This window comes from Manacus vitellinus, unplaced genomic scaffold, assembly GCF_001715985.3.
Source record: "Manacus vitellinus isolate BGI_N305 unplaced genomic scaffold, ASM171598v3 scaffold_27_pilon, whole genome shotgun sequence".
In the NCBI taxonomy this organism is placed as follows: domain Eukaryota; kingdom Metazoa; phylum Chordata; class Aves; order Passeriformes; family Pipridae; genus Manacus; species Manacus vitellinus.
Window position 1 is genome coordinate 3,761,011 of NW_021940039.1, and position 68,591 is coordinate 3,829,601.

General features: G+C 52.5%; 3 protein-coding genes across 3 annotated transcripts in view; 2 read left to right on the forward strand and 1 right to left on the reverse strand.

Annotated features, from left to right (window-relative positions):
• The window catches only part of VAV2 (vav guanine nucleotide exchange factor 2), a 134,649-nt gene extending 115,855 nt beyond the window's left edge, over window positions 1–18,794 (forward strand). The window contains exons 10-27 of the mRNA XM_008927234.2: window positions 336–431; window positions 1,094–1,162; window positions 3,853–3,939; window positions 5,096–5,181; window positions 5,442–5,574; window positions 6,697–6,806; window positions 7,593–7,694; window positions 7,813–7,901; window positions 8,656–8,672; window positions 9,017–9,038; window positions 9,973–10,100; window positions 10,288–10,362; window positions 10,955–11,007; window positions 11,680–11,796; window positions 11,913–12,000; window positions 12,085–12,208; window positions 15,162–15,316; window positions 16,078–18,794. Of these exons, the coding sequence (XP_008925482.1) occupies window positions 336–431; window positions 1,094–1,162; window positions 3,853–3,939; window positions 5,096–5,181; window positions 5,442–5,574; window positions 6,697–6,806; window positions 7,593–7,694; window positions 7,813–7,901; window positions 8,656–8,672; window positions 9,017–9,038; window positions 9,973–10,100; window positions 10,288–10,362; window positions 10,955–11,007; window positions 11,680–11,796; window positions 11,913–12,000; window positions 12,085–12,208; window positions 15,162–15,316; window positions 16,078–16,125 (1,599 nt within the window). The 3' untranslated portion in view covers window positions 16,126–18,794. The remainder of the gene's footprint in view (window positions 1–335; window positions 432–1,093; window positions 1,163–3,852; window positions 3,940–5,095; window positions 5,182–5,441; window positions 5,575–6,696; window positions 6,807–7,592; window positions 7,695–7,812; window positions 7,902–8,655; window positions 8,673–9,016; window positions 9,039–9,972; window positions 10,101–10,287; window positions 10,363–10,954; window positions 11,008–11,679; window positions 11,797–11,912; window positions 12,001–12,084; window positions 12,209–15,161; window positions 15,317–16,077) is intronic.
• Window positions 18,795–22,824: 4,030 nt separating this feature from the next.
• On the forward strand, window positions 22,825–44,426 carry SARDH (sarcosine dehydrogenase). The gene is made up of 20 exons (XM_018074171.2): window positions 22,825–23,138; window positions 23,694–23,872; window positions 24,323–24,502; window positions 24,888–25,011; window positions 25,201–25,301; window positions 26,489–26,593; window positions 26,956–27,085; window positions 29,071–29,157; window positions 29,271–29,361; window positions 31,193–31,334; window positions 32,943–33,026; window positions 33,499–33,612; window positions 34,124–34,262; window positions 34,788–34,901; window positions 36,287–36,434; window positions 36,752–36,845; window positions 41,601–41,763; window positions 42,046–42,214; window positions 42,761–42,896; window positions 43,835–44,426. The coding sequence occupies exons 1-20, from the start codon at window positions 22,826–22,828 to the stop codon at window positions 43,958–43,960; spliced, it is 2,739 nt and encodes a 912-aa protein (XP_017929660.2). The 5' UTR covers window position 22,825; the 3' UTR covers window positions 43,961–44,426.
• Window positions 44,427–46,383: 1,957 nt separating this feature from the next.
• Window positions 46,384–60,574, reverse strand: DBH (dopamine beta-hydroxylase). The gene is made up of 12 exons (XM_008927211.2): window positions 60,233–60,574; window positions 57,866–58,012; window positions 56,263–56,520; window positions 54,655–54,831; window positions 53,684–53,786; window positions 52,305–52,471; window positions 51,460–51,603; window positions 51,310–51,348; window positions 50,413–50,472; window positions 49,610–49,737; window positions 48,965–49,124; window positions 46,384–46,518 (listed from the first exon to the last, which is right to left on the reverse strand). Exons 1-12 carry the CDS (start codon window positions 60,572–60,574, stop codon window positions 46,384–46,386), a joined length of 1,860 nt encoding a protein of 619 aa, XP_008925459.2.
• Between the last annotated feature and the right edge of the window lie 8,017 nt (window positions 60,575–68,591).

A 68,591-nucleotide genomic window follows, 5' to 3' on the forward strand; every position in this document is an offset into this window, starting at 1 on the left:
TAGTTCAGCCCAGCCAGGAGGTGGCTGAAGTTAATGTGTTTCATTTGACATTTCCCCAGGTCCGGGAGCGTTCCCCTAATGAGCAGCATCTCATTAAGCTGGAGTAGCTCAGTTGCATGAGAATGCCTGTATTTTAGGGTCCAGCCTCTGGGTTTAATTCCTTGATAACCTCCATGGTGGGAGCCCCGGCCCTGGCTGGGTGCCTGCAGGGACCACGAGCCTGTGGGCATCAGGACTGAGTTTACAGAAACCAAACAAACAACCACAGGACAGGGGAGGCTTTGTCTGGGGGGAGCCATTGTTTTCCCCACCTGATTTATTGATCTCTTTACTAGGAATGCACACTAAAGGTCCAGGATGGGAAATTTAAATTGCAAGATCTGCTGGTGGTTCCAATGCAGAGAGTTTTGAAATATCATCTCCTGTTGAAGGTAAGTTTTTCAGCACTGGCATTTCTCTCCAGCTTCTGCCCTCTCTGTAACATCTTTCAGCTCTTTGAGTGGAGAGTGAATTGTTGCCAAATGCAGAGGGAGGTTTGGAGTTTTTTTCCCCTTCAAATGATGTAATTACTGAAGCTCCTTAACACGACATAATAATATTTGTGCCATCTCTTAAAGTACGGTGACCTAGGGTAATTCTGCACTTGTTAGCCACGAGAGGCAGTTAATGAATATAAAATAAGCTTGCATATAATCTGATTATGTGTGAAATTCCGCCCGTCAAATCTGTGTAACAGATCTCTCAAGCACCAGCCACTTGGCATGTTCCCTGTCCTACGGCCACAACCGCCTGCCCAGGCATCCCTGCCACCTCCCAGGCATTCCTGCCATCCCTACCATCACCTAGACATCCCTGCCATCCCTGCCATCACCCAGGCATCCCTGCCATCACCCAGGCATCCCTGCCATCCCTGCCATCACCCAGGCATCCCTGCCATCCCAACCATCACCTAGACATCCCTGCAGCCACCCCGGCGCCCCTGCCACTGCTCAGGCAGGTGCCTGTGGTCAGAGCCTGTCCGGTGCAGGCAGGGTCTGCACAGTTTTCCTAGCACCTCCAAACTCTTTATTTTTATTTATTTATGCTTTTTCAGGAGCTGCTCAGCCATTCCTCAGACCGACCAGAGAAGCAACAGCTGAAGGAGGCTCTGGAGGCGATGCAGGTACAGGAGGATGAGAGCGGCGGTGGGGCAGTGCTGGGCTTGGGGTGCAGCAGAGCCTTGGACCCCTCTACTCTGTAAAACAAAAACTAAGACAGCAAAAACCAAACCATCCTGCAGCCCGAGGGAAGGCAGTACCTCCTCCTTTTGGACACACACGTGTGTATTGATCGCCATTTGATGAGATGGCTTCGCAGCAGATCTGGAGTCCTCGCTGCCGTCTCCCTCCCGAGGCAGCTGAGGGAAGCTGGTGTTTGTTGACAAGTTACGACTTCTCACTGATTGCTATTGTGTGTAAAGAGGCCGTGCCAGATCCGGCTCTTGTTTTTGCTGGGAGGGATCTGGAGGAACTCCAGACGTATCAGCAAGCCGGGGAGTATTGCAGAAATGGGAGCCTGTGTGTGCAGAGCGTTCCCTGTGTGCTGTTATCCAGGTGCTGGGTGGGAATCCTTTTATCCAAGGAAATTTTTCTGTTAAGGGGAAAATGTTCTTTCAACAGTTGAAGGCTTCTGGTGTCAACATTTTGCTTTGTTTAAAGTTTTTTTTAGAGCTTTCAGCTGAAACCCCCAAAATCTCATGAAAACCATCAACGACAACAACAAAAAAAATCATAGGGTCACAGGATCATCCAAATGTTTTCTGACTGGGATATGTACCCACACACACACAGACTCACACCAAGGGACCATCAGCAGCAGAACCTGAATTGAAGATGCTCATTAACTCCAGATTTTCTCTCTGGAGAGCATCTCAGGATTCATCCCAGGGTTTGCTCCTGTGTTCATGGTCACTCTGTTTTCCATCTCTGAGCCGCAGCTTTTGTAACATCCCTGCATTTCCTGGCACTTACATAAGTTGGGTGACCTTTCCAGCCATTATCCCTCCAGGCCCGGGAGTCCAGAGCTGATATGTGGGTCACGTTAGAGTTAAGGTTGTTTGAAGGACGTTGTATTCACAGCCCTCTCCTGCTCTGTGGCCTCAAATGAACGCTAAACCCGGTGACAGCAGTTAAACCCTGCTTATGGCCTCATCATCCAGCACTGCCAGCACCACTGCTAATAAATAAATGTATATATGCTCTGGCTGTGCTGCAGACTCAGCATTCCTTGCAGGAAGCTGCCGATAGCCATCAGGGAGGTTTCTCTCTTCTTCTCCCCATCGCCAGGAGAGCGCGGGTGCAGTTCCGACCGCGCTGGGCTCGGCGGGGGCATCGGAAGCCATTCGGTTTGGTTTGAATTGATCTGCAAACCAAGGCTTAACCTCCAAGTGATGTTTTTCATCACAAGTCCAGCCTTACTGTCTGCTGTGCTGGCAGGCAGCAGACACTGCTGTTGTCTGGGGTGAGAGCTGTGCAGGGGGTGAATAGAGCAATGTTTCCCAAAGTGATTCACTTCCCTTTTATTTTGCATGAATAGTTGTTTGTGCAGGGCAGGGGCAGGATTTACACAAAAAAAAGTTGTTTGTGGTGGTGGTATTTGGTACAGTTACCAATCCTCTGTCTGAGAATGCAGAACCAAATCCCTAGGTGATGGTGGGACAACGCAATTCCCAGTGAAATCCTGCAGCCCACATTTGTGTATTGTTGTTTCAAGTCGTGGTTGATCCTGGGATTGTGTTTCCCCTGTTCAGCAGGAGGGAGCTGAGGTCAGTGCTCAAGCATGGTGGAGGATACTGCTTCATAAGGCTTTTGGTTGTGTCATTTCCCATCACCATCCCTGCTACTGCCCAGTGGGGTGTTCTGTGATGTTTATAAGTATTGTCACGTAGATATGTGATTATCGTCTGTGATTAACCCATCTTCTCTTGGGAAGCTGAGGAAGGTCTGACCCAGAGGGGATGTCTTAAAAAATTCCATGTTTGGATCTAATGCAAGTTGACAAGAGCTGTTGTTGAGGACAAGGAGGGAGCAGATAAGAAGCAAACAGGCTCTGAAACAGGTTCTTTTAGTAGAAAGATTGGGTTCCTTCTCTTTAGTGGATCAAAACTTGGATAAGTGAGGAATTTTTGAGGACAGAACAAGCTCCATCAACCATCTCCTTATTTTACAATACAGCCTTTGTGTGGTGGGAGATGTTGGAGCCCAGAAGTGCTGGAGGTGGGGATGCTCTTGTGGGATATCCCGGGACGGACTGAGCATGAAGATCCCAGTGCTCTCACCAACTTGGGTGCGATCTGGAGCACCCAGGGAAAAGAGCTGGAAGCAAGAGAGGCAGAGCCAAGTCAAATCTGTTCACAGCTAACATGCAGCCAGGTGTCCAGAGCAGTTACTTTACAGACATGGATGTTTTGACAGCAGAGACTGGCTCGCAGCTTTCGTATCCGGGGGGATGTAGGGAATGACGGTGATGAAAGGTGGGAAGGAAGGATGCTGCCAGGCAGAGGGGCAAGGCAGGGGGTGCCTGGCTCAGGCTCTTAGCAGGTAACAGCCACAGGCTGGGTTTGCTGTGCTGCACTGGGTTTATACATTGCTGTGGATTCATGCATTGCCATCTTCTGGGAAACGGAAAAAATTGCAGCACCCGCCTGGCTCAGCAGTGGGAGCACCAAGAGCCTGTACTCAGATGTCCCAGGCTGCTGTGGAGTCCTGCTCGGATTCCTCAGGGATTCAGGGAGCCATGCTCGTGTGGGTCCTGCTCAGGTAGGGTACTACTGTCATCTGAAAAATAAAAATATATCCTCACTTTTCTTTGAAGGACTTGGCCATGTACATCAATGAAGTAAAGAGGGACAAGGAGACTTTAAAGAAAATAAGTGAATTTCAGAGCTCTATAGAAAACCTGGTAAGCTGAAAAATCCTCTTGAACCCAAATTAATTTTATTAACATTTTTACTTTTTTTTTTGGTGCAATTATTACTTACTCTGGTGTACTACCCAATGTGTTTGGACACTCCCTTGTCACTGGCAGTGGTTTTGCTGATGGTCCATAAGTGGTTGCTACATCACAAAGGTGCTTTGTCTGTGATGGAGAGTGACTTCTTGTGGTGGTGTTGCACTGAAAATGCGTCTCTGACTTTTTCTCATGTTATTAGTGTAGGGGGAACCCAAGAATTCCTCAAATCTGTTATCTGCTACCTAAAGTGGGTTTTCTTTTGCTGTTAAGAGGGCAGAAGTTAACTGAAAGTGGAGGAGAAGAGCTGACATAATAACACACTTAATCCTCAAAATCCCAACCAGATATTTTAAGGAGAATCTCATCCTCCAAACTCCAGAGGTATCAAACAGTCCCATTACTGGGCATCAGCTGCCCCTGTGCAGCCCAGCACTCACTTTAGCCCTGAACAAACCCCGTAATTTGATATTCAGTGGCAGACCTTCAAGCTAATGAGCTTTTCTTCGATTTGAGGGGATGGAGGGGGGGCTGGTCAGCTGTGGGTGCAGCTGCTCCTCCGTCACACTTTACACTGGGTAATGCAATTTGGGGACTGACACCTGAGATACTTCAAAAGGGTGATGGAGGGAGGTGCTGGGGGCTGCCCACCCCAAGGGCTTCCTGGAGGGCTGCTAACTTTGGGGGCTTTAAGCCCTGACTTCATTTGGAAACAGTGAACTTGTAATTGGTGGTTATTTAACAGACAGGGACATCCTTAATTATTGTAGAAACCTCTGGAAAATAGCTTATTTTGGCGAGGGGTTTGCTTTCCAGATCCCAAACTTTGTAAAAATGCTTTATCTGCTGAACCTTGCCCTGGGATGCCAGTGCTGGAGGTCCAGGGGTCCCCAGTGGTCCTGCTCGTGCACAGGCTCCCTTTGGAGCATCCTTGAGCTCCCCTTGGGAGCATCTTCCCTCCCCTTGGTGAGGGCGATGCTGCTCCCAGGAGCTTCAGCAGCTCAAAGCAGGGCTGGGGGGTGCAATCCAGGCAGCTTTGGGTTTCCACCTCCCCAAAGCATCATTCCAGCCCTGGCTGTGGATCTCAGCCCTGCTTTGCTTTCTGCAGCAAGTGAAGCTGGAGGAGTTTGGGAGGCCGAAGATCGACGGGGAGCTGAAGGTGCGCTCCATAGTCAACCACACCAAGCAGGACAGGTGAGTGAGCAACAGCACTCAGAAATATTCCCAAACTAAATGTGCCTTTGTTTGGTGACTCCCCTTGAGATCATTTATTTTAATTATTGCCCGGACTTTCACTGACAGAACCCACCATCAATGTGAAAGTACAGCAGGGTCCAAACGTTGAGTGGTGCTGGCTGGAAAGCTCTGCAGAGCTTTCCAAATCCTTTCCCTTGGATGGGGACTTTGATGAGGTGTTTAACTGCGTTCCTTGTTTATTTGTTTGCTTTGGGCAGGTATTTATTTTTATTTGATAAAGTGGTGATCGTCTGCAAAAGGAAAGGCTACAATTATGAGCTGAAAGAAATTATTGAGCTGCTCTTCCACAAGATGACTGATGACCCCATGAATAACAAGGACATTAAGAAGGTAGGTGGACCAAGGATTGGCTCTGCTGGAGAGCATTTTGGAGCTGTTTCAGGGTATGTTCCCATTAGCCTTTTAAAGTAGAAACAGTGCCTGCAAAAAAAGCTGGAAAATAAATGCTCATCTTTCAAGGCAGCCTTACAGAGCTTTGGGAAATGTTTATTAATGTGGGGCTGGGCTGGATCCTTGACCTCTCTGTTCTTGCAAAACAGCCCTGAGGAGGCTGGGATGGTTGGAGTTAGGAGGGAGGAAGCTGCTCCCTGCTTTCTGGCCCACCATCAGGGAGCAAACGTCAGACAGGGAGGCAGAGGAGGGCAGGGAGGGAGGGAAGGTCCACTCGGATGCTCTCGCTCCCATGAGCTGTGGGGTGGAGGAGCCTGGAAAGGCAGCCTGAGCATTGCACACCAGCCTGCCAAAACTGGCACTCGAAGCACTGAAGGAACATCATTTTGCTGGTGGTTTGAGGCTCAGTCTGCAGGGCTAAGGAAAACCTCCCAGCTATCGCTTTAGCAGAGCCCCATTAGCTTAATCCACTTACATGCCATGGGAAGAGGTATTGTATAGATGGGATAAAGGGAAATTGGGGTAAGAATAGCCAGTTTTGCCACTTGGCTGCTGAAGAAATGCTGCTAGCTTTGTGTGTTAATGAAATGTGTTTCCACTTTGCTCTCCTATGCTTTCTAGTCTCATGGAAAAATGGTAAGCAAAGCACCTACTTCTCTCTCCTGTGTTTCTGTGCAGTGTTGTAATGAGACAGGCTGAGCATATGTGTGGTGGGCAGGTCAGATGTTCCTCCTGGGCTGTCAGTAGCTGTCAGAGAGAGATATAATGGCTGGGGAGGCTCCAGTGGAGCAGAAAAATCTGGGTTCTCTCATCTGCCACCATGAAATCCTATTTGGTCCAAGTGCGCAGCGCCGAGCCAGTTCAGGCATCATTAGCTGTGATGTGTTAGAGAAACAGGGAGCTGTTCTTCCTCCTTCCCTGCTGTTGCCTGTGCAAGGTTCAGCAGAAGGGGCAGGGGCAGGCACTCAGCAGTTACTGAGGTGCCTGCATGGAAATGTGATGCATTTTGCTGCTCAGGTGTTGGGAGCACAGCGAGATCAACGCTCTTGTTTTCTCTTGCAGTGGTCATACGGCTTCTACCTAATCCACCTTCAGGGGAAGCAGGGCTTCCAGTTCTTCTGCAAGACAGAAGAAATGAAGAGGAAGTGGATGGAGCAGTTTGAAATGGCAATGTGAGCATGAGTGGCTGCTCTAGCCCTGGGTGCAGTTCCCAAGTGTAGGAGAAAAGTGTCTTGGACCATCAGGTCACTGGAGACCAGCTCTGATAGCAAAACCTGTGATGGGGAAGCTCATATGGACTTGCTGGATCAGTCCCTGTGCAAAGGGAACCTGAAACCATCTACTCTGAGCATCCACACCAAAGCATGGGTGGTGCATCTCTGAAATTGGATTTTATCTCTGAAATTGATATTGGATATTAGCAAGAAATTATTCTCTGTGAGGTGGTGAGGCCCTGACACAGGTTACCCGGAGAAGCTGTGTCTGCCCCATCCCTGGAAGTGTCCAAGGCCAGGTTGGACGGGGCTTGGAGCAACCTGGGATAGTGGAAGGTGTCCCTGCCATGGCAGGGGAGTTGGAATGAGATGAGCTTTAAGGTCCCTTCCAACCCAAACCATTCTGTGATTCTCTGAAATGACACCCTGCCATGGTGCAGGGCTGTGGGGGAAGTACCAGGCTGGCACTGGAGGAGGGTGGTGCTGCAGGACCTGATCCTGAGCAGAGCAGGGATCGGCCCCACGCCGACAGATCTGGGCTGATGATTGACTCGGGCAAGGGCCAAATCCGTGACTGTTGTCCCAGGGGAAGGTTGATGGGCAAAATCCTCCCTCTCACAGTCGAGCCCTGAGTCTCCTTTCACATTTGATTTCGTATCTGTCCATGTGGTGTCCAGGCTTTGACTGAAATGCAAACAGCCACTCGTGGGGACAGATTGATAACCCCTCAATCCTTTCCCTCAGGTCCAACATAAAGCCAGAGAAAGCCAATGCAAATCACCATAACTTTCAGATGTACACATTTGAAAAGACGACCAACTGCAAAGCCTGCAGGATGTTCCTGAGGTGAGCAACAACCTTCCAGCTGTTCTGCATTGGCATTGAAACATGGAAGGAAAACCTCAGAGCTGAGGCTGGATTAGGATTTTCTGACTTGTTTTTTTATTTATTTTTTTTTACACAGAGGAACCTTCTACCAAGGCTATCTTTGCCCCAAATGTGGAGCAGGTGCTCATAAGGAGTGCTTGGAGATCATTCCTCCCTGCAAGATGGGTGAGTTATTTCACATCATGAGCATCTTATGCTGCACGTGAATTATCTGACAGATTTTCTCTATTAAGCACTAATGCTTGTTAATGCATAAAAAATATAAGTGCGCTCCCACCCACCTCCCAGGGCCGTAATTTACATTGGCTGGTGGTTTAAAAAACAAACAAACCAACCAGAACCACCCAAAGCAAAGAGCTGCATCCCATGGATGTCAAGAGGATCACAGCAGCATTGTGTGCTGGGTGGGCATTTAAGAGAGATGATGAGTTCTTCATCAGAAGATATTGGATAATGAAATAGGAGGGTCTGCAGCAGGGATAACATTTCTGATGAGGAGAAACCTTGTCTCTGGATCCCACATATCCCATAGTATGGCAAAAATTTGTGTCCTTGCTCTAAATTGGGCAAAGCTGTGACTCAGCTCTGCCTGGGTCAGAGCCTTGGTCCTGCTTGGGGCAAGGGGCTGTCACAGGGTGGCTCCAGGTAGGTTTTTGAGTGGGGAGTGGAGAGAGGAAGAAACAAAATCACAGAGTATTGTGCAGATGAGGGAATGTCCTTGTCCAGCTCCAATCCATCCCTGCATCTTGCCCGTCAAGAGCAGAGCAACAGCCTGAGTGACCCCAGCTCTGCTTTGGGCTTCCTCTGTCAGTTCACACAGAGATGGCTGGTTTACTGGAACTCTCAGTGTCAAGAGAAACAGAAAATGGGGTTTGTTGCCTGTTAAATTAACCACCTATTCCACCCTTTTCTCTTGCAGGTTCTTCAGCAGACCAGGTAGGTTGTTTGATGTCCCTTTTCCTCATCCCCCTCTGCCTTAGGCAGAGCCTGTGTCCTTACCCAGTCCAGCCATGGGCAGCTCGTGGGAAAAGCAATCAGAGGCCTCAGAGGGGTAGGACTGGGGACCAGTGGCCTCTTTTCCAGCCTAAAACTGGCCCAGTTTGTGCAGCACTGCAGCCCTTGGGAGATGCCAGCACCCAGCTGGGACAAGCACCATGGGCTGGGGGTTACCAGGGAGGTTTTGGGAGAGAGTTTCTCATCATGTTGTCTTCAGGTGGGTGCTCATAGAGAGAACTGAGACTGATGTGTCCTCACAGAGACTTTTTGCTCTTTCTTTGCAGGATTCACTGGGTGCTGGACCTGGTAAGTACAGTACTGTTTTACAGGAGGGCAGACAAAACATATCCTGGCAGGAAGACTTGTTGTTGAGGAGGAGCATCTTCTGTTGGCATGTCCAGTGTGCTCCAGGGATGTGCAGCTCCAGGCACTGCCCTCTCTGATGGGCCATCAGTCATGATGATTACTGCAATATTATTTATCTTCTTTGTTTAAAACTGGTCTGGACAGAGCTCCAGGCCTGCCCTGCCCATGCTCTGGCTCAAAGGAGAAGAACAATTTGTTTTTGTGCTTTCTCTGATGGAAGGAAAGCCAAGCCTGGCGAAAAGAAACCTGAATCAAATTGGTGATTAAAACAAAAAAGCAAGCAGAGAGTGCTCTCGCTGGGTGGGGAGAGGCAGAGGTGGGGAAGTGCTTTGAAAATAAACACTGTGGTTTGAGTGCAGTTGGGGGAGCTTATTTAATGTGCAGTTGTTGGCAAGACAACTGGACTTTGACTGGGAGCTTCAGGGGCATTTGAGTCCCAGGTTCAGCAGACACTCGGTGGAAGCTGAGTGTTCTCTGGGCCCTTTTGCAATCCTGAGTGTTGCACTCCTGGTCCCTTCTGCAATCCTGGTGTCACCACTGAGCCTGGTGGGTTTTGGTGCCAGCCAGGCTTTGCCTCAGTGAGGCTCAAATCCAGGTGCAGGGCTGGGAGCTGGAGCTTTGGCCGGGCTTGGTCCTTCATGGGTTTATTTTTGCTCAGGGAACTCAGTTATCTGTGTAACTGCAGGAGCCAAGAACATTCACTGTGGACACTGTTCTTTTCTGCTTTCATGCTTTCTGCCCCCCAGATCCTGCCTGCTGGTGCCTTTGGGTTTGTGGCTCATAGGATAAGGAACGAGGCTTCAGGAGGGGGAGTTTTGTTTTGGGTTTTTTTGAACAGGGACAAGGTGATGAAACTGTTTTCCTTTTCTCCCAGGTCCTAAAATGGTGGCAGTTCAGAATTACCATGGAAACCCAGCCCCTCCTGGGAAGCCGGTGCTGACCTTTCAAATTGGGGATGTGATCGAGCTGCTGAGGGGGGACCCAGACTCTCCATGGTGGGAGGTGAGAACGATTCCCCTCGGAAAACTCCTGGAAGGTTTTAAACCAGTGTCTTCTGCACTGTCCCTTTTATTTGTGGGCAGGGCAGTGCTGGGGGTTTGGAGGCAGTCTGGAGCCTGTCCCACTCCCTGCACAGTGACACCAGTGCTCCCCGTGCTCTCCCCAGTCTGATTCCAGCTTGTCTCTGCAGGGACGGCTGCTGCAGACGAAGAAGTCGGGTTATTTCCCCAGCTCATCAGTAAAGCCCTGCCCTGTGGATGCCAGGGTAAGTGCCAAAGAGGAGATGGAGCCCAGGGTGGGTGGGAGTGCTCCAGTGGTCCCTGTTGCTCTTCTCAGCATTCTACTTGAGATCTTGGTCCTCCCAGTGAGCCCCTGGACCTTCAATGAGGCCTCTACTGTGGCTGAATCAGCAAGGAGGTGGTTCCCTCACCCCATGGTTGCAGATGTCTGAATTGCATAAGTCTCAGCCCTGTTCCCAAGGTTGGGGTTGGTGTGACCAGGTCCAGACTCTGTTCCTCCTCTGCAGGGCTGACATGGGAGCAGAGGACTTGAAATCAGGCACAGTGCAGGAAAACTGTATTTGATTTATTTTAATTGTTTTTAGCTGTTTTCTGTAATGTTGTCAGCTGCTTCCCAATTAAAAACCACTCAGGTAAATGAACAAATGCAGCCTGCTCATCCCAGCTGGGAGGCTGAGAGGGAAATGCTCAGCTACAACACTGCCCTCCTCTGCCCAAGCCGATAATCCAGGAACAGCTTGGCAGAAGGAACCCTCCTGTGGAGAGGAGCATCTCCCACGTGATCCACAGCCTGATGAGCTGCTGGCTCTTCACTAATGAGCAATTCTGTCTTTGCAGCCTCCCAACAGCCGGCCGCCCTCGCGGGAGATCGACTACACGGCGTACCCGTGGTGAGTCGACCCTCCTCTGGCTATAACCATAAACCAGCGTTGCTTTTTGGTTGTTACTCTGTCAGGAATCCACTCCAGTAAGGAATTCTGAATGCAGGCTAGCAGTGACTTGCATCCTGCTTTCCCTGTGGCCACAGGGCAGCTGCCACCTTGGTGTTTGGGTGTTGAAAGCTGGTGCAGCCCTGGCAGTATCCATGAGGATTTCTTCATTGGTGGAGACAGTCAGAGGCTAAAAGAGATGGTGGTTTCTCTTCCCATTTTCTGTGCCCAGAGAACCATTTTGAGAAGAAGGAGGCAATTCCTGCCTTGGCGGGAGAGGCTGTGCTTGGCTTGCCTGCTGCTCCTTCCCTCCAGCTCCAGCCAGGTTTACAAATTCATGGATATAAATTATCCACTTGCTGAAGCCTCATTAACCTGGGGACTGTTTCTCAATTAGTGAAGAGGTCACACTTAGCAGTGCTCACCCACACTTCAGTGGCTCAACAGCTTCTTTTATATCTCAGGGCACTTTCCTTCCTCCTCGTGCCAACTTGGATGAGACCTGTTCCTCTACCTGCCTTCCCAACCTTCACGCCTTCAGAAGATGATGTATTTTTTTATCCAAAACATGCCTGTTTGAAGATATGCATTCATTTCAGTTAATTAAATTAACCAGTTAACCTCTGGGCTCAGGTTTGCAGGGAACATGGAGCGGCAGCAGACGGACAACCTGCTCAAGTCTCACGTCAGCGGCACCTACTTGATCCGGGAGCGGCCGGCCGAGGCCGAGCGCTTTGCCATCAGTATTAAGTGAGTGATAACTTCACTTAGTAACTGAATAATTTAGTATTTCTCGCTCCTGGAGGACAAGCTGGGGCTGGAACACGCAGGTGTGTTTTCTTGAGTGCCTTTGCTGCCGTTGGCAGGTTCAACGAGGAGGTGAAGCACATCAAGGTGGTGGAGAAGGACAACTGGATTCACATCACAGAAGCCAAGAAGTTCGAAAGCTTGCTGGTAGGTTTTTGTCTCCCCTTGTAGCATGTGCACTGTCCCTGCCAGTCACACAGAGACAACCAGGTGCCTCTCCATCCCTCCCAGGAGCTGGTCGAGTACTACCAGAGCCACTCGCTGAAGGAGAGCTTCAAGCAGCTGGACACGACACTGAAATACCCCTACAAATCTCGGGAGCGCTCTACCTCCAGGACCTTCACCCGCTCCCCAGGTAGAACCCAGCTTGGGGGCAGTTAAACTTGTCACGGAAAACCTCACCCTTCCAGCCAGGTGTAGGAGCACTGGATGAAGGGATTTATAGCTTTGCTGTAGCGCTTGAATTCCTCAGTTCGCAGATAAATCGTCTGCTTGGCTGGTGGCATTTTGAGGACGAGTCTCACAGCAGGTGGTGGATCAGGGGGATCTGAGGGAGAGTTTTTGCCAGGAGAGGCTGGTTCCCCTCCTGTGGTTTTGGACCCTGTGCTCAGGGGTGGTTTTCCCGTCCCTTGGTCCTGCCAGAGCATCCCATCCACCTGCAGGTCAGGAGCAGGGATGTGATGGTCACTTAGTGGGATTTACCGTGTCTTGCCCCACCTACATGAGTTTCTCGTGCATGTGTTTTAATGGATCCAGCTCCAGTGTGACTTGTGGTTTGAATCCCAGTGGGACTCCTTTAATGGAGATCATGGGTGAAATGGTAAGTCTGTGTCTAAAACAAAAAGAAAGGAAAAAAAATCAAAACAAATGGAAAGCAAAAATGCAGTAGGGCAAAAAGTGCTGTTTTGTCCAAAAGCCTGAGCTCAGAACTAACTACTTTGTGAGGGAAAAAATCAATTTAAAAAAATTTTCTCCGTGGTATGTTTAAAAAAGAATATCAAAGGAAGATAGGTTTTAAAAGTTGATTAAATATATCCTTTTGTATGAAATACAACCATAGGATGAATTTTGAGCCCCTACACTGGCTGTGGGGCTGTGGCCAGACCTTCTGTCAGCTGTCCCAGCTCCAAGCCCCTACACAAGACCCTCTGCATGCTTTACCCTGTATTTCTCCATCAGCTTTTAAAGCGCTGTGCATTATAATATTTTTTTAATTTCCTTTTTAATGCGTGTTCTGCCTCTTTCTGTTTCTCTCTAACCTCTTTGCAGCCTCCTGCGCTTCCTACAACTTTTCTTTTCTCAGTCCTCAGGGCCTCAACTTTTCTTCTCAGAGCTCCTCCAGTCCCTTCTGGTCAGGTACCAGTGCCTCTCCCTGCTGGAGAGACCTGCCACCATCCCCAGCTTGAAAGCCATCACCAGTGGGACCTGTGGGGTCCCTGCTGTCCCTCCATCCCCACAGGCAGATCAGGGGGTCCCCAGTGCTGCCCTGGGGCACAGCCTGGAAATAAGTTAATTAACCACGGCTTGGCTGGGAGCAGAACACACCCCACTCTCTCCCCAGAATCAAGGCAGGGAAAAGATGTTGCTATTTGAGAAAAGGGGCTAAAATTAATTAAAAAGTGAATCCAGCACTTTGGGATCTCGTGATGTACTTCAAGCTCGACCTGCTTATCCCCTGTGTTTCACCAAACGAGCATTGACATCACACTGTCCCCCAGTCTGTTCCTCCTTGTTCTCAAGGACAACATCTGAGTGTCCAGCAGGTTTTGAGCTCTGGTATCTGAGGCTGCTCAGGAGCCCCTTGCTGAGGAGGCAGGGGTGGAACCTGTGCTGTCAGAGTTGTTTTTTGGGGCTCAGTCTCCCTGCAGAGAGTGCAGTGGTGCCCTGGCCTTTGAACCCCATTGATTTAATGTGTTACAGGCTGGTGTCATCCTCCCTGTTGAGGGGGGGATCAGAGCAAAATCCTGCCAGTTTGCTTCTTGCCATTTAAGCAAAGCCACACGTGCCTTCCTTGGTGCCGTGTTTGGGAAGAATGCTTAACTTTTCAAGCATAAATCTGAGAATTTGAGGTCCTTTAACTGCATAGAAAGCATTGCAGAAGGTAATACGTGCAGCAGTGGGCTCTGAGCAAGGTCCTGATGAAAGAGCTCAAAGCTGCTGTGATTCTTGCTCTGTTCTCCAGCCTGGCTGCCTGGCCAGGGTGGATGAGTCTTCCAGTGATTGCACGCTGTGTGTCTGGACCATCTCCATCGCCATCCTCATCTCCTTCCATCCCGAGAGCTGAAAACCTGGGCAAAGCTTTTCCTCAGACTTAGTTCAACCTTGGTTTGCACGCTTTTATAATTGAAATTAATCCCTGGAAATCCTGGGACAAAGAAGGGAGCTTCACTGAAACACAACGTCCCTTCAGGGTGGGGGTTTTTTTTGCAAACTTCAGAGGAGGTACATTTTTTTTCCCCCTCTGCCCATCCCATCCCTCCCTCTGTTGCTCTCCAGCCTTCTTCCTCCTGCCCAGACCTTGGGGCAGGAACACTGAGCAGTACCCCTGCCTTCCCTACCTCACTGCTGCTCCTCCTCGTGCCTCCCTTGAGCATCCCCTGCCTGAAGTGATGGAGATCCGTGGTGCTGGGGCTGTGCCAGTGCTTCCAGGATGGCTCATGGGGGCATCCTCCTCATCACAAGCTGTTGGTCAGCATTAGGGTTTGCAGGGTGCTTTGGCACCGTTTGATCTGTGATGGGACCAAGTTTCCAAGGGCCCTGGGTGCTCCCTGGAACAGGCAGAAGCCAGGAGGATCCAGGTTAGCAGCCTCTTCCTCCTCGTGGCAAAGCATACAGGATTTGCTCAACACCTCTAGGAGAATTCATTCCCAATAACTCAGTTTTTGAAGTTGATTTATGAAGTTTTTTGATACGTGGCTCCATCAGGTGCTGCGAGCTGTGCAGCAGCCAGACCTGAGAGTGTGAGTGGAACAGGATTTTTCCATGATTTCGTTGTTAGTGATTGTGTATTCCTATGAAATCCTTTCTTTTACCTCCTCACAAAAATGCCCTTCACCCCAGAGATCCCCAGCAAGGCCCTCCTGGCAGAGAGGGGTTTCCCAAGCTCAACAGGAATCCCGTTTAACCCCAGCCACCCCAGTCCCTGCGGGCTGAGCAGTTTGGATGAGTTCAGTCCCTCCAGGCCACGGTGCTGCGATGGGAGCCGTGCTGGAAAACCCAGGTTGAACCTCACCAAGCTTTTCCCCAGGCTTCAGCCGGTCCCACGTGGTGGGGGCAGCTCCCGACCCCTGTGCTTTGTCCCCTGGCAGTGTTCACCCCACGGGTCATAGGGACGGCGGTGGCTCGGTACAACTTCGCGGCGCGGGACATGCGGGAGCTCTCGCTGCGGGAGGGCGACGTGGTGAAGATCTACAGCAGGATTGGCGGGGACCAGGGATGGTGGAAGGGGGAAACCAACGGAAGAGTGAGTGCATCCAGATAATGTCCTGTCCTGTTTCTGCAGCGCACAGTCCTCCCCGCTGTCAGGACAGCAAAAGACATTCCCTCTTGCTCTTTCCCATTCCCTCTTGCTCTTTCCCGGATCCTGGGTGGGCTGTCATCTCATGAGAGCCACTGCTCTGTTGCCAGTTGATGCTGTGTGACAGTGACAGCGAACCCTGGTGCACATAGGTAGATGGGAGCATGCAGTGGGTGGTGGGCAATGTCTGAGTCTGCTCTTCTTCAAACCTGCATGTGGGGGATGTATGCAGGAGTGGCTCTGCCAGGGGAAGGCTCAGCATCCCGGGAAAGGTAGCAAGCTGATGACTTGGCCTGGTGTCCCACAGTTTGTAGCTCTGGGTACAGATTCTTCATGCCCTGATCCCTTATATATTGTGGGCAACCTGTGTATAGGTGATAGCTCTGTCCCAAATTAGGGTGGTGGCTGACCACCAGCACCACTGTGGGCACATCCAGGACTTTGCAAATGGCTCACTGGGAAAGCACCCGGTGGTAGGGGAATAGTCCCAGTGACAGGACAGGAGGTCCCTTCTAAAATCACAGAACATGCTGAGTTGGAAGAGACCCACAAGGATCATCGAAGTTCAACTCCTGGCCCTAAAAACGACAGCAGTCCCACCATGCACCTGAGAGCATTGTCCGAACATTCCTTGATCTCTGTCAGCCTTGGGGCAGTGATCTTGGAGCCCCCCCAGCCTCCAGCTCACCTCTGTGCATCCCCCACAGGTCGGCTGGTTTCCCTCGACGTACGTGGAAGAGGAGGGGGTGCAGTGACTGCGGGGATGTTTGGTGGAAGTCGTCGAGCGCCCAGAGCCGCTGCAGCCCGAGCACGCCTGTCCCGACGCCCGCAGCTCCCCGTGAGACGCGGCCGGGCACCTCCCAGGAGCCTCCCAGGACTGCTCTCGCAGCCTCCTCAGCAATCCTTCCTCTGTACAGTGTGTGTGCACATGTCGGGGCCGCCCCGGCCCCGCTCCTGTTCCATGTATAGAAGATTGATGGTCCGTCGGATAACGTTGGTGTAGCAGCTGCGGAAGAGTCCCGGGAGAGCTGCGCTCCCCCTGCATGGACAGAGCTGAGAGACTCTGGGGGGTCTGCACCTCTCTTTTAAAGGTGTTTTAAAAGCCACCGTGGTGATGGTGGTGGGAGGGTGAGGCTGAAGGTTTGTGCCTGGGTGTGCCGGGGTGAGAATCTGGGGGTTTCTAAGGGGAGGGAGTGATCCAGCCCCAAGGAGACAATGCAGACCCCCTGCCCACACCACTCGGGTGGGCTCCCCAGGTCAGGATTTTGGCAGTGTCCCTGGCAGGGGACAGGGTGAGGAGCAGAGCAGAGACACACAGAGGAGAGGGCTGTTGCTTGGCTCTGAAGGGATGTCAGCTGTGAAACCATTTTGACCATCAGACATGGGCTGGAAGTGGATCTTCAAATCAGACAGGAGGGGAAGGAGCAGCTTTGGCATCCCCAAGCCTGTTTTCTTTACAACCACCTCAGTCCCAGCAGCCTTGCTGCAGGTGGAGGGGGCTGCCCAGGGAGCAGACTGGTCCCACTGGTGAGAGCAGGAGGTCTCAGTGTGTTGCAGGACTGGAGATGTGCTTTGCCACACAAGGGCTTTGGAGGCCACCAAGACACCAGATACATGCAGAGGAGCATGTGTCCCTGGGTCTGTCCTCCTCTCCCTCTCAGCAGGACCCCCCCAAGCCAGGCTGATTTTTCTTGCAGCCATGACCATGTCCCACCTCGCTGAGCTCAGGGCCAACCCACCTGAGTAAGGGCTACGGTGTCAACTCCTGATTCCTCTCCCTGAGTTGTGAAAGCATCTCTTCTTCCCAGCTGTGTGCACTTTTGGGGGCTGTGAGCATTGCCTCCTCCCTTCCTCCCACAGGCTGTTACTGCTGCTGCTGTCAAGTAAAGGTCCGCCTGTTTTGACATTCCCGCTGTGTCCTGAGCACCATCTGTCTGAGCCTGTTCTTCCCAAAGTCTGGAGTTGCCGGCTGGAAATCCCAGCCCTTGTCTTCTGCTGGGGACTGGCTTCACTCTTTGGCTCCAGAATTCCCTTCCAAAGGACAACTACGTGTGTGGGAGTGTGACAGGGAACAACTTTCCTGTATCTGAGCCCCAGGAGCTGCCCTTCAGCTTCCCCCAATACGTAGCATTTTCAGCTGGTGCTTCCATGCCCTGACTTTGTTCCCCTGGGACTCGTGGTGGTCCTGCTGTGTTCCCAGTGTGGGGTCTTGGCATTGTGCTGGTGCATGTCTGGGAGATGCCAGCATTGGGTGGGTGAGCAGTGCTGATGCCCTTGGTCCCTGGCACAGGGGTACCCTGTGCAGCATCCAGATGTAGCAGCAGTGCCATGCTCAGGATAAGAAATAGAAGTTTGGGACTCTTAAGGACAAGGGAATGATGTTAACTTGGGAATTACAAGCTTTTGCTCAGTGACAAGCCCAGAGCCACCCTATTTTGCTTCCCATTCCTCCAGGAGCTCTGTGAGTGCCCCCGTTCAGGGTGCCACAGGGGGAGTGGGGTGGGTTCAGCAGAGTGTGGCTGGGGCAGATGCCCACCATGGGTCTTGCTTGGTGAGGTGATGGGAACATGAGGGGGCTCAAGGCTTTCCCAAGGTACTGTTTGGTGCTAACCCCTCCCAGCCCCTTGATTCTCAGCTTAGAAGAGAGCTGGCAATGCCCTGCTCCTGTGCAGAGCAGAGGGCCCTGTTCCCATTCCGGGAGCTGTGTTGGAGCTGAGGGTGCATTTGGGTGGATGGGACACACACACACACGTGACAAACGATGGCTCATACTATGCCTCAGATCCTAAAGCCTTACAGACCCTCCCTTTAACGTGGCCAATTTTGTAAGGTGGCGAGGTCATCCCCTCTGGGAGAGCACGTCCCTGTCACAGGGACCAGGACACCCCTGTTCCTCATGCCCCAAAGGGATCCCCAACCTCTGCCTGTGCTGCCCTCCCAGCCCTGCCAAACCCCCTCCCCTCCAGGGAACCCTCCCTCTTGTGTTTACTGGTGTAAGAAACTTGTTAAAAAAGATTGTTTTGTTTGTAAGTAATTATTCAGCCATTTGCCACAAATATATCTGTGAATAAGAAAGGGAAATGTTTTTTTATGATGGCGAGAAAATTGTATATATATTTTAGTTCATCGCAGACCATTCGAAATTGCAATGGGATACGTTGGAAAATAATATGTAAATTCCTTGGGTTTTTCCTTTGCACTGCACTAACTGGGGTAGGGTGGAGGGGGTTTAAAGATAAAACTGTTTATGAAATAGTTTATAGCTGGGAATTTGGAAATCATTTGGAATAGCTTGTAATGCTGGAATAGAAACTTTAGCTGCTACTTAGAAATCCTTTTGCATGTGGTTTTTCCAGACCTTTTTAAGTTACAATACATCAAAGTAAATTCCACAGCGAAAAAAAATAAAGTGTAATTTTGCTGATAGGTTGTTTTTTTTTTTTCCAACCATGGTTTTTGCTGTGCCAGAGGGCTGGGATCGTGTCGGGGTCCTTGTCACTCAAGCCCCCTTGGCTGTGCTGGGGCTGGAGGGTGGCTTTGGCCCATCCAGGAAAGGCAGGTGCTTATGGGGATGGATCCTTCCTGATTCCTGATGTGAACAGTAAGGGTTCATACCCATCCAAAACTCTGAGTAGATCCCTCCTGCATTGCCTGTCAGGTTCTTTCACCTCATTCCTGGAGTAGCTGCCACTCAGACAGTTGTCCTGTGCTCCACCTTTCCTGGGGCTTCTCTCCTTGCCTGAGCTAAACCCCTGCAGGATGAGAGAAGGAGGACGATTTTCCGTGACTTTAAATCACTCCTGAATGTTGTATTCCAGAATCCCACTTGGCCCTGCAGGCAGCAGCATATTCCAGAGCAGTAAAAGAGGTTACACAGTTGCTTATAAAATATATGAGGCATTGCTGGAGGTTTCACCGAGAGCTGTCTGTGAGCTCAGTCCCTGTGAGCTGCCGGGTCCTTTAATTAAGAACATTAATTTTTTCCTGCTCTTGGAGTCCCCAGTGCTTCACTTTTCCCAGGGTCAGCTGGAAGGGCAAAGAGTGGATGTGTTTTACATGGAGAAGCAGGACGTGAGCTGGGCACTAATTTTTGGATGCTGTTTTGGGAAGATGCTGCTCAGCCAGGTATTTAACCTCGGTCCAGGTGATGACCCTGCCTGGGATCACCTCCTTCCCTGCTGTTGCTGTTCAGTCTAAGGGAAGCTCTCCAACACACACCGTGTGTGAAATACCAGGTTTTGGTACCTGGGTGCTCTTCTGACGGTGATGAACATCAGCCTGGCCCTGAGTGGGTCTGGCATCGCCATCAGGTGGCCACAGCACACCAGAGCCTGGAACCAAGAGCTGGTAAATGCAAAAATCTGCTTCCATTTGACGTCCTGCCTCTGGGAACATCCCTGCCAGCCCAGGGGCTGGGGGTATTTAACCCTTGAGTGGTTGGAGCTGGCAGGTGGGTGTCTTGACAGTGGCTTCCCTCGGCTTCATGCCAAACCTTCCCCTGGGGTCTGCACCCGTGCAAGGTCTGATGCCTCAGGAATAAATGGGGCATTTGTCCACCATGCCCAGCCATGGCCAGGTGCAGTAACCAGACCAGGAGCAGCATTCCAGGGGCATTGACAGGAGAATAAATCTCCATCCGTGACCAGCACAGCTGGCTCCAGCCCTGCACAGCCCCTGGCCTGCCCCAGGAGAGGGGATGCACCAGGCACAGGGTTTTATTTATTATTGTGATTTCCCCCCCAGCAAGAGCAGCTGCTGCCATAATCCCCCCCATCAGCCAGGCTGCCCAGCTCTGAGCAAACACGGCAGGGGGGGTGGTTGCTTTGCTGGCTGCCCTCTGTGAACGGCAGGTCCTGCTCCTGCTGCAGGGTGACAGCCACCCGTGGTGGCCCTGGGGCTGGCCCTCAAGCACACCCCGTGGCCACGGTGACCCGGGACCAGCCCGTGTGTGGCCACCTCCCTCTGCCGTGGCTGGGGGTGATCTCACGTGCCACCCAGGCCAGTGGATCCCAAAACAAGGGGCTGACCCGCTGTGCAGTCAGGATGGGGAAACTGAGGCAGGGGGTTGCCAAGGGGAGAGCTCGGAAAAGCTCTGCCCGGCGGGACTGTGTGGGACCCAACTGCTTTTGGCTTGGGGTCATGTCCTGGTAATGCTTTCTTAAGCCCGGTTTCAGGCTGTGGTGCAGAGGTGAGTGCACAGCTCTGCCCGTGCAGCTCCCACAGGGATGAGGGTGACGATGAGGATGGCTCAGGCACTGCTGACCGTGGCTCCAGAGCACGCCTGGCTGGCTCATCCCTGCATTAGCCACGTTTTCTGTGACCTAGAAAACTCCAGCTGGTGCACACGAACCACTGTGCTCCTTATTTTAGAATTAACCTAAAAACTATAGAGAAAGATTAAACTGGCATAAGCTCCCTCTACACTGGACTGACCATCACAAAAAATAACCAGCCTTCTTCCTTCTCTGGAGTCACATTAGGGCTCCAAGGGGCTGTAGCAGCCACCACTTTCCCCACTGTCCGTCCTGAGCTTGGTGAAGGACTCATGCTGCTGAACATAGGTTTGGGCTTGTATTGTTCTAGGTCTGGTCTAACCCAAAGGTCATATTTATAATTAGGACATGCTGATGAAATGGTTCTGGCCTGTCAAACAGAAACACCCCACTGCAAACAGGAGTTTAGACTTGTTTGCAGCTCTGTGGTTATTCTGAGCAATTAGTCCATAAAGAAGTCTGGAGGAATTGGGGCCCTCTTTAAAACTGAGAAACTGGTTTTATTTTGGAGGAAGGAGAGGAATGCTGCTGGAGATTGGCTAATGCTGGAACAAGTGAACCCCTCCGCTCCTATTCAAACCCTTCCCAAACTGGAGGGATTTGGATGCAGGCTGGGTACCACAGTGTGTTCAGCGGGAAGAGCAGAGGTGTGAGATGAGTGGGAGGCAGTGGGGGGCACTTCCTAGGGTCACGTTGCTGCTGGATGGTAAAAGCCCCCCAAACCACCATTCCTGGGCTGCTCAGGAGTCTGTAGGGGTGGGTGATGCTGCCTGAGGGACCACAATGCTGCCGGGACTCTGATCCCTCCCAACCACCAGGCAAACCCCAACTCCACCCCGACTTCTGCTTCTCCGAGATACCAGAATGAGGCCCTTCAGGAGAACTTGTGTATCCTGCCCGAACAAGCCCTAATTCCAGGGGTGAGTCCTGAGCAGGAGGAACAACAAACCTTTGAGCTCTTGGGTCTGGCTTAGGAAACGCGTAAATTAATTTTAATTCTGCTCTTTAAGTGCAGCCGCTGGGAACTGCAGCGGGAGGGTCAGATGGTGCCTTTCCTCGCCGTGTTTGCTCTCTGGCATCCAGCTGACGACTCCAGCCAGCGCCGAGCGAGCCCGGGAGGCTGCGAGTCCCCCTGGCCCCAGCTGGGCTGTTTGTTCTCTGCTGGGCACCGAGCCGGGGAGAAAAGCAGCATTTTCCTCCCTGTTTTGAATTTCTCCTCTCTGCTGGGCTCTTTGTCTTGGCTGAGGAGCAGCTGAGCCACGAGAAGGGGTACGAAGGAGCCCCTCTTTCCCTTCCTCCCGGGCTGGCTCCGCTCGCCTCCGGTTGCTGGTTAATATTTTTTGCAGCAGGGGCAGAAGGGACGGAAGAGGAGGAGGAGGAGGAGGAGGAGAGCATCAGAGGAAGGCAGGGGCCCCACGGCCATCGCGGCAGGGAAAGCCAGCCCAAGTGAGCCTCGCTGGTGAGTGGATCCTGGTGGGAATGTGCCGTGGGCTGTCCGGGAAACTCTTGCAGTGTCACAGGATTTCCGAGTAGGAGTTTGCAGCTTGACTGGGCTGTGGAGGGACTGGGAGGGGATAGTGAGTGTTTTGGAGGCCACGTGGCAGCAAGTTGGAGGTCTCAATGGGGTGATCTCTGGGGCAGCCCCCGGCCATGGCTTGTGTGGGAGTGGGACAGTGCTGGCCTGTGAGACCCCACTGCACGCCCTTTGTGCACCCAAAACCATGTGCTGGGAGTGATTCCTGAGCCATGTCCTCAGCCAGGACCTGCATGCAGGGTCTGCAGGGGTTGCAGGGTATCTGCAGGCAGGATCTGTCCCCGTTTCCACCCCCAGCAGCCATTGCACCGCCCTCTGATAGGGAGCAAACCTGGCACCTTCATTGTGGCCAAACAGCTCCTGAATTCCAGAGGGGAAAAAAAAGGTGGTTTCTGAAGGCGTGAACAAGCACAGGGTTGATATGCCTGTGCCCCCTTTTTAAGGGGGGGCCCCTCCAAAGGTTGTTTGGGAGCTGCACACACGCACAACTGGGATCCCATTTCCCAGGGGATGTGCCCCAGGGCTCGTTTAGCCCCTGCTCAGTGCCCAGAGATGCTGCTCCACGGAAACGGTGGAGAGCTGAGCAGCCAGGCTGGCTGGGGGTCCCCACCCCTACCAGAGAGATGATTTTGGGATCTGCAGGTGGAGATGTCCTACATGAGCTGTGCCTTGCGGGCAGCTGCCCCCCACCTGCCAGCCCCCTGGAGGAGCCCCCGGCCCTTCAGCAGCGCCACGGGGCCCACGGCCAAGAAGAGTGTCCCATACCAGAAGACCCTGAAGGAGGAAGGCCGCGGGAATGGGGAGCCCAGCCGGCCCCCACCATCCTCGGCCGAGGTGGTGGTGGTCGGGGGGGGCAGCCTGGGCTGCCAGACCACCTATCACCTGACCAAGATGGGGGTCACCAACGTCGTGCTGCTGGAGAGGGACCGCCTGACCTCGGGCACCACTTGGCACACGGCTGGTGAGTGGGTGGGCACAGCGTGGGTGCTCCCTGGGGTGGGCACTGGGATGCCCATGATTTGGGATGTGCCGTTGTCCGTGGAGTGAATCCATTGCACAGGCTGCATCTGGATGTGCTGGAGAGTTTGGGCTTTAAATGTGGAGAATTTCAGCATTTCTATTTTTCCTTTTCTGTTGAACATCCCCCCAATTTTTTTTTTTTTTTTTTTTTTAAGATTCACGTGGCCACAGGAAAATGAAACTTTTTTTTTTCCACAGGTATTTTTTTACCTTCTTTAAGCCACTTTTCTTTGGCAGGAAGGAGGAGCTATCCAAGTTCTTTTGTGTTTTGTCACTTTTGGGGTCGTCCGTTCCTTTTTCCCATTCATTTAACGCCCAAGGAAAACATAAGCCGATGGTTTGTAGCGCTCCCAGGTATCCACGAGATGGAGCAAGAGCCCCGCAGGGTGACGCGGGACACGCGTGGGATCACGGGGCTCCCTCTGCATTCCCACTCCGGGTGTTGGAGGGGTGACGGAGCTCCTGTCCCACCCGTGGGCTGTGTGTGTGTCCCCAGGTCTCCTGTGGCAGCTGCGCCCCAGTGATGTGGAGGTGGAGCTGCTGGCGCACACACGGGATGTGGTCAGCCGGGATCTGCCGGCGGAGACGGGGCTGCACACGGGCTGGGTGCAGAACGGGGGGCTCTTCATCGCCTCCAACAAGCAGCGTCTCGACGAGTACAAAAGGCTCATGTCGGTAGGGAGAAACCCCTCTGTGTGTCCCCCCAGCTGAGTGGGCTGCAGGAGGCGGCATTTATTTGGGAGTGGGGCTGGGGGTCCCCAGGTCTCTGAATGATTTCTACCTTCCCACCCAGAGAGCTGCGAGTGGCCTGGGCAGCCTCCTGACTTCCATAAAGCTGCCAAAATCTGGCAAAATGCTCCAAAGTCAGCAAAATTAAATCCAGACATGATTTTTGACCACTCGGGTAGTGGCAGCATCATTTTTCCAGCTGCACAGGGCCATATTCCCTGAAATCTGAGCAGACCATCCCACCCCACACTGGACTTAGGGTTTGCTTTGGTGTAGCAGTTGCCTCACCAGGGAGATGAACATGTCCTGGGGGTCTCCTCCTCCTCCTCCAGCAGCAAGTGATGAGCAAAGCTTTTGTTTCCTGCTTCAGCTCCCGATTTTTTTGTCCATTGGCAGCTGGGGAAGGTGTATGGTGTGGAGTCCTACGTCCTGACCCCATCACAGACCAAGGACCTGTACCCACTGATGAACATTGATGACCTGTATGGCACCCTGTACGTCCCCAAGGATGGCACCATGGATCCAGCTGGGACCTGCTCAACTCTTGCCAGAGCAGCAACTGCCAGAGGAGCTACGGTAGTTCTTAATTAGTAATTGCTCATTAATGCCTATTGATCCTGGAAGGAGATTTCATCTTGTCCTTCTCCATCTCCTTTCCCAGCAAGGCAGAACTGCTCCTGCAGAATCAGATCTTTCCCAAGAAGGATGTTGTCGCGCTGGTTGAGTGACAGTGACAAAGCTGGCACAGATTTCCTGAACCGTGAGGTCCAGGAAAAATATAGGGTGGAAAAAAGACCTTTAGGAGCAAGACAAGGCACCCAAGGCAGGGAGATGGCCATTGCCAGAGCACTTCTTAGAGTAATTTTTTCCCCTGATTTGAGGACTGGGTGTCAGGTGAGGTGGGTTGTCCCCTTTCCCTTGTGACCCTGCCATGACTCTGCTGCCCTTCCTGTGCCACCAGATCATTGAGAACTGCCCAGTCACCGGCATCCAGGTCAGAGCTGATGATTTCGGGGTGAAGAGGGTGTGTGCAGTGGAGACAGCCCACGGGACCATCCAGACTCCCTGCGTGGTGAACTGTGCAGGTACAGGGCACAAGGCAGGGGGGAAGCTGTGGGATGGGGGCTGTGGCCACAGGGCACAGCTGGCTTTGCATCCTGTGAGCCGGAGGGTCTGCAGCAGTCCGTGTCCCCTTGTCTGGGTGGGCTGCAGGACAGCTTTCCGGGGGGTGTGGAGGACAGGTGGGGGCTCATTGGGGGTTGCTCTCTTGGCAGGTGTGTGGGCACGAGCCCTGGGCCGGCTGGCCGGTGTGCACGTGCCGCTGGTGGGGATGCACCACGCCTACGTGGTGACCGAGCGCATCGAGGGCATCCAGGTCAGTGCTGCAGGTCGGCTCCTCTGCTCTGGGGGGCAGTGCTGGTGAGGCAGGAAAGACACCCCCCCCCTTTCCTGGGACTCCCAGACCTGTGGGACCCCACTCTGTTCCTGCCTCCAGCGTGGGCACGTGCTGCCAGGTTGGGCTCTGCACATGGGGAGGTGCACACCTAGCAGGGCTGTCAGACCACTTTGAACAGAGTCGAAGTTAATATTTAACAATGTTACAACTGGCAAGATACTTATTTTTTTCTTTTTTTTTCTTTTTTTTTTTCCCTCAGTAGAATTGTTATAGGATCTCTGCTGTGCTTGGTGAATCTGATAGCAGATTCATAAAGGTCCCAAACGCTTTCTGAAGAAGCCCCAGTCCCAGCAGGCAGAGGTGTAGCTGTCCAAGCATTTCTAAACTGTCCCAAAAAATCTGTTCCTGCTGTTCGGCTGCGGAGAATTTCTCAGGAGTTGAGGGAGGCTTCATTGTCTCAGGCACCAGCGCTTTGAGGGTGACACATTAATTAGTTTCCATCCCACTGACACAATCTGTGTCTGACCTTTCAGTACGAGGTGCCTCATTGTAAAAAGTGCTGTCCGTGATTACATTTCTATCCCAGTAACTCCACTGCGCTGTGCTCAGAAAGAAAGACTGCTCAGAGAAGAGGCTGCAGCTCGCAGACCTCAGTGCCTCTTGTTCAATCCACCTAATTCCGCTGGTCAACACGGATTGCAGTAGGCCCTACAGCAGTACTTCCATGTTATCTAAATGTTTCTCCATCCATTATTCACGAGAACAAATCCCTCATTCTTCGCGCACCGCTGCCCACGTGTTGAGCTGCTGCCTCCTCCTGCAGAGGCGGGTGGCGGAGGAGTGATGTTTTCTGAGCTAGGATCAACCACGGGGGCTGCTCTGGCTCCCCCAAGCACCCCCAGTGCTGCTCACGTGTCTGCATAAGCCACTTTGCCTGTGGTTTCATCAGCTTTGCTGGAGCTGAGCCAGGTGCCTTCCTCTTGGGGCAACACGGGCACCCAAATTTCAGGGCTGAGGGAACACCCAGGGAGTCACTGCTGCTCCCATCCTTGGCAGGTCACTGCTGCAGGTGCCCACCCTCTGTCCTGGACCTCCACCTCGTGTAGGGGTGTCCTCATTGTTCTCACCCCCCTCTCACCCCTCCAGTCCCTCTCCCTGTTTTTCAGAACATGCCGAATGTTCGCGATCACGATGCCTCGGTCTATCTCCGTCTCCAAGGCGATGCCCTCTCCGTGGGTGGATATGAGTCAAACCCCATCTTCTGGGAGGAGGTGAGCAGTGCCAGGAGGTTTTCTGGGGGGAACAAGGCAGGTTTCCAGGGAACCCACCTCAGAGGGATGGGCACAGGCATGAGGGCCTCAGCCCCTGGATGCTGTGGGTACCAACCTCTGTGGGGCTGGTGGGCAAAGCATGGGAGAGCATCTTCCCTTTGGGTCTGTCTGTGGCACAGACGGGCAATACAGAGGCAACAGGAATGAGATTAAAAGGCTGGACTGGGGCAATTCAGAGGCCACTGTGCAGTTCCTGCCCTGTGCATCATTCCTTCATCCAGGTGCAGGTGCCAGAGCTGAGGAGTTCTTACAGCAGCAGCTGTACTCTATTCTGTGTCCTTATTCCTGTTTCCCACCCTCAGGTATCTGAAAAATTTGCTTTTGGCCTGTTTGATCTGGATTGGGATGTTTTCATGCAACACATCGAAGGTGCCATCAACAGAGTACCAGTGCTGGAGAAAACGGGCATTAAATCCACTGTGTGTGGGCCAGGTAACACGGCTGTGGTGGCATCACAGTGGCTGGGGTTCCACCCAGGATCTTGTGGAGGCAAAGGGAAACTTCATAACCTGGGAAGAAGGAAAACTCTCTGAAGGCAGAGAAAGTGCTGGTGGTCTGGCTGCAGTGGTGTCATCTTCCAAGGGGTGGCATTCCAGGCTTAGCCTGGGTGGAGAAATAGAATCATAGATTCACAGGCTCACAGAATGGTTTGGGTTGGATGGATCTTTAAAGATCATGTAGTTTCAAACCCCCTGCCATGAGCAGGGACACCTTCCACTGGATTAGGTTGCTCCAAGCCCTGTCCAACCTGGCCTTGAACACTTCCAGAGACAGGGCATCCACAGCTTCTCCAGGCAACCTGTGCCAGAGGCTCACCACCCTTATTGTAAATAACTTCTAATTTCTTATAATCTTATAGATGTCTTATAATCTTGTAGATTTCTTATAATCTAAATTGACCCTCTCTTAGTTTAAAACAATTTCCCTGGGGAGCTTTTTGCCTTGATTCAATCTGGGCATGAATAGCACAGATTTACAGACAGTGTTGTGGCCACTGGACTGGAAAATTGAGGGGCAGATTTTTTTCAAGCAGTGACCAAGTGTTATCTTACATAATTATTTTTACTACTTTGTTCTGGGCCAATGACATTAGATTCACCTAGATTTACATCCTAGGCTGTCTGGTGTGGAGTCAAAGGCCATAGTATTGCTGCAGTGGCAGCAGGAGGTGATGCCAGCCATCGAACCCGAGACCTGCACACTTGGTTTGGCCTTAAAATCCACCATATGCTAAAAAAGAAACTGTAATAAAGCTCTTTTTGCTGAGGCACTTAAAAGGAAACCCTTGAGGCCTTTATGGTTGTATGAGGGGAAAGTAGGGCACGTCTCCTGCCCCGTGGCTGATCAAACATGATGTGTACAAGGTGGAGACCTTGGCCCTGGGTCCGGTGGTTTGATTACACTGCGGTGTGAGCAGAGCTGGTGGAGACCTGGCTTCTGGTAGATGAATGTCTATCCTTTGTAGTACAGTAATGTCATTTCCAAAGGGTCAGTGCTCCTCCTTTTCTCCTTCTTGATTTAAACCAGCAGTTTGTGACAGCTGAGTCACGCTGGGCTGAAGCAAACAGCCAAGGCTTGTCCTCTCTGCTGTAACTGTGCCAAGGGAGCCCTCACTGTCTGTCCCAGGGCAAAGTCAGCAGGGCTGGAAGGAAGGGGAGGTGCTTTGGGTGTTGCTCCATTGAGTTTTAACCTGGTGTATCAGTACGGGGATAGTGGCACATGAGGAGCTGCTCTGGTGACAGTGGAAATATTGTGGCTCTGCTCTTGCCTTCTCCAGTGATCATGGGAAACAAGCTGGGCATTGCTGAGGGGGGAAGGACCGGGCTGAACTCCATTTTCCCTCTCTCCTTTCACATGGATGGATGAACCACCATAAAACGGGGAGGAGGATTGCACCCCTCTGTCAGGGTGCTTTGTTGTCCTCCCTAGTGAGGACTTGCATAGGGACTGTGGCTGATGGCCCTGTGGAATAGCATTGGCAGCAGGAGACATCATTAGCACAGGAGTCTGGGGAGACATCAGCAGCAGTCCCTCAGCTGAACAAAGTAACTGAAAATCATGGAATTTCCCAGCAGAACTCAATGAAGGTGAAATACAGTCATCATGAAATGTGGCTCAGACTTTGAAAAGGCAACAAAGAGATCAGTGCAGCCCCCTTGACTGGGGGATCGGGATAAAGAAAAAGCCCTCACAGCACCTCGTGCAACTTCTTTTGGGGGATTCATTTTGTTTCCCAAATTTTCAGTCTACTCCCAAGCTGGGAAATGCTTGGTATTGGTCCAGTTCTGACCCCACTGATCTGTCTGGGAGCAGGATGAGGTCAGCACTGGCAGCTGCAGGAAACATGCTCCTAAAGTGTGTGATGTGTCCCCAAAAGCCTGTCCTGGCCTCACTGGCACATCCCCTCTGTCTTGCAGAGTCATTCACAGCCGACCACAAGCCGCTCATGGGAGAAGCTCCAGAAGTCCGAGGGTTCTTCCTTGGCTGTGGCTTCAACAGCGCTGGTAAGAGAGACCCAAAGGAATCACACCCTGGGCATCATATCCCAGGCAGAGCCAGGCACCCACAGCTGTGCTTGGCCTTCTGGCCCCATCTGTATCCTCGCCTCTTCCCCCAGGGATGATGCTGGGAGGCGGCTGTGGGAGGGAACTGGCTCACTGGATCATCCACGGGCGGCCGGAGAAGGACATGTATGGCTATGACATCAGGCAAGTCACCCTGCCTGTCACCCCTCATCCTTGGGTGATCCTTGGGGACAGTTTCAAGGCAGGGCTGGCTGCTGGCATCGGGAGTGGGTGTCCTGGCAGCATCTGTGCCACTGCCTGTGTCCCTCCAAGGAGCTGGAATCAATTACACGCAGTGGCTTTAATGAATTTACACGTGGGGTTTATCTCATTTGCCTCATTCCACTTCTGCACAAACAGCTTCCATCAGGCACAAGGAGATGGTGGTGATGGGGAAGGACGGGCTAATTACGTTTGGGTTTTGTTGTTGTTCAATTAGTGCCGTGCCTAATCCTCTAACTTAATAATCGGGGGGGGGATGATTTCAATGGCAGAAAGATTAGCTTTGCCCCCCTCTGCAGCTCCACACGGGCCGAGAGTTTTGACTGTGCAGATGTTGGCTCAGTAATTGCTTTTGACTTGCTTGATTATCTTTGATTGGGTGTGGGCTTTCTTACAGGGCTGTTAGTGACAGCAACCACCTTGTCGGGGACAAAGCTGTGAAAATGCTGTTGCTTTAGTGGTAAAGCTGTAAGTGCCCCACTGACTCAGGCTGGGGGAGTGGGGTATGGGGGCCTGCAGAGATCAGTGGGAGATGCCTCCAGCTCCCTCCCTTTACCAGCTGGGCTAGGGATGGGGCTGGAGCAATGGAGAGATCCCCAGGCTGGACAGGCACTGGGTTGGCACCACCACAGCCCTTTCAGGGTGACCCCAGCCCCTAAAGACCCCAGCCCCACTTAGAGCAGCCGGGGGCTTTCCATCCCTTGCACCTGGATGGAGCATCCCCCATATCCCATCTGCCCTGTCATCAAGCTGTCAGTCCCATTTTTTTTCCTTTGGGTGATGATTACTAAGCTCCTATTTAAATAACTCCCTTTTCTGCACATTTCAATATTTATCCTCTCAAAACACTCGCTTGTAAATATTTCATCTGGCAGCTGTTGCCCGCTTGCTGCTGTCAAAAATTCAGCATGTTGGAGAAGGGGCTGGGGCTGATGGGGCAACCAGGGGTGCCAGTGACATGCCATGTGTCACCTTCTGCTTGTTCCCTGCCAGCAGAAGAGGCAGCTGCTCTCACAGAGAGCCCATGGCTGCTTTTGGGGAGCATCACTTGCATTGCTTGCATAGCTCAGCTCCGGTGCCCTGCCTCTCCTCTGAACCCAGGCAGTGGGGAGGGAAGCTCAAAGTATCATTTTAAAAGACCCTAGAAATGACATTTTGTCTTGCCTTTCATCCTCTGCCTGCCTCCTTTTCTCCAGCCCCGGGAAAGGTGCCACAGTGCCCAGGGCTGCTCTCCATGAGTTATAGGTCTCTGGGAATAACAACCTGAGCATGTGCTGAGCTGGTACATTCCTTCAAGGAGCTTTTCTGTTTGAAAGATGAAAATATGTCAAACGAATTTTAAATGATTTGGGTTTTATTTGTATTTCAGCCTGGGGAGAATTGGATAAAAAATGTAAAGAATTTCCAGGGCTCATTCCCTCATTGGGCTGCATTTGAACCCGGAGTGTGCTCTGAGGCTGGGGAGTCAGAATTAACCTCAAGTTTCATTTTTTTTTTATTATTTCCCCCCTCCAGAAGGGATGTCCAGGATGGACTGCTCCCAGTCACTCTGGAGTAGGGCTGGATAGGGGTGCTGGCTCTCCTGGCCAGCGCCAGGCCCTGCTTGGTTCCTCTGCTCTTCTACCTGTTGAACTGGTGCAGGAAATAGCAATTTTACACCTCAGCAGCTGCATCCACATCTGGGTCTGGTCAAGAGGAGGCACCTCAGGAGCTGGTGGGCCCATTGGGACGCTGCTCTCTCCCTGCCTTCCAGGAGGTTCCACCACTCCCTCACCAACAACAACCGCTGGATCCGGGAGCGGAGCCACGAGTCCTACGCCAAGAACTACTCCGTTGTCTTCCCCCATGACGAGCCACTGGCAGGACGCAACATGAGGAAGGACCCTCTGCACGAGGTGAGGGCATTTTGCCATGTGAGGAGCAATAGGAGACCCTCACAGCATCCTTGCAGCAAAAAAAGAGGTCCCAAGGAGTGGCTGCAGCTGTATCGCTCCCCAGAGCATCGTGCTGCATCCGTGCTCCCGTCCATCCATCCTGGGGAGATCCCTACCAATCCTAAAGCTCACTGAGTGCACACTGTGAGGGTGCTGGGACCATGGACAGTTTAATGGTAGAGATGCCAAGCTTTCCTTTAATATTTAACTTGGCAAAATGGCATAAGAGCTCGGTGATGACCACTGGGCAAGGGAAAAGTGAAGAGAAGAGTTCAGAGGCTGAGTCGATTCACTGCCAGCCCAGCTCAGAGGCAGCTGCCAGGGATGAGGATGCCAAATGCTCACAGGAATGAATCTCCTGCTACTGCTCACCGTGTCTTGCTCACAACTCAGCAGCAGCTTCTCCCCAAAACAGAAACCAGGACATGAGGAGGGATGTGGGAAGACTGGGGAGCAGCTGTGCCTCTGCAGAGGTGGTTTTGCCAGCACCCTCTAAGTGGTTTTACTCCCTGGAACCACCAGCCAGAGCTCTCCCCAGCTCCTACCTTTGCCAGCCACTTCCTTGCACAAAGCTCTGTAGGTGAGCACCCTTTAGATGTAACACTTGTGAGAAAAACCCAGTTTCCAGCATTTTTCAGCACCAGCAACACCCAAGCCATGCAGCTCAGAGCCCCCAAAATCACTCAGCACCCCCAGGGTGCTTGGAGTGACTCAGCATCAGTGTCTTGTCCCACCACATCACCACCAGCCCCATTCCCAGCCCTGGCAAGGAGCAGCCACATTTCCCAAGCCCATTTCTGCCTGTCTCTGATTCATATCACACTATCCCTCTTCCAGTGGAGAGCAGAGGCTCAAGCAGTAAAACAGACATCCCTGCCCTCCAGCCCCCGGTGTTTGGTTGACAGCTTGGTTGTTTTCTGTCACTGAGGATGCAATTTATTTTTTAATAGCTTGTCTAATAAGCAATGCCCATTTGACTGACAGCCTGGTATTTATCCATGCAGCTCCAGAACATGTGCTGTGTTTTATAAATAGGCACTGAATCATTTCTGAAATGTTCAACAAAATCTATTCTTTTCTGAACAGAGGCCCCAAACAAAAATATCTTAATGGATCCCTAATTAATTGCGTGCAGAGAGATTTTCCTGAGAGCACAGAGGAGGAATGAGAAGGTTGCTGTATAAATCTTAAATGCTATTATATAATTAGTCTGTGAACATCAGGGGTAATCTTGCTCTGTGGATGTAGCATCTCTCAGTCAGTAATTTGGGCACCATAGCACAGGTTTTTGGGGGTGCACAGCTGGGCTGCTCAAATGCTGCCTCTCGACTACCCTTGAGGCAAATATCCTTTGGGGGGGGATAAAAATCAGGCAATTTGCAGGCAAGTTTGCCACTGTTTTAAAAGACAAACTGCAGTGCTGATTTTGGCTGCTGACAGCCAAAGCCAAGGGGTCACAAATCTGATCTGGAGCACGAACCTGCACCTGAGGAGGGCAGCTTGGATGCTGCTCAGAAAGCAGTGAAAAGGCTTTTTTTAAGACCATTTGTTCCCATTTGTCTGGTGTAGGAGCTGCTGCGACAGGGCTGCGTTTTCCAGGAGCGGCACGGCTGGGAGAGGCCGGGCTGGTTCAGCCCCGGGGGAGCAGCCCCGGTAAGCATGGCACGTGTTTTGGGGGGTGTTGAGCCTAGAGGGTACCAGCTGTGCCCAGAGCACGGAGGATGCATCCTGTGTGTGCAGTGTGGGATATGCTGCAGCAGTTGCATGACCCCAAAAAGGGTCTATAAGAGCTTTCGGGCTATAATTCCCTGTAACAGCAAAAAGAGGAAGATCTGTGTGTGCATGTTGTGTCTGTCTGTCTGCCTGTCCCTCTGCAACAGGCAGCATCTGCCTGCAGTGCCCCCAAACAACAGGTACTGATATATTGGTGAAAGCAGTGGGCAGGGATGCTGGGGTGGGGACCATCCCCATGGGCAGGGATGCCAGGGAGGGGACCCATCACCACAGCCACGTCCTTCATGGACCCACTCCTCCCCTGGAGTGGGGTGAGTATGACTAGGAGAGCCTTGGCTTCAGCCTCACATCATCTTCCTCGCTGTCCCCATCCTCCCACTTCTTCCCCCAGGTCCTGGATTACGATTACTACGGCGCCTACGGCCGGGAGCGCCACCAGGGTTACACCTACAACCGGCTGCTGGGGGACGAGTACACCTTCGACTTCCCCCCTCACCACGACGTTGTGAGTCCAGGGCTGACAGCCCCGCCTTTCCCCTGGCCACATCTGGAACTGGGGCGGTCAGAGGCAGCAGAACCTTCTTTGGGTGGAGTTGGGAGGGGAGGGGAGGCAGCAAGCTTCTCCTAAAACTGGGGAAAAACGTTCCAAAAGGATTAAGAGGAGTGTGTGGACCGTGCCCAGAAGCAGGAATTAAGCTGCTGCTTTCCTAAATGAAACTGTTGATAGCAGCTTGGGGGGGAAAAAAAATCAATTTGATAAAATTTAATTGTTATTAATCATAACTGTCACTGCGTTAGTGAGGTAAGGAATGGGACTGAGCATACAGGATTGCTTGTCAGGCTTGCTCCATTTAACACCTGATTTTTTCAGGAATGTTTTGAAGTTGTACAGCCTTCAAAGGCACCAGACAAGTGTCCTGCTATCATTTCCCATTACATAAATGCTTTAATTTGTGCTTCCCTTTGTGAGGTGAGAGCAAGGCTCAGCTTCAGCGCTGTGTTTGCTTTAATTTTAGATCAAGAATGAATGCTTAACGTGCAGAAATGCCCTGGCTCTCTTTAACATGTCTTATTTTGGGAAATTCTACTTGGTTGGACCTGAAGCTACAAAAGCAGCGAACTGGCTGTTCAGTGCTGACGTGAGCAAAGCACCAGGTACCTCATTTCAGCTGCATGCCAGGGAAATCCCACCCCAGAAAACCCCATGGGAGCCTAAACTGGCTTTTATTTTGAATGCTGCTCTTGCAGAGGGTGTGGGAATCCTGTGGGAAAGTCTGCTTTCCCTGTCTTCACAAGACTGGATTCTGCTTTTTTGTACAGAGTCCCAGTGCTCTGAGCTGGGGTGGGGGGGGCAGGGAAGGGTATCTGGCCCTCTGGGTCCAGCTGTGGATCACAGCTGGAGATGTGATGGGTACTGGAGTAAATCAAGCACAACCCTCACCAGCTGTGGTTTGCTGTTCCCTTCTCCGGGACTGGGAGGCGGGTTATGGCTTTTCCAAGGATGAAGATCCAGATCCAAAGAGGAAAAATCATAGTTCCTGGTGCTGGGATACCCCAGGATCCATCAGGGCACGGTCAGGCAGTGGCAACTGATGGAACAATGGGGACAAACCTTCCTGCTACCCAGCTCCCTCTGCCAGGGCTGGCTGATGGGCAGCAGTGCCCGTGTCCTTCCCGCAGGCTCCACCGTGTACACCTGCATGCTGAACAAGCAGGGGGGTGTGGAGAGCGACCTGACTGTCAGCAGGATCATCCCCGGGGACCCAGCCTCCCCTCTGGCCCCTGCCTTTGAAGGTAAAAGCCCTGAGCACGGGGTTGCTGGAGGTGGGAGCGTTTCTGTGGGCACTGGCTGGGTTTACCTTCCCGCAGCTCAACTCCCAGCCTCTCCCACTGCATTTTCCACCCAAAGATCTTTCCAGCCCCAGGAAGCCATGGTGATAGGTTTGTTCCAGCATTTCCTCCATCCCTGCCATGCTGGAGGGGCTGCAGGCGTGGGGGTTATTGCATTTTCCTAATGGCAGCCACCTGGCTTTTTCCACCTCTGTCCTTTGGTCCCTGTAACCTGATTATCACTCCTGTCCCCGGGGCCCTGCACTGCTCATCGGTGTTATTGGGTTTGTCCAGCCCTGGCTGGCAGCTCTGACCTCTGTCCAAGCCCTTATCAGCTGCAATAAAGAGGAATTGAAAGGGAGCAGAGCAGCCCAGAGGGCAGAAATGGCATTAGGCAGCAGAGGAGGAGGCTGAGCTCGGCTCTGGCAGCCCAACCAAGCTCCAGGGCTGCCACCAGACAGGGGTGTGCACTTGTGCCCACAGAGCCCTGTCCCCACACTGTGTCACCTTCAGATGTGCTGTGGGGCCAAACTCACACCCTTTGCCCCAACAGCATGGGGTGCCAGTGAGATCTTCCATCCCCGTGGGAGAATCTTCCTTCCCTCTCGTCTGGGGCACTCGCAGGGGAAGGAGGGTGATGGGAAGTGGATGGCAGAGCTGTGGGGTTTGTCGGGCGATGGAGGAGTTTAATCACAGCAAAGTCTTTTTTTTTCCAGTTACAGTAGGTGGCTGCACTTATTATCATTGTGACAGATTATCACAGAGCAATTTTGTAGTGGCAGGAAAGACAGAGGGAAGATTGATTACATATTAATCAGCTCTCAAACACCATCCTTGGGGATTTTTCCACCCAGGATTAGCAACGAGATGAAATTCCTCCTTGTGCACAGTACAGCCCCTGCACTGGTTATGGCTTGGTCACTGTAGCATTCCCTGCTTCCACCTGTGGCTCCCATTTCCCTCCACACTTAATGGTCTGTTCTGTACAGGGACAAAAGTGCAAGTCATTTTGCTCTTGGTCTCTAGGGACAAGGAGGTTTTTTCCCTTCCTGTGATGTTCACACACACACAGGCGCCTCCAAGTTTCAAACAGCTTTTTATACATTTTCTTCTTTGGGGTTTTGATGGCTTTCACTGTGCTGAGCCCCACAAAAGGCAGTAAAGCCCTCCCTTGCCCCAGAACCATTTAACCCCCCTGCTCTTGGAAGCCCGTGCTGGTCTGTGCACGCTGGAGAGGCTCAGGGTTCCATCTCAGGCTCTGGAAAGCAAAACCAACCTGGACCTGAGCTGGCCATCACCCCCAGCCCAATGCTCTTGACCCTGAAAGGCTGCTGGGGGGTGTCTTCCAGGGGATGGATACTACCTGGCTATCGGCGGGGCCGTGGCCCAGCACAACTGGTCCCACATCACCTCTGTGCTGCAGGACATGAAGCTCCAGTGCAAACTCCTCGACTGCTCAGAGGAGCTGGGCATGATGAGCATCCAGGGCCCTCTGAGGTGAGCGTGGGGAGAACCTGAGCATGGAGGGATGCAGGGAGGGATGGGAGAAGGGATGTGTGGATGGAGGGAGGGAGGGATGTCTCAGATACAGGTCCCCGTGTTGGGCAGGGCTAGGTGTGATCTCCATGACAATGATCTGGCTGGAGTAACGTTCCATTTTCTGGGAAATAAAATTTCTTTTGAGGCTCTGACAGCATTGCACATCACCCACATCAGCTCCTCCTTACAGCGAGAAGTCTGTCTTGCCAACAGGATAACCTTGTGTCCCTTCAGCTGTGTCCTTTCACCACACCCACTTTGCTGCTTCCCCACAGCCGTGTCGTCCTCCAAGAAGTGCTGGACACCGACCTCAGCAACGAGGCCTTCCCCTTCTCCACCCACAAGATCACCACGGCCGCAGGATGCACGGTAGGACGGAGCCCTTGAGCTCCCCAGGAGCTCTGTGCTCTGAAGTGACCACCCACCCGCCTGTGCAGCCAAGCATAGAATCACAGGCTGGTTTGGGTTGGAAAGGACACTAAAACCCATCTCGTTCCAACCTCCCTGCTGTGAGCAGGGACACCTTCCACTAGACCAGGTTGCTCCAAGCCCTGTCCAATCTGGCCTTAATGGGATGGGACATCCATACTTTCTCTGGGCAACCCACTGGAGTCTCTGGACATTCTCTGCTAGGGAACCTGTCTGCCTCCACATTATTGCAGTGAGGTTTTGTTGCATTTTTTGTTTGAAAAGACCAAAATCCAGTATGGGAGCAGGATGTTTCCCTCCCTGACTGCCTGCCAGGTGCCAGCCTGCTCTCCCAGCCCTCCCAGTGGTGTCAGAGCCTGGGCTGAGCTTGGGGAAGGGACATGGTGACTCATGGCTTTGCAGCGATGGCAGAGGAACAAGAGATGCCTCCCATGGATTAGGATGAGCACTGGTGATGAGATTTCCCTGACACTCCAGACACTTTCCATTTCCCCCTAATCATAAAATAGAAAAAGGGATGATTTAATGTAAAGCATGTCAGGTACTGGCAATAAGGGCTGGACAGCCCAGGGAGCTGCTGTGTTTGATCACAGGAGAAGTCTGACAGCCTTAAGCTTCCTGTACAAGTACAGATCATCCTGCATTTGCCCAGACTTCAGGGCTCACTTCAGCTGTGATGAGAAAAGTGCAGAATTGGTGCTGCTCCATGCTAATGCCTCGGGTGAAGCCCGTTGGAGCCTGAGCGAGGGGACAAGAAGCCCTTTGGAGTGATGGTGCTGAGCAGCAGCTCTGCCTGGCTTGGGTGCCTGGTAGGGACCCATGGGTGGGGGTTCTCAGCAAGCTGCTGGAGATGCACCTTGCCCAGGTTGGCAGCCCAGCACCTCTGCCAGGCCCTGCAGCCATGGGTGGTGTCACTCAGAGGTGTCGAGGGAGGAAGGCTCAGCCTAAAGTGTTTTGGTGTCGACTGTGTTGCAAAGAAGTGGAGCCTGGGGGTTTGCTGGGAGGTTTCACAGCACTGTCTGCCTGATTGGACTCCTCCATCTCACCTGGTGCAGTGAGAAAAGCACCTTAAATCCCTCTGCCACCTCACCCAATGCATCAACAGTTATCCCTGAGGAAGGAGGTGATGGCAGCTCTTTGGGGAGTTCTGTCATGTGTGAGGCTGCTGATTGAGCCTGCTTGAAACACCCTAAATAGAAGAGTTGGTGACCACAAAGTATCATTTTGTCAAAAGAGAAATGTCCTGGGAAAACCTGCTGCTGGCAAGTTTGGATATCAGGGAAAAGCTTTTGCTTTTTCCCAAGAAGCTCTACCTTCACACTGATGTTTATCCCATATGAATTATTCCTTTTGTTGCAAAAACGCCCTTTGGAAGAGAAGGTCAAGTTTGCACCCCATCCTTCCCATGGGAAATCTGGGCAAGCTCTGTTCCCAGGGTATCCCTTTCCCTCTGGAGGAGCAGGATGGCAGGAGGGACCATGCCGAGCTCTCACTCTGGCTCTCATGCCTGTGCCTGATGGGGGATGAAGGAGGTGAAGGTGCAGCAGTAAATCTTGTAAAAGGCAGCAGGAAAGCTGGGAGCTGGAGGCAGGTTGGATATTAGTGAAATTGGGTTAAGCCACGTGCGGCCACTTTTCATTCAGAATTAGAGTGGCTTTAATTCGACTGCAGCTGGCTGCTGAAGGGATTGCTGCTAAATCAAATTAGGGCTTCTTGATTTCTGAGCAAGAGCCTGGCCAGGGTTTAGGGTGGTTTAACTGAGTCACAGATTTTGCCCAAGTCATATTAGTCCTCCAAACCATCAGTACCAGTGTGCCCTGGGCTGGGGTATGAAAAATGCACAGAGAGTCCAGTGTCCCTCTGGGGGGAGAAGAGTGGCCTGGGGGACTCCAAAGCCAATTCATTAAAATTTTGAATTTTAGTCCCCACTGGTGAGTTATAATCCTCCCTACATCCTCCCTTGTCACGGCTGTAGCAAGCTGATATCATCTCATAATAATCTCCTTATCCCCTGGGAAAGGTGTGTAAATGTTCCTGCCTCCAAGGGTTTGATTAATTTATTTGCATTTCACTTCAAGTTTATAAAAAAGTAATCCAGTCCCGCGAGGAAGAAATAGCTGGTAGAAATTTTGTATCTTCTTCTGAGACTAAATTCCCTGACTGTCAAAATTGGTGTGGGCTGGGGGGAAGACTCCCTTCCTGCTGCCAGGGCCACTTCTTTGGGAGGTCTCCTTTGGTCCCCACTGAACAATGAACACCAGGGTCTCCATCCCACGCCAAAATTAGAGTGGGAGGATTCCTCAGGACAGCAGGCTGAAGCCTTTGCTGATATTATCACCTTCCAGGGGGATTAAACTGAACCCAACATCTTTAAAAAGTTATCGCTGAGATTTTCATGCATTAACTCAGTAGTTGAACAAAATCAGCTGGAGTGAAAGGAGAGTTCCAGCAGAGTTAATGACTCTGGAAATTACCTACTGGTTTGTGAGTTTATATATAGCGTCTCTCATTGTATTGAACAGCACAGAAAGGTCCCCCTTTGAATTTCACTGCTGGATACAGGGTAAAGTTCAGGTTTTCATTTTCTAGAATGCTTTTGAATTGCTGCTCAAACACCCAGGAGTTGATGCTATTCCATAGCTCTGGCTGCTATCTAACAAAAAAACCTGTTCCTAGGGGAATTCAGCAGAAAGCCACAGCAGCAGCTGAGCCCAGCCCTTGGCATCACCCATCGACCTCTGTGGTGGGATGTGGACCTTGCCCAGGGTACACAAGTTTTGGGGGCAGCCTCAACCCCTACCTGTGCAAAGCTAATGACTGGCACCCCAATTTTCCAAGGTGTTTTCTATGGAGCACAGCTCCTGCTGGGATGCTTGCTCACCCGGAGCAGCAGTGGTTTGAGGGGAAGTTTCTCCCAGGAGTAACTTGCTCTTGATAGTTAAGTGCACTTTAGTCGCAGTCGCAGGCAGGGTTAATGAGCCAGGAAGTTGCCTGTCAGTCCCCAGAGCATCTCCTGCCGCAGTGGAGATGGAAGCTGGCTGCAGCAGCTTGATCTCTGGCTGTTCCCTAATTAGATGACACCTTTGTGTAGAAGAAAAAGCTTCTCTGCACCCCTTGTGTGTGTGCACCTGAAGAAGTGATTACCAGCCTTTGTTACTCTCTGCGGGGACCAAGGGAGTGCTGGTTCCCAGCACGGCTCGTTGGGAGGAGGCTCAAAATAAGTTCCCAATATCTATGGGTTCCTTCCTTCTCTCCACTCCTATTGTAAAGGTTAAGGCTTCTTACAAGCTGCCTTAAACTCTGCTTGAGGGCATTATTTTTGCAGGGGGATATTAGGGGAAGCAGGAATGGATTTGGGTGCCCTCTGGCCATCCTCGCAGCGGAGAGTCCAGGCACCCCTTTGGCACTTCTGCCTGTTTTGAGCAGCAGCTGCTGTTGTCTGTTGTTGTTTGTTCCCGGGATTAGACAGCACAGCTGGGACCAGCTCTGGTTGTAGTAAGAGCTCAGCAAATGGCAAAATGCAGCTTCTGCCCCAATGACACCCGGAGCCAGCACAGGCAAGCCAGTCCCAAGTCTGTGGAGTGTGTCCAGCCAACAAACCTGCCTGGAAGTCTCTTCCAAACTGAAAACTGCTCTGTTAAGACTGACAGCTCACAATCTGTGGTGCAACTCTGGAGTTGATCTGTCTCCCAGAGCCGACTATGCATTTGCAGTTGATGTGCATACAAAGGGATGAACCAGAGGGGTTGTGTGGGGGAGGAAGTGAAGAAATACAATGGGATGAATCAGAGGGGAACGCAGCTCAGACTCAAGGGCTGTCTCCAGGGAAGGTGCCTGAATCAGGGTGGCCCCAACTGTCCTGGAAAGCTTTGGGAATGTAAACTGTTTCATAGGGACAACAAGAAGACACAGGCAAGCTTGCCTGGGTAAGAAGCTAGGGGAACATGGACAGGGCAGTCCCAGCATGGTCTGTTCCCCTGAGAGTGCAAGCAGGCTCCATCTCCAAGGATAAGGTTTCCCCAGAGAAGCAAGCACCGAGTCCCCTGTGCTGATCTGCTCATTCCTCTTTGGAGCTTCATACATTCAGTGTGGAGCTAATTTGGCAGCACTGCTTTAGGGCACAGCCTCCATGGGGGAAATCCTGAGCATCTCCCTGGGCTGAGTGGGATGTGGGTCGAGACACTGGGCTCAACCCCTGCCTGGGAGCCTTTGGGTTCCTCTGCTGTGGGAGCACCATCCCAAGTCGGGAAATCCCTGGGGGATAGCAGCCATGAAGCGCCCCAAAGCAGGACAGTCCTGCTGGGGACCGGCTTTCTCACCTCAATGGATCAGCAGAGGGAGACAAAAGCTCGGCTGGAGCTGGAGCATCACATCTAACCCCAGCTGGGCTGCCTGCAACAGCCCTGCAATCAGTGGCCAGGGGGTGCTGACAGAGCCACCTCTGCCCACTGTCCATCCCTCCTGGGCACTGACGGTAGCTGGGCTTGAGGTGCCGCCTTGGGCTGTACACAGATGAGAAATTCAGTCTGACACTGCCTTAGAAAGAGCACAGAACTGCCCTCCACCACGAGGTGCCCACAGGGTGCCCAGGCAAGCCGGCTTTCCCCCTGACACGGGCATACGTGGCTCTGCAGCCTCTCCCACCCTGCACAGCCCGGCTCCACCTCAAGGATGTTTGGCCTCTTGCGTTTACAGGTCCGTGCCATGAGGTTGTCGTTCGTGGGCGAGATGGGCTGGGAGCTGCACGTGCCCAAGGCAGACTGTGTGAAGGTTTACCGGGCGGTGATGCAGGCGGGGGCCCGGCACGGCATCACCAACGCCGGCTACAGAGCCATCGACAGCCTCAGCATCGAGAAAGGTGCCTTGCTCTCCTTACAGCAGCACTCGCTGCTTTTCCTCCAGCCAGGGGACCAGGGCAAAGAGCTTTTCCCCAGCTTCAAGGGCAGGTTAGTGGTGCAGAGATGCTACTGGTCCCAGTGCTGTGCGCTGTGACTTCCCCAATATGGGCTCCTCTCGAGGGTGCTTTGCCTAGGGCCAAGTGAATGGAGGGGTGTCCAGGAGGCAGGGGTGATGTCTTGACCTCCTCATGCTGCTCACGCTGGCAGAGATCACCTGGTTGACCCCTGCTTGCTCCCTGCAGGGTACAGGCACTGGCACGCGGACCTGCGCACCGACGATACCCCGCTGGAAGCCGGCTTAGCCTTCACCTGCAAGCTCAAGTCCAGCGTCCCCTTCCTGGGCCGGGAGGCCGTGGAGGCCCAGAAAGCCAAGGGCATCTTCCGCCGCCTCGTCTGCTTCACCACGGATGAGTGAGTACCACTGCTGAGTAACACTGCTGAGTAACACTGCTGGCTCCAGCACCAGCGGCCACCCCAGGACCAGCACCCTCCCCATCCCCATCCATCCCGTGTGTACACACACAAGTGGTACACACACAGACACAAACACACAGACACACACACAGACACAAACACACAGACACACAGACACACACACACACACACACGTGGAGCTCGGTTACGAGCCAGCTCAGCTGTTTTCCATGCTCTAATTCCATCTCTAATTTAAATCCCACCGCAAATTCCCTGTTGGATCCTTTAATGGGAGCTGGAAACGGTGTGACAGGGAGTGGGTTGGTCTTGTTTCACCCAGAGCAGCGGGAGGTTGTGCAAATTGGGCTGGAGGGACTTCGCCAGTGCCGGGGTTGAGCACAGGGATGTTCATGGACCTGTGGGCAATGGGAGTCCTGGCACATGGACTGGGGCAGAGGTGGGGTCTGGCCTCCCCAAACTCCTCTGGCCTGTGGGGGACTGATGTGGGGCTGTGCTGATGGCAGCTCTGCCTTCCCCTCCCAGGAAGGTGCCGATGTTCGGCCTGGAGGCGGTCTGGAGGGACGGCAAGGTGGTCGGCCACATCCGTCGGGCAGACTTTGGATTTGCCATTGACAAAACCATCGCCTACGGCTACATCCGTGACCCTGAGGGGGGCCCAGTGAGTACAGACCCTCTGGGGACGGCTGTGCCTCCTTCCCCAAGGGGCTTATGGGGGGATCATAGTGCTGGTTTGGTTTGAAGCCATAGGCACAAACACATTGCTGTCATCTGGGGTGTGAGATGGGGCAGCAGCTCCTTTGTGCTTCCCCCGTGGAGGTTGGAGTTCGAGGGGTGTCACTGGAGGGTGAGGGATGTCACTGGAGGGTGAGGGATGTCACGGCTCAGTGGCAAGGTCAGTCTCACCTGCTGTCACTCTGTGAGGTCCCAGCAATGCTCTCTGGCCCCAGCACTGCCTCAGATGTTAATTGCAACCGAGTATTTAATTGCAGTAGTGAATTATGTTATAGGGAGCAATGTCCAATAGGAGCAGAGCAGGCTCTTAATTAAGCCTGAGAGACTCCTGGAGAGGCAACCAGATGCCCTCATTAAGCAGTGTGCTGTAGTCAGAGGCCAAGGAACCCGTGTGGGGACGGAGGGTTGGGGACCCTCTCTGTGCCAGCTGTGAGCAGTGCATATGCTTGTGCTTTCATCCTCTTCCTTGCCTTGGCTTTTAATCCTGCATCAGTGCAAGAGTCCCAGCTCAAGTGGTTTCTGGTCCAGTTGCCCCTGGGAACACCCTTTTCTCCCCGTGGTGAATGTTGTTCCTTTCCCCTTTCCTTTCCCACCTCCTTTTTCCTTTTCACTGTATAACTCCACAAGTAAAAAAAAAAAATTTCAAATACTGACTGATTTTTTATTTTTTTTTTAACAGAGTGCTTTCAACATCTATTTTCCTTCTCTCTGTGCATCCTCTTGGAATGGCAGGGCTGGGTTTTCTGCGGAGACCAGATCTGTGGGGCGGGGTGGGAGCTTGCCCAGGGATGGAGCTCGGATGCTGGCAGGGGGCTGGTGCCCTGCAGCACCTAATGGGGATTTCTCCATGGCTCTGCCCCACAGGTCTCACTGGATTTCGTGAAGAGTGGCAGCTACGAGCTGGAGCGGATGGGAGTGACCTACCCCGCCCGAGCACACACCAAGTCCCCGTTCGACCCCGACAACAAGCGAGTGAAGGGCTTTTACTGAGCAGGTGCTGAGGGCGCTGGATGGGGAGAGGGAAGAGCCCGTGAGGAGCTGCCAGCAGAATTCCTGGCCCTTGGGTGCCCCAGCTGGCTCCGGGGTCAGCTGGAAGAGCCGGGAAATCACCTGCAGTGAACTTATCAAGCAAATTTGGGTCGAATTAGAGGGGAGAAGAGGAAGAGATTCTAAAAAGTCCAAAGACTCTGTTGCTCTATTTCCCAAGTGAAGCAGTGCCGCTGCAGCAATAATTCTTTTCCATGGGTTAATTGGCCTGAAAACAGTGTTTTGGCTGACTGCATATGAAGTGGTTTCAGTTTTTGACTTTGCTGAAAACTCTTTCCCCCAAAATGTAGTTTCACACTGCCTGGAAATGAATTTTTTTAAACTAACTCTGCTGTTAATACAGCTGTAGCCTCCTTACCTGACGAGCCTCTGATCCCTTGCTGTGTCTGTCCTCACTCCAATGGCTGTCACCTCCTTTTGGCTGTGCCCTGGGGACCCCGAGCTGGGGTGGGAACACTCGTGGGGGCTATGGAGGGAAGGGGCTGAGGCACAGGACCATTGCCCAAGTTCGCGCTGGGGATGCTCTGCCTGCTGCTGGGTTTTTCTCTGCCAGTACTGTTTGTGCTTGTGTGTCATAGAATCGTGGAATCCCAGACTGGTTTGGGTTGGAAAGGACTTTAAAGATCCCTGCCATGGGCAGGGACACCTTCCACTATCCCAGGTTGCTCCAAACCCTGTCCAGTCTGGCCTTGGACACTTCCAGGGATGGGGCAGCCACAACATCTGGGCTGCTCCCGGCACAGGCAGGACCAGCTCAGCGCTGGGGTGTAAATGGGCAGCCAGGGCACCAACACCTTGTCCCCACCCTCTGGCAGCAGATCCCTCCTGCTCTACTGGCATCTTCCCGAAGGTCACCTTGGAGGTGGCTCCTTTCAGCTCCCAACAGGGGTGGGGGAGGCCTGCAGAGGCTGAGCCGTGTGCTGCCAGCCCCACAGCCCCTGGCAGCGCAGAGCCAGGCTCGGGGGCATCAGGGAAGGTTTTCCATCACACACACACACACATCCCACGAACCCCCCGCTGCCAAAGGGAAGGGTCAGCAACTTCCAGCCCATCCCCACAATTATCCTTTCCTCTGGTCCCCTCGCTGGGCACAGCAAGGGCCTGATCTCTGCTGAAGCTTTCACCCGCCTGAAGAAATAATCTCACTCCATGCTCTTCCCTTTCTTTCCCTTGACTAGGTTTGCTTGGTGCATACCCTCTTTAGAGCTGATTTCAATTCCTTAACCTCGTGCCACAAGCGCTGCGGGCAAGAGCGTGAACTCTGAAAATGCTTTGGTTTTACTGAAAACGTTAAAAAACAAGATTGAGATGAATTTTTCTCTTGAATAGGAGCTGATTGCCCTCCCTGTGGCAGGAGGAGGGCAGAGGAGGGGGTGGCCACAGTCCTGTCCCGAGGGAAAGAGCATGCTGCCTCCCTGCCAAGCCAGGGATCCACTCTGTGCATGGAAGATCATGTTTTGCTTTAAAAAGTCCTTTCCAATGTGCAGTGCTCTGTCCCTTACACTCAAGGTGGCTGGGAGGGTGAATTTTGGGGGCCACCTGCCCTGGATCCTACCTCTCCCAAGGCAGCAAGGGCAGGCACCCAGCTGGGATGGACATAGACTCTCCTGCAGCACCTCCAGTCTTTCCTTTGCTCCTCCTGAGTGTTCTCCCCTTGGAGCTCGACAGCAAAAAGCAATTTATTTTACATTTAGATATTTAATGGAGTAATTTTTCCCTGACAAAAGATTTGTCATTCCCTTCCCCGTGCCTCCCCACCGCATCCCTCCCCCTTTCTAAATCCTATCCCAGAGGTATCATTTGTTCCCAGCCATTGGCATCTGGTGGCATCGAGAGGAACAATCCCCAGCATGGGGGAGTGGGGAAGGAGCATGGGGGGGAGGTGGGTGTCGGGTGGGCATCGTGGCATCCCTCCCTCCTTCCCTCCATCCCCTCCATGGCTGGCAGGGTGGGAGAGCACCTGTGGAGCCATCCTGAGCTAAACGGGACCATGGGGCACTGCAGGGCTTGTATGCTGCTCCCACACATGTCCATGCCTCAATTTCCCTGTGGGAAAACAAGGCTCTCCCCCCACTCCCTGGGGCCACACTGGGTTTAGCACAATAGCAAACCTCCACGTTCTCATTCTGGGGGTGGAAAGCAGCATTACTCAGAGCCAGGATTGCTAATAACACACTAAATATAGCACTTTCCATCTCCAGAGTACTTTTTGAACTCTAGCTCATGAGCCCTAACCCCCCTGCAGGGGCCAGGGCACCAGTTGGCATCGCTGTGTGGGCAGGATGCCGGGACAGTGACGGGATGTTCCCCATGGATGCTCCTGCCTGGAGGCACTTCCCGTCGTGATGGAAGGAACAGGCATCGTGTCAGTCCCTCCTGAGCTGGCCCAGGTTGAGGGGGATGGGGGTAGCAGGCTGAGGCCCCGGGGCAGGTGGGCAGTGGGGGACAGGCTCCTGCAGCCTCTCGGTGATGGTGGGAAGTGGCTGCTTCTCCCAGTCGCCCTGCAAGAGAGTTTGGCACCGTGAGACCAAGTCTCAGGTACTTGGAGACTTGGTGTTTCTGCCCATCTCTCCAATGAGCTTTAATATTTGAAGCATTTTCAGCCAAAATCAGGATGTTTTCTTATGAGATGCTGCTAATTATTCATATTACTAATTCTTCATTTTACAGAAGCACCTACACATCCCCTTAGCGGCACAGACGTCTGCAGTGCACGGTGTCTCACAAACCCACCACAGTCAGGATGTTTCCACCCCAAAAAGCGCTACCCACCAAATCAGATGGAGGCAACTCCAACCAGGGAGTCCCATACAGGCACCAACGTGCTCTGTAAAACACTCTCCACCAAATATTGGCAGGAATTTGCAGCATTCCAGCATGGATGTTCCTGTGCAGCTGCTGCAGAGCAGGAAGGATGCAGCAGCCTGGATGATGTGCTGTGTGGCAGAGCTGGGGAAGGGCTGTCACAGCCATCAGGGCTCAGGGTGACCATGGCCAGGACAAAACCTCCAGCTCTGTGCATGTGAGGAGACACCTTGTCTCGGGGATGTTCCCTGCAAAGAGAAATCTGCCAGGTCCAGGCAGCGCCGAGGGCTGAGCCCGCCGAGCAGGATCTAACTCAGATGTGATGTGTTGGCCTGGGTTAGTGGCCAGTGGAGATGTGGGCAGGGGCTGTGAGGGCAAAGGGGGGCTTGGCTCTGGTTTGGTGATGCTGCAGTTTGGCTGCTGGCTGCGTGCTCATGCGGAAATGTCAGCGAGAGGCTGAGCCGCAGCGTGAGCAGGAGGAGGGAGGTCTGGAGAGGAGAGGTAGAGCCGTGAGTCATCAGCAAGATGAAAGTTGAATTTATGTTTTCAGCTGAAATTTCTTGTGGTATGTCAAGCGAAACAGGCCAGAGGCTGCACCAGCACCAGGAAAACCCTGGGGGAAGAAGGAGTGGGATGGAGGGACCCTTCCAAAGCTCCTGGGGAGCGACCAGAGAGGGGACAGCACTGCAGGGGAGCACCAGCTGGAGAAACAACTATTTTCCTGTACCCTTCTGGCTTAGGGGAGCAGTTAAGAATGTTTAGGGTGTGCCTGCTCCAGGGCTCGGCTCCAGTCCTGAGCCCATCTGCTGCGGAATCTGCCCTGCTGATACATCCCAAACCCTGTGCCTGCTTCTCAGATAGATCAAAGGCACTTGGAGTGTCTCAATAGTTGTTGGTTTCGGTGCCTTCGAGTGGAAATCTGAACAAAGGGAGTTTACTGTGAGCCCTTGCGGGTGCAGGGAACTTGGGGATGGCATCATCCCTGCTGCCTCTCACAAGTGGTACCTTGAGATTTTGCTCGATAATTAACAGCACTCAGTTCCTTCCAGAAATCATCAGATTTGGGATCACTGAACTGCAAAAACATGAACTTAATTAGAAGCTGGTGCTTTTCTCTTGGCAGAAACAGTATGGAATAAATGAGATGTATCAAAGTTGGGCTCGCTCTGAAGCACCAGCAGAGCAGGGAGGCAGCTCAGTTCCTTCACCCTCACTGTGGTGCCTGTGACCCACTTTGTACCAGCACTGGCTCTGCTCCGCTCGAGTCCCTTCCCAGAAGCCCCCTAGACCTCTCTGAAACCAAGAGAGTTGTCTGAGCTGTAATTAAGAAGTTTAATTCATAATTCTCCTGCTGCACAAAACTTCTGCACCACTGTTCTGCACTTCTGTCCTCTGCACAGGCGAGAGGTGCTGGGTCTTCAGTTCCAGGAAACTGGAAAGGTTTCTGCCTGCTCCAGAGTGGACTTTGCTGAAGGGAGTTTACTGGGGCAGAAAGCTGATGGTCATCCCTGCAGTCAGCTCAGCATCCTCCTGTGCTGCAGTGGATATCCCTGGATCCAGGAATAGGCTATCATCTAAGTTTATTACACTGATAAATGGCACTGGGAGCTGAGGCCCTCAGTGGTTTTAAATCTTCATTGCCATCATTGTTATGTCCCTCGTCACTGGGCCTGTTTTTCCTTTAAAGATCTCACAGTCCTTTATCCTTCAGGTTTTGCTGGATCTCTGCGTTTGGAGGCTGCACAGATGCTGCACGTAATGAGCTCTCTCTGCTGGGACCTGATGTCATTTGCCAAAATCCTAAAAACCACCTCACGTTTCTCCTTGGATCTGGAGCCGGCCCTACTTCAACGCTCAGCAAAAGCAGCCTCCAAATCACTTTATGCAAATGCATCTCCCAATTGAATCTGGCTGGGAACATCCATGGTGGGCTCTGGACAGATTGTTTAAGCACCAGGGCTGGGCTCAGTGTCCTCACAGCTCCAGCTCCCTGCCCTGAGCCCGCTGGGTTTTGGATGTGTCCTGAGCACCGGACGCCTGACCCGTGTGCTTGGTACAGACCTTCCCACAGCTCTGCCAAGCTGCTTTTTACCTACAGCTGGGAGTTTTGTTGGGAAGCCTTGGGAGTGAAGCTGTACATACCGGGAACCGGATGGCGGAGGATTTGTTGCAGTGCATGGAGATCGGAGCAAAACCGTAGAGGGACTTTAGCACATCTCTGTTGAACGTGTTCCAGGGGACAGAACTGAACTGCTCTGGGACAGAGACCTGCGGGCACATGCAGACCTCCTCATCGTTAAACCTGGGGCAGGAGAAACGCCACACTGAAACACAGCAGTGCTGTCCCCTTTCGGTGCTGGATGTGACTGATTCCTCCCTGCCTAAAGCTTGACCTGGAATGGCTCCGAAGTCAGTGCTGGGCACAGGGAGCGCCTGGAGCAGCGGGCACCTGCAGGGAAGGATTTGGGGCCAGCTGACTGCCTGTGGGTAGGACGTCCTGTGCAAGGTCAGCATCTCCCCCTCTCATCCTGGGTGGATGGGCTGCAGCTTCTCTAGCAGGGATGCTTGCTGTCTGCCTTGGGTTATAAGGAATATTCTGCACTTAAGCACATGGTCATGCTCTGACTCTTTCTGTGAAGTCCATTCCCAGGACTGCTCTCCCTTCCCAGAGGTTCTCACCACACAATCATCCTTAAAACCCTGGGTTTGGCTTTTTTCTAGTGTTACCACCACAGAGCTTTGCACTGATCCCTCTCCCCTCAGCCCCACCGTGCAGGGGCTCTGTACCTGTTCACGAGGTTGAAGTATCGGTGCAGGTATCCCAGATCCATAGTGCTTTTGCACAGCTCCAGCTGCGTCTGGGGGTAGTAATGCACGTAGTTCACACACATCTCTTCCAGGATGCCAAACCCTCCCTGCAGCACAGACACAAAGGTGATGGCAGCGGGGTCTGGCTGTGCCCTGCCAGGGCTGCACAGCCAGCAGGGAGGGCAAGAGGACACAAAGCTCACACCTCTACGTGCACACTCACATATATCTATAGCTATAATCTATGTATCTGGATATCTGGCTATCTAAATAGATGTAGATACATAGGTATAGATAAACACACCCCTTCATGTGTGTGAGATGGGCAGCACTCTGCTCCTCTGCCCTTTGCACAAGGACAGACTTTTAGGCTAGACCGTGTGGTTTACATTAAAATGCAGATTTCCTATAATCCCTCTGCTATATTTAACTTTGTCCCTGTTGATGGTACCTCTGACAGGCTCTTTTTTTTTTTTTGCTGCCTATGTAAGAAAATAACATGCACTGTCAAAAAATGCCACTTCTCTTTAATTACAATTAATCCCTGGTGGAACAGTTTGTGATGGGAATTAGAGTGACACATGCTACTTCACAATTAGCACCTTGCCATCCCCGCTGCAGGCAGCAGAGCCTTGTGAGTTCCCTTCTTCCCACACTCCCTCTGGGTTTTGGCTGTGATTCAGCCTGGGTTCATGCAGAAGCCCACTCTGTGGGTGCCCCCAACCCTGGGGTACCAACACACCTCAGCCCCACAGAGGCAGGTGAGCTGGCCCTGCACTCACCACGGTGGCTTGGCTCCGGTTCTGCGTGTTGTATGTGCAGGTGGTGATGAGTTCATCGCCCTGGGGAGGTTCAAACACAGGCAAATTTAGGGGCTGGGGAGTGTACAACACAGCAGATCTCTGCTCCCCGTATCAGCAGCCTGTTTCCCCACCAGCGCTCTCTGCAGTGCCTCAGGAGCACTTGCTAAACTTGCATCCCCTGTGGAGATTCCCTAGGGCTGTATCCCAGGAATGGTGTTTCCTGCTTTCCTCGCTTTTTAAGAATTTCTGCAGGGCTGAAACACCTTAAAAAAATGCACTTAGGCAACAGTTTGAAGTGCCAAATCTGTACCTGACTTGATGGCACAACAGCCTCCCCATCACAGCCAGCGCTGGGGACCGTGGGGTCCCAGCACAGATGTAGGTGGGGTCTCAATGACTGCTGAGTCTTTTGGGCAGCCTCATGGGGCACAGCAGGTCCCATAGGTGTCCTCTACTTTGCAGCCAGGTTCTTCCTCACCCAAAAGGCCCCAGGGTACTTTCCACCTCTGTTTTGCCACACACTCTCACCACTGATTCCAAATCTCTTCCTCTCCTTCTACCCAGCGAGGAGAGGGGGCACCACCATGGTTCATCCTCACCCCCTGAGGAGCCTCCCTCTGGTAGACAAAGCTCAACTAAATTAGGTGCTTAATTTAGCTCCTTACTGCCCACACACCAGTTTTGTGCCATATGAGGTGGGCCCCAACATCCCCAAGGCATGAGGGTGGTAGATATGACCCAGGGACCACACTGTCCTCCTGCAGCCCGCAGGGACGTCCCCAGAGGGGATGGGCTGATGGAAGGAGGCAGAGAGGTCAAGGTCATGGGGTCAGGGTGTGCTGTTTGGAAGCTGCCACAGTTTCTGGAGCAACTCACTGGAAAGACTGCAACGATCTCCTTCAGCATGCGGATCTCCTGGGAGGGAAGGAAAGGGGTCACATCAGAGCAGCGCCGTGGCACCGTGCCCAGGGCAACCCCACAGGTGACATCCAGCCAGGACCCCACTGCCCCTGCAGACCCCTGTACCTGGAAGTGAGGGCTGTAGTGGCTGTCGGAGTTCACGACCTGCCGCTCTCTCCCGTCCCGGGACAGCACTGTCACCACTTTTCTCCCTGCCAGGTGAGTGTGGAGCTGGGAGGCGAAGATGCGGATGCCGGCACGGGGCAGAGCCTGGGGGAAGGACAGATCAGGGCCTCGTGCTGACCCCATCCCTCTCCCCTCCCACACATCCCCTGCTGTGTGCTGGGAACCAGCTGTCCCTGTGCTGGCTCTCACACAGGAGTTTAGGGGATCACTGTCCCCTTGGAGCAGGGTGTCAGCGAGCTCCTGGCAGAGGGACAGACTCTCAATCTGCTGCCAAACCAGCTCTCTGGGTCAGCAGGAGCAGCTGAGCCGGATGCTGCTTGCCTCCCTGCGCTCGTTAGTGGTGGCACAAATGATTCCTTTTGAGTAGGCCCTACCAAAACATCTACTAAAATATCCCTGAGAGCAAGGTGGGCATTTTGGAACCATCTTTGAGAGAAGCTCTTGGCAAGTTGCTCGGACACAGAAGCCAATTTTCTCTTCCCCATGGAGGGAAGCACCGCTGGGACACAGCCAGCTAGGCAGTAAGTTTTATGGGAATGGTACCCCGGGGAGCTGGAGCAGATGGCTCCCCAGGAGAGCTGCTTCGAGGGGGATTCAGCGCATCCCGACCAGCTGCTCTCTGTTTGTTGTACACAGCAGATTTTTTCTTTTCAAGCGCAACCTCACGGTAAGTTTAAAACCGGGAATTGGAAACCTGGAGCTCAGTTCTGCCCAGGGCCTGGGAAAAGCCATGAGTAAACTTTGTTCTCCAAGGTGAAGCCGGGGTGGAGAGGACGGGCACTCACCTTCTGGGTGCATTTGTCGGTGCAATAGCCCGTGAGGACAAAGGCGTCCTCGCCGGGGGGAATGGCCATCACGGGCGTGTAGACCAAGCCCAGCTCCATGATCCCGGCGTCGTGGGGCCGCAGGGTGGCCGTGTAGTACAGCCGGATCCCTGAGGAGTCGCGGCGACCTGGTGGGCGAGAGGACAAGGACGAGTCACCGCAGGGACAAGGTCAGGTGTGAAAAACGATGCCGCGCTGCGTCGCCAGCCTCTCGCTCGCGGCTTTCTGAACCTGCGTGTGGCTCTTGTTGTTTTAAATCCTAGACATTTGCATGCAAGCCTTTGCTGAGTGCGCCCAGACACGCCTGGTTCCCCTAGAGAGGGCATCGACCTAAGGCTGAATTGCTCCCAGGAGAGTGAGGTAAGGGGTGCCTTTGGAGAGCCCAAAGCAGAAGGACAGAGCATGGGGTGCTTTAACTCCCTCAGAAATATGGCTCATTGCATCTTCTTTAACTGATACATCCAGAAGTCTAAGGCCCCGAAAGCAAAGGGAAAGAGCAGGGTCAGTAGGTCAGGAGGGGTTCAGGGCAGCTTTGAACCCCCTGTCTCCGGGCTGGAGCCCACTCAGAGATAAGAATAACAGGGGAGACACTATTGGTTAACATGCAAAAGCAGATAAATTATGAAAGACATGAGCTCTGTATTTATAGACGTGTTTCTTCTCGAGTTGCCGAATGTGCTATGACTGATCTACAGTGCATATGCTCTGGTCTCCTAAAAATATACTTGGGTAGTCAAGAAGCTACTTGTTTTTATGTTAATGAAGAAACTGGGCTTTTTGGAACTTTTTTTTTTTCAATGTGTCTCCTGACAATGTTATCGAAGCAGGAGTACAGTAAAACAACATCCACATCCCCCCATCCCCAGCCAGGCTGCTGCTGCTTCCTCTCTGGTGACTTGGCACTGCTGTTGCTCTTGCTCTGAGATCCTCCACCACCACCTTCCAAGGAACTTGGAGGGACACTCTGAGACAGCCCAGCTAAATACTGGTGCTGCCTTGGATCATATCCCTGCAGAAACTCTGTAGGGGCAGTTTTCTGCCTGCAGGCTCAGGGAGGTTCCTTCCCTGAGCATCCTTCTCCACTGCTGGGCTTGCACAGGTCCAGCCTTCAGTGAGGATGACTTTGCTGAGACCAGAAAAGGGGCAACATGGTGGGAATTTAATGTATTCTTCCTGCTAGGACAGATCTGGACCATCAGGTCTCCAGATAGTTGCAAACAGGGCTATGATTTTTGGCCAGAGCCCTCTCCAACAGGATGTCAGTCCTTCCCTTGAATGTCCCCAGCTCTCCTGCCATGGCCTTACTGGGGAGGCACCAGGCATGGCTCACACCCCCTCACCTTTGAACACCAGTGGATTGTGGTAATGGATCTCGAGGCGCAAATATCTGGAGGAGCCTTGGCCACCGAAGGCAACACCTGCTTCTTCAGGGTAGTAGAAAGCCTGGAAGCAGAGGGAGGGTGTTAGGGGAGCAGTGGGATGGCTTTCCAAGGACAAGGTTGAAAAGCTGAAGGGAAATGTTTGGCCATAATCCTGACCCCCACTGTGGGCTGAGGGGTATGATTTGAGCTCTTGGTTGTGCTTGGTGAGCTGGTCTTGCTTCCACAGGCTTCTCCTGTGCCACAAGTACCTGCAGTGACATAACCCCCCAGCAGAATCATAGAATGCCCTGAGTTGGAAGGGACCCACAAGGATCATCATCAAGTCCAACTCCTGGGCGTGCACAGGATAAGCCCAGAAATCCCACCATGTGCATGAGAGCATTGTCCAAAGGATCCTTGAACTCTGTGACCACTGCCCTGGGGAGCCTCTTCCAGTGCCCCACTGGAATGGGGGACAAGACAGACTGGATCACAGGTGGGATACAGGGTGGGGGAAAGACCAGATTGGATAAAGTGAGAATACAGAATGAGGGGAAATCCAGGCTGGATCAGGGCCAGAATGGGGAAAACCCAGACTGGATCACACCTGGGATCCGGAATGGAGGGAAACCTGGACTGGATTATGCCCAGAATCAGGAACAGGGGGAAACCCGGACTGGATCAGGGCTGGGATATGAAATGGGGGAGAACCTGGACTGGATTGCACCTGGGATCCAGATTTATGGCACCAAGGAGGTGAGCTGGGATGAAGCAGGAGCTCAGATGCGCCCAGGGGGAGGCTGGGGAGGTCAGACAGGGCTGGACTCAAACCCCAACAGAGAACGGGGTGGGAGCAACTCACATGGGGCAAACCCAAAAGGGAATTGGGAAGGGTTGGGAGGCAACAGGACGGTTTTTACCCGGGGCAACAGGTCCCCCCTTGCACCCACCTGTGCTCCCATGGCCCAGGCTGCCAGCACGTGCCTGCAGTAGTTGAGCCGCTCTGGCTTCATCTTGGAGTCGCAGGGCCCGTTGTAGGAGGGGAAGCTGTCGAACTCAGCAGCACACTGGAAGACTTCCATGTGGTGGACAAGAGCCTCGTTGCCCTCCGTGATCACGGGCTCGTACTGCAAAGCAGATCCCAGAACGAGGACAGACTGAGAGTCCATCCCTGCGGCTGCCGCCTTCCAGGCTCCACGAGGAGCCAAGACAGGTATGTCTGCCACCTGTTGCTGAATGGGAGACAGCTTCTACCCCGTGGTAGGGAGGGAAGGTTGCTCTGGGCATGAGGCACCAAGCACCAAGAGCTTTTACTTTATATTTTGGCTCGCAAGAGGAGGTTAAGCTGGAACTAGTGCCCAAGGAGAGCATTCAGGGCAGTTGTGGAAACACTTAGTTTCTTAGTTGGCCTTGGGACCAACCCAGAGCCCACCAGAACACATATAGAAACATCTCATCCTTTCTCCAGCAACAGGTGTACCTGATTAGCAGAAGATCTTGGTCTGCTTTGTGATGACTGAGTCCTTTACAGTCTTGCAGGGCTGAGGTGACCCTGGGCACATTGCTTTTTCCTAAAAAGAGTCCTGGTCACATTGTGGTAGCTCTGACTGAAGCTATTGGGTTTTGTTTCTATCCGACAGCTGCTCGGGGCATGGCAAGGGGAATTTGGGGTAGAAAGAGTGATTAAAACCAGTCTGAGGAATGGCTCTGGCTAAAAGTGCCAGCTGTAGAAGTAATCTGCAGCAGCGGGAAGGTATCAGGAGTTACACACTTTTTACTTACACACAGATGATTCAGTTCACACCATCTGTTAGAGAGAAAATCCTCCTTCTGAGCCTTCCTTTGCAGCACTGTCTCTCCTCTATAAATCACTGAGCACTCACTTCAGCTCATGCATCAGGCTTTCCCTCTCTCCACTGGGTGGTTTTGGCTCTGAATGTTCCAGGTCAGCTGCTGAGCCATCTCCACACCTGCTGGGGCTATGCTCTCCCAGTGGCTCATCCCTTCCCTGCACTAGGATGCCAGCAGGTTTCTGCCTCTCCTTTGAGGGAGGTGACCCAAGCACCTGCAAAACACCTGGGCAGCGCACACAAGTTGCATTTATTTCTGTAACTTTCTTTTTTTGGAGTATGCTCTGCTCTTGCCAGCCCTTTTCCTTTGTTTCCCATGTTTATATATTCCTCATGGCTCACTGTGTGCCATAATCCTGCTATGGGTCCATCCTTGATGGCCACAGCTCTGCCCTCTGCAGAGAGTCATCCCTGAGCCTGCCCTGGTTCCTGCTGGATGTGCCAGGTGGAAAGACACTAACTGGCCACTTCCTGCTGAGAAACTTCTGATTTTGGGTTAAGAGAGATTAGAATGCTACTGGCTGGTGGGATGGCTCTGGGAGACGTTTTGGGACCACGTTTGGGAAGATGGATGGGTCTGAAAGCCTCCCAGGCTGTGGGCAGGAAGAGGTGGACAGGGCAGGAAGAGATGGGCTTTGTAGGATGGCTGAATGTGAACATGATTGCTGACTGCCCTGGGGAAAGCAGCCCCCTTCCCCTACCTCTTACCATGATAATGTGATGTTTGGGGAAGCCTTTTGGGAGCTCTACCATGTAACACCAGTAGGTTGTCTCTTGGCTGGGAATGACAACGTCAGGAGCTGTTATCTCCATGGTTTTCGTGTCACTGGGCAGTTCAGGGATGGTGATGTTGGGCTTCAGCAGCTGCACCCTCTGCAGTCCCCCGTGGATGGCAGAGATGTTGATGGCTTGGAGGGAATGCACGGGTTTCTCCAGGATCCCATAGATGAGGTGCACAGTGCCATCCTGAAGCAAGACCACAGTATATCAGGTAGTTTTTCATGTAGAAACATGACCTGCACGGACTATTGGCACCACTATTGATGGCATGAACCCAGGAATGGGTCTCTTGACCCATTCCCAAGTGGGAAGCCACCCTGAGTGCACCAGTAGCTCACTTTGCTGTGCTGTCCCAGGAATATTATAGATTTGGGACCATTGCTTTGGCTGAGGTGATCACAGAGGGTTCCCTGCCAGGTGGGAGAGTCTGAAATTCCATAAGGCTTAACATATCCTCCCTTCTCCTTCAGAGCCCCTCCTCTCTCATGAGCTCGAGGCTGGGACAACCACATCAGTGCAGAGCTCATCCCACCCTGCAGCCCAGTCCCACTAAGTGGCCTGGGCAGTAACAGCAGGCACAAAACTTCTCCCTGAAATCCTCCCTTTTCTCCCAGCTCCTGTTGAGGGGAAAGGTGCCACAAGAAGCTCTGCTCAAAGTCTACTGCAAGGAAGAAAGGTGCTGCTGAACACAGAGAGCTCTGGACAGGAGATAAGGAAGAAAGGAAAAAGAGAATAATCTTTTCTTGAAGGATCAGAGAATAAAGACCTGTAAGTCTTTTCCTTGTTCACAGACAGATTTTTTCCTCCAGGGCTCTCAGTGTTTTGGCAGACGGTAGACATTTCTCACCACAAGACAAGCTTTTGAAAACCAGCAACAAAAACTCGAGGACACTCTGTGCCCACGTTGGCTCTAAAATATCCTGCCCACAAAGGCTTTCATCTGAGATGAGCCTTGCACCAATTCCTGCCTGCACCCGGGGTCCATGGCTGAGAGTCTGAAGCTGTTTGACATCCCCACTGGGAAGGTTTCCTCCCAGTCCCATCTCACAGGGCAGTGGTCAATGCAGACCCAGAGAAACATCAGCAAGCCACATACAAGCACAGCACAGTGTCTGTATTTGCTGTCCCTTTGTTCCAGCTCCTACCACAACCCTCCTCTTTGCCTCCTGTTGGTACACCAACCCTTCTTCGTAACACTCCCAACAGTTGGCTCCAGACGGCAGACCAGAGTGATGCAGGAGGTATTTATATAGACCTAACACATGCTTAACAGCTGATGATGCAAATGAGCTAAAATCTACACTTTCTAGAGGTTTATAAGGGGTCATAAATAGATGGTGCCAAACATTACTCATGTCCCAGGACTGACAGCTGTAGCTCGCTTCCTTTCTGCCTTAGACAGCACAAACACCTGATGCTGCCTCCAAAATCAGATATAACCACGCAGGTTGGGGTTTGGAGCTGTGCCCCAGGGCTGGGAGGGGGCTGAGGGGTGCTACAGTGGCACTGTGGGGTGAGGGTGGTGCTGTACCTCTATCAGGTAGTCCTTGGGGTCACAGGTGCTGAAGGCTCTTCTGAAGAGGAGGTAGAGCCCCTCAGGAGCCCTCCGAGCCCCCAGGAGCTGGTAGTCCTGCTGTGAATCCATGTGGAGCTGCCCCTTGGCATCACTCCAGGCATCCTGTGAGAGAAAGAGCACCCTGGTCAGCCTGGAGGAACCTCCAGAGCTACTGCAGGTCCTGAGGTTCTCCTTCTGGCCCTCCAGCTGGTTCACCTGCTGCATTCCCAGAGGTGTGTGTGTGGGGGGGGTGTCTGTGTTTTGGTTGCTCCATGCCGCCTTCCAGCATCCCCCAGGCACAGTGGTGCCAGAACAGCCCCTGCCATGAGGCTCTTGGTGTGAAATACCTGACCCAGCACTAACAGTCTGCAGAAAAGACCTTTAAAAGCTGAGATGTGTCTGTGGAAAGGATGGGGGACAAGAAAGCCTGCAGGGACATGTGAAAATTTTGCATCAGTCTGATCAGTCCGTGCTGCATTTTGGGTGTATTTGTCCGGGGGGGACACCTTCTGAAGGAGGGTGATGTGCTCTCCAAAACCCTTGCCACAAGACAGCTGCTCTCAATTTAAGATCAGACCTTTGCTGGGCTGTAGTGTCAGCCCTAGAAATTGCTGTCCCTCTTCAAAATCCTTAATTTGTTGTGGCCAGATTGTTCTGGAAGCTCAGCATGGCCTCCCAAAAGCTGCTCATTGTTGAGGATGGCGACAATGCCACACTGAGAAGCAAAGCAGTGGATTTCTGTGCTTCAGGATTTGAAGGTTTGGAGTATAAAATCCTGCAATAATTTGGAACTGAACGGGGTTGTTGCCTTGATCTTTTGTTTCTTTCACTGATATATTTTGTTTAGTGAGAAAAGGCACCCAAGAAGTACCTCGCTATACATACATAAGTGGCTTCAGTTCCCTTATCTTGGGGGAAAAAACAGAAGAAAAAGAATAAAGCAACTTGGCGTAATTTCAGCCAGAACTATAGAGTCATATTTCGAGAACATATTGTCCTTAGAGGGGGAGAGTAAAATCAGCTACATGGAGCTTGCATGACATTTGTTTTCATAGGAATATGGTGTGCAAATTAATCTTGTAGTACATGGGGGGTTAAGCAAATTTGGATCTTTTTAACAGCTGACATACTTATCCAGAAGAAAGGCTGCTGGGAGAGAGAAAACCAGGACTGGAGAGATTTATTGAAATCTCCATGCAGGATGCTGTTCAGCACCAAGTGAAAGAGAAAACCTTAATGCTGCCGGGTGTTTCATTCAGTGCTGCTTGTCTTTCGGGGAGCACACGGAGGCAAGATTAGAAATGATCCTTTATGTCTCCTTAACATGATGCTGTGAAATACTGTAGCATTCGGGCCACCACAGATCCTGAATGGCTGGTAATTAGCAGGAAAACAGCGCAGATAATAAGCCCTTCTTTTCATGCTTTCATTACACTGCAGATCACATTGCGGCTGATTGCGAAAGAATGTATTTTATGGTTAACTTGAAGTAAGCAGAGAGGTAAAATTTAACTTGCTGGAAAGCCTCACACAGGGAAAAATGTGAACTGCTTTCTGCAGCCAAGTGCAATGGCAATGAGCTGAATGTGGTGGTCTGGGGACAGGACTGGAGAGCCCAGGGATGGAAAGACAACCCAAACAAGGACCTGGACAAACAGACTGTGTGAGGAGGGGTGGAGATTTGCAGCAGCAGTATCAAACAGCACCATTAGAAATTAGTTTTTCCTCTGCACTTGCTACCACGAGGTGTTCACGTATCACCCAAATACATTTGCATGTCTAATTTCTGACAGCACCCCGGGCTGCCCTGTTGTCCTGTTGATCCCGACGGTAGCGTCAGAGGCAACTCGCAGCCGGGTTCTTGGTGCTGGCAGGAGCAGCCTCTCTGTCTGGTGACTTTTGCCCTGTCTCAAAGCCATTAATGGGAGCTGTGGTTAATTTTTAATGTGACTGACAGCAGCACAGAAGCAAACCAAGATGTTGGTGCATCCTGTGTGTGTGCGTGAGTATGAGCTGGTCAGTTCACAACCCCCCCGCTGGAGCTCTTTGGGGCTAAACACAGCAGAGACATCCTGGTTCTGGTTCCACTCAGCCTTGCTGATGTGCTGTTGTATTTATTCTTTTCTCTTTGGGTTCAATTCCTACGCCAAACCCATCGTGTGCACCTGATCCATGGGTTCCTCTGGGGTAGAAACCTCCAAGACCTTTCGGACCCCTTTCCCCCCGAGCAGTGGGACCGGTCCAATGTGCCCTGTGCCCTGGACCGGTCCTACTCTTTCAAACCAGATTCACCCCCAGGGAGGGAACCCCATAAGCATCCATGCAAACATACGAGTGACTCACCCCAAAATAGGAATTGCTCCCGTCGCTCCAGAGCACGGCCAGGTCCGCGTTCTCAAACTCGCCCCTGTCCGACATCCCGAAGAGGAGCCCGAACTGCAGGTCCCTGATGAGGAGCTGGAAATTCACGGCTTGCTCAGGGTAGCTGACATTCCAGGAGAGCTCGAGCAGCCCCTGGGGATCGAGGGGCACCTTGTAGGGAAAATCGCTCCCGCGGGGCGCCGAGCCCTGCAGAGCCACCACCAAGATGACCAGGAACGCGGCGATCATGGTGAAGTACATGGATGCCACCTCCCGCAGCTTGAAGCTGGGGCAGGAGCAGGGCTTGCTCCCGAAAGTCTGCATGCTGCCCAGACAGCACCCGTGCCTGCCCCTTGCCCATTTATGTGCTGGCCCTCCTGGGCAAACTGGGTAAGTGATACTCTTTAATCGAATTTAGTTGTTGGGAAATTGGACAGTTGTATTGACACCCCCACCCCACCCCACCTTCTGGCTTTTGTCATTCGCTGCCTCCCCTTAATTGGCTCTAATTGCACATGGACATTATCAATAGCAATTGAATTCGACTGGGCTGATGTGATTCACTCTTAAATCTTCCTTAGTGGCTGGAAAGGGCTGTTGCCTCACAGGCTGCTCCTGCTGAGCCCTGCATGGACATGCTCTACCCTGCTCGTGGTGCTTCTGGCCCGAGTCCCCATGTCCCCAGCCTGGGATCACCCCAAAGGTGGCCAAACAATTAGCACAAAGGAGCCCTGATCACATGCAGGGCTTTGTCTGGGCTCCCAGGCATTAGGTAATATTGACAGTGTTTTGAAATATTTTCCCTGCAAAGCTAAATATGAGAGAAAATGCTGATTTCCCCCAAACAGCCAGAAATGAAATCTCTTCTCTCCTGTCACCTCTTCTCTCCTCTCCTCTCTCCTCTCCTTTTTTGCCTTTGTGTGACTAATCTCTGGCCCTTCCAAACCCCAGCACAGCATCCAAAAATAAGGATTCCCATGCAAAGCCCAACTCCTCTCCCACCCCAGTTTGGCTCCCATCAAAGCTCCTACCTCTCTGGACCATTGGATGTGATAAATATTTGTTATTTCTTTGCTTTTGTGGCAGCTGGGACTTCGACTCCAGCTTAAAGACACCTTTTGTCTCTCCCCCTCCCCCTTCTCGTTCTGATGTATTCTCTTTCGGTTATTAACTTTTCTACGTTAATTGGAATTATAATGAACTGCCTCAAGCTCTTTGGTACACACACACTGCCTTGCTTTAGCCTCCGAGTTTGTGGTCTTGTTTTATTAATGCCAGCTCACGTGACAGGAGATGCTCTCGGATGCCTTCCGTGCGGAGTCCCCCCCAGTCCCCTTTGGGTCTTGGGTTTCACTCCTGGTCCTTGCAGCAATGTCACAGGGGCAGATCCACGTTTCCCAGCCCTGTGTAATGAGAGGAAATAGATTCAGCTCAGCGCCCGGGTGTTTTAATGAATCATCAGTGTGTGCATCTCCACGTTAAATTCGATGAGGTTTTACTGTCCTAAGACATAACCATTACTCAGGAATGCGTCAATTGATCCGGGGCATCTCTCCTTGTCGGGTGACCTGCTGGTTAGAGGGTTTGATCTCTCATTCAGCTTCTTCAGGCAAAAGGCCAGTGCAGAGAGAAAGATGGAGAGCTGAGCTCTCCCAGATGAGCCCCTCAGCCCCATCCCATGTCCCACGAGCCCAGTGATGCCAGGGAACAGCCTAGTCCCACACCAGCCCTCCCAGTGCTGCTGCTGTCAGCCTCAAAAGCACATGTCTGCATAGCATGACATGCAGGAGGTCACTGGAGATGCCTGGGAAGGCTCCCACCATGGCATTTCTGAGAGGTGGGGTCGTATTCACTGGAACTGTGAATGGAGCCCCTGCAGTGCCCTGGGGCTCCTGCCCGAGGAGCTGGATCTGCACCTCAATCCTTCCACAGCTCTGCTCACCTTCCTGAAGGAGGATGCAGCATCCCTCTCTTTGCCTGAGGCTCCTGGGCTCATTCCTGGATGCACTGAAGGCTCAGATGGATGTCCTTCATCTTCCAGCCCTGGTGCTTGGGCAGACATCTGGCTGCATTACGAAAGCCCCTGAGAGCAGATTTCTGTCCTTCCTCGTCCCTGACCTCCTCCAAGCAGATTCACCCACTTCTCCACCTCTCTTGGCTTTGTTTCCTCATTGTAAAGAGAAGAAGCTGAGCTGCCAGCACGGCAGGAAGGCAAGTGATCCTCACCAAGGGGCGGGAGGGGGTCCTCAGCTAACGAGTTCTGCCTCCCTGTATTAGAGATGAAACCCCAGGTTGCTGGCGTGTGCAAGTGGAGCTCCTGAGCTTTCCTGTACAGCAGGAATTTGCAGTGGCACAGCATAACATGGGCAGGTCAGCTTGAAAACAGCTGAACTTTGCAGATAAGCAGTGAGAATTTATTTGAAGAGGGAAAAAATAAAATGTGTATCTCTCTCTCTCTCCCCTTCAGTTTCTCCCTCGTCGTGGGTCACAAATCCAGGTGAGGAGCAAGGATCCAGTTTTCCATTCATTGCTTCGGGTGTTTATTTTAGGATTTCAGTGACATGTAGAAATGCCAGTTTCCTGTTGCTGGAACTCTGACCACTCAGAGCTGACATGGAGCAGCTTCCCATGGGCCCAGTTCTGGGGGGTTCAGCCCCTTTCCTTGAAGGCAGAGCAGCAGCAGCAGCTTTCTGCCCACCTGTGAGCTCTTGACAGGGCTAATGCCAGCATAATTGTGCTGGTGCTAACACAGGAGCATCCTGTGCTGGAGATGAGACTCAGGTGCCTCCCTGTACACCCCATGTCTCTCCCCAGGCAGACCCTGCCAAACTCCCTGGCAGAAAAGATGCAAGAGTGCAGTACACTCCAGGGAATACCTGGAGTGTGCAGTGAATCCCATACAAGGGCTGGTTTTGGTGGACAGTGCTCAGCTGAGTCCCCCAGGCCCCAGCTTGGCTGTGCTGGATGCTGAATGAACCCCAGCAGCAGCGTTAATCCCCCACTGGGTGTTACTGACCCCGTCCCTCTGCAGAGCCACACATCCAAACCCTCCTGGTGACAAACTGCTGTGGCCTTTCATTGCCACTAATGACCCTGGATGCAAAGCTGGAGATAAGCTGTGGGTTCCAGAGCCCTGGCAGCAGCAGTGCCTGACATTCGTGGCAGGGAGCTGGGGAAGCAGCTGCCTCCATCGGCAGGAGTGAGGGCTGCCTGCCTGGAACAAAGGCTGCCTTACAGGTAAGTGGGTTTAAACACAATTGATGCGCCAAATTAGGGACTGAAGCAGGCAGCACCCCTCGGAGCTATAATCCATTGCCTCACTAACATAAATGGAAATTCAATTTGGGCAAGGGCAGGGAGGGAAGGGAAGCTTTGCTGTCTGCTCCCACACGGCCAGTGCAGCTCTCCATGCCCCGGGGGCTCTGCCATCCGCAGCCCCCATCCACAGCCAGCCAGACCAGGATCGAATTTGCCTCGGTGCTGATGAGGTCTGGCAGTGTCTGACTCAGGCTGGACCCGACGTGGTGTGGGAAGGGGGAAGAGGGAGCTGGCAAGTAGGGAAGATGCTCACGGGGATGGGCAACCAGGCAGGGTCTCAAGGACCCCTCCCCTGATGGCTGTTGTGTGCAATTTCTCTGGCCAGATCCACCTCTCACCCTTTATTCCAGAGCCATGGAGCTGGGACCAGACCAGTGGCTCACAGGAGGTGTTCCATATACATCCCAACGCCGGGAGAACTGTTTATAATCCTTTTCAAGGGATCACTTTGCTCAGTCCTCTTCCCATAACAAATCAGAAGGATTAGGGATCTGCCTGCTGACTATTGGCTTCGTCATGCACTGAGAGGGTGCTGGGGATTTAAATCCGAGTTTCAATTGCCCAACAGAGACACAGGTGAGTGTCTGTGCTCTCTGAAATGGTTTTAATGTCTCTGTGTCACCTGGGTCTTGCTGGGCCACAGTGAGCTGCATGTTTTTGCACAGGAACCTCCACATGTGACAGCAGCAGTCACTGTTTAACCCACAGATGTGCTGGGTGACAGTCAGGACAGGACACTTGGAGGAGACTGTGATCCAGCAGCAGTGGGAGGGAAGAGCCATTCCCTCCTCCTTGCACGTGAGTTTGTGCCTTACAGCACAAGAAAAACAAAGGCTGTAACATCCTTCTTGTTAAGCCTCTGCTTGTTCCAGCTTCTTGCTTTCTCCTAACTTGTTTTGCCTTCCTCAGGACAAAATTTTCTTTTCCTTACACCATGGAAGAAATCCTCTGCCTCATCCTCAACGAGGACCACATCCAAAGGGAATCCAGCCCAACCATGCAATTGGACCTCCCCACTGGCACCAGAGTAATCTCCCTGAATCAGAGACAGAACTGGACATCAGCTGCTCTTTACAGCTCGAACCTGCTGCTGCTGCTCTGGCAAGGACTGCCATGACTGAGGATCTCCATCACTTCTGCCTCTCTTCCTGGTCCAGCCCTGCACCCATAGACCTGCTGCAGAGCAAAAGGTGGGTGGCTGGGCCATACCATGGTGAGCTGGTGGTGGGACAGCAGGAGAAAGGCCAAAATTAGCCAAAGTAGAGCATCGTTTGTCTTTGGGAGGTGCTGCCTCGCCAGGGGCTCGAGGCTGGGTGGGCAGCCAGGCCCCTTCCCACCAGAGCAGCCCAGAGAAACTCCCTCCCCAGTGCTGCTGCAGCTGAGCCACCTAATGAGATCTAGTCGCCTGTGCATGCTATATTAGGGTTTCCATGGATATGGTGTCACAAACACTGGGCTGTGGCTTTGTTATATAAACAGGAGAGATTGCCACAAATACCCGAAATATCTGAAAAGGACAGGAAGAGACAAAAGCGTTCTCTGGGCGTGTTTATAAAGGGTTGGTGTGATCCAGGGGACAGTGACAGTGGGAGGTGGGAGAGATTTGTGTGAGCTCTGAGAAGTGGAGCATAACCGAGTGGTGGTCTTCGGCTTGGGAGCTCTGGAGACTCGCTTCAATCTTCAACATGGTTTTTCTAAAATGATCAAAAAAAGGTGCTGCTGTCTGGGCTGTTACTGCCCCTGCTCACACCTGAGATCTGGACTCCTTCAGCTCACAGTGTGATGTGCATCGTTCTTCAGGTTCAAGTTCATCCTGGCTGAGCTTCACACCAATCCTGGTCCTGCGCTATTCCTGCCACATGCAGAGAGATCCTGCTTCCTGCAACTGGTGGGGACCAGGGCTGGTGATGGTGGTGGAGACACACAGCCATCAGCACTCTCAGAACTGCCCACACCTCACCCTGCTCTGCAAGACCATCCTAATTTTGTACCATTTCAGGTGCAGAAAGTCCTCTGTACAGTTTGAGGAATCATGTAATGTGAAGAAAAATCTGCTCTAGAATGGAGGTGGGCTGCAAGGGACATGGAGACATCAGAGTGGCTAAAATTGTATTGCACTCCCACTCCCCTGCCAATAAAAACACCATAAATAAAGTGGCTTTGCAATAACCATCTCCACGCACTGAAACACAGATTCATGTATCCCCACAAAAGATGCTCTGAGCAGGATCAACTCTGCTCTAACCTTGTTCTCCAGGAGAGGCATGAGAAGCTTGCTCCAGTCCTACCATGGAGAGGGCTCTTCATCCAGCAGATGCTACCTCAGTGCCTTCCTTTTCCCACCCTCCACGCTCACCTGTGGGTGACATTCCCAGCTCATGGCTGTTTCAGCTCATTCCCGGACTTCCCAGTGCCCTTCACCATCCATCCATCCATCCATCCATCCATCCATCCATCCATCCATCCATCCACTTGTTTTCTCTCCTACTGTTCCCCCTGTGCAACCAAGATGACATATTTCCATGCTTCATCATCTGACACGTGGTGGAGAATACCAAATTTGGTAAGAAAAGATCTGCTTTATCATTTAAAAACACGCCAAATCCAGTTTTTACTCTTCAAATATAGGACACCCTGCATCAGCTGCCATCCTTGATTTTCCAGGACCCATCTTAATTTTCATGAAGTGTTCTCTCCCATCTCTGGAATGGCAGGGAAGAGTTTTCTTTGGTTTGGTAAGAAATAACAACAAGAGGAACTGGAATCTGCTGTGGGCATTGGTCCAGGGCTGTCTGCCACAGGAATTTCCAGGGGGTAGGTTGGTTCTGAGCCCTCCTGCATGGGGCTCTGCTCTTTGATGCCAGCCTTTCTTCTTCCTTTTCCTCTAGCCATTGCTTTCTGGCACTAAGCTGCTTCCTGAAGATTGCACAGCAAGCCAGATGAGCTTCGAGGGGAGCTGATCCAGGAGAGGACATGAGGCCAAAAGAGCCTGAGGAGTCTGAAGATGCAGCTTTATCAGCTTAGCAAAAGGGCTGGTGCATCGAATGGCAAAGGCTGCAGGCCCTGTGTGCTTGAGGTTTGTAATGGACAAGTTAGCAGAAGGTCTAAAAAAGAGCAGAAAATTGTGGATTAGTGAGATTTCCTTCAGAAAACTCAGCGTGGCTTCTGTACAGGGAGGGCTTGCCCTACAAACCCCTTGACAACCTCAATAAGCTTGAAGAGGAAGGTGTTTGTGGGAGATATGATCTCTTTGGCTTTCCAGGTCTGTGACAGAAGGCTCTGCACTATTCCCACCACAGCCCAGACGCCCATGGAAGGATTATTTCCCCAGCACCTCCCAACCCCCTGGTGCCAGCAGTTCCCCTGGAATCCATGCCTCTTTATAAAGGGACACGAGGGAATCTGTGGTGAGCATCCTTACCCTCACCTCCTGCCTCTCCAAGCCCTTCCTGTTGCTGGCACTTCCACCCTCAGCAGCGGCTGCGCAGGATCACGTCCCAGAGAGTCTGGCACGTCCTGTCGGGTGCAGAGGCAGGAGCTGACGGGTGTGATGTGACGTGATGTGCCAGGCAAGCCCTGCCACGGAGCAGCCTGTGAGTGTGCCTCCCCTCAGAGCACCTCTGGCCCACGTTGCTCCAGCTGAGGTTGATGTCACCCCGTGAGCCGTGGCATATGGTGCTGGTGACGGGCTGGGGATGATTAACACAGCGAGTCTGGGGCACACTGGCTCGGGGCACTGGGTAACTCATCTATTCGGGTTAAAGACGCTGATTTGAGCAGCAACTCCTCTCTGTCGTTTCTTTGTTGACTCTTTTAAGCAGATTCATCCTGTGACGCTCTGAGGTTGTCGCCTCCAAGGACAGAAACCTGTTGGAGTAACATGTGGCAGACCTGGCCCCAGGGCATCTTCAGCTTCGCTCCTGCCTGAAGCAGCATCCTGAGCCACAGCAGTGGGAGCAGCAGGTGCAAGGACCCAGTTATGGGCAGTTTTCAGGCTGTATTTATAAACCAGGTGGTTCTGACATTGTGGGTGGTTAAAGCAGAAGGAGAAAGGCTGCTATGGAAGAGCACAAATTCGAGATCAGGGTACTGTTCTCACCACTATAAAATTTGCATTTAAATCCAATGATTGAGGCGCTCCAGGCAGGTGCCCACATCCCAGAGAGAGCAGGAGGATGCAGTGGAGACCTTTGAGGCTGCTGCTGTGAATATTTGGGATCATCTTGGGGACTGTCTGAGAGAAAGAATCTCCATAATCATGGGGAAGAGTCAGAGAAGAGTACCCAGTGCTTCCATCAGGACCAGAGGGTGGCTGTCACTGTGAGGAGCTGAGCCTCAGAGCTTCCTGCTGCAGCCTCCTCCTGCACAGCTGCACACACAGGGTCCTGTTTACTGCTGGGGAGCTTAAGGCAAAAACAAATGCCAGAGAGCAGCAAAGGAAAAGGCTCTTCCTTTAGGAACAGAGAAAGGGTGTATTTGGCAGGTGATGACCAGGTTGTGTTGTCAGTGTACCTGGCTACTGCATCTGAAGGGTCTGTGATGGGCAGGAGTTGATTTATAGAGACCTAACACTGTGATTCCCTGTAGGACCAAAGCCCTGCACAAGCAGTGGGATGCTTTAATAATATTAAGTGCCCTTTGCTACCCTATTTCAGGTGTCTGTTTATTTTTTTGCATCCCTGGGAGGCCACACACTTGGTGTGCATCACATCCACCAGAATGCAGTTGCTGAAAGAGTTTTCAGTCTGGAAATGCCACTACTGTCCCCCAGGCCAATGGAGGACTGGGAATACATACAGGGAGCTGGGCAGTGTTTCAGCAGCCAATTGCTCCCAGCAATGCCCAGGTTTGGTTGTGGTTTTTGGTCACGTATCAGTCTCAGACAGTAGGTGCCTTCAGGGTCATGACAACCAGGTGGGAACCTGCCCTTCCATGATGGGCACGCACTGGGAGCTGTTCCCTGGGGATGGAGCAAGCTGGAGGGGGGAAAAAATCCTAGGCTTTGGATGCTGAGTGGTGAGAA

Bases quoted from the DNA above. Each gene is read 5' to 3' on its own strand.
- SARDH (XM_018074171.2), top strand. From the start codon at position 22,826: ATGTCCTACATGAGCTGTGCCTTGCGGGCAGCTGCCCCCCACCTGCCA. The intron at 29,158-29,270 runs GTAAGAGAGACC...CTCTTCCCCCAG, and splicing joins CTGTGGCTTCAACAGCGCTG to GGATGATGCTGGGAGGCGGC. The intron at 29,362-31,192 runs GCAAGTCACCCT...CCTGCCTTCCAG, and splicing joins ATGTATGGCTATGACATCAG to GAGGTTCCACCACTCCCTCA.
- DBH (XM_008927211.2), bottom strand. From the start codon at position 60,574: ATGCAGACTTTCGGGAGCAAGCCCTGCTCCTGCCCCAGCTTCAAGCTG. The intron at 53,787-54,654 runs GTGGGTGCAAGG...CTCTGCTTCCAG, and splicing joins CCTGGGCCATGGGAGCACAG to GCTTTCTACTACCCTGAAGA. The intron at 50,473-51,309 runs GTGAGTTGCTCC...GAACCTCCCCAG, and splicing joins AGATCGTTGCAGTCTTTCCA to GGCGATGAACTCATCACCAC.